The sequence below is a fragment of the Hyperolius riggenbachi genome, chromosome 3 (genome assembly GCF_040937935.1).
Source record: "Hyperolius riggenbachi isolate aHypRig1 chromosome 3, aHypRig1.pri, whole genome shotgun sequence".
Classification (NCBI taxonomy): Eukaryota; Metazoa; Chordata; class Amphibia; order Anura; family Hyperoliidae; genus Hyperolius; species Hyperolius riggenbachi.
The window spans coordinates 26,512,939-26,585,027 of record NC_090648.1 but is presented as its reverse complement, the minus strand read 5'-3'; the positions used below and the strand labels follow the sequence as shown (position 1 = coordinate 26,585,027).

Here is a 72,089-nt window from a genome sequence, read left to right as displayed (position 1 = left end):
ATCTGGATTTGACGCAAAGCAGCGTTTTAAGGGCAGAAATCACATTGAATGCTAAATGACAGGCCTAAAGTGCTTTAAAACATCTTGCATGTGTATACATCAATCAGGTAGTGTAATTAAGGTACTGCTTCACACTGACACACCAAACTCACCGTGTAACGCACCGCAAACAGCTGTTTGTGTAGTGACGGCAGTGGCGGGTTTACTGAACAGGAATACAGTGGCGGGTTCACTGAACAGGTATGCAGTGGTGGGTTCACTAAACAGGTATACAGTGGCGGGTCCACTGAACAGAACAGGTATACAGTGGCGGGTTCACAGAACAGGTATACAGTGGCGGGTCCACTGAACAGAACAGGTATACAGTGGCGGGTTGACAGAACAGGTATGCAGTGGCAGGTTCACTGAACACAACAGGTATGCAGTGGCGTGTTCACTAAACAGGTATACAGTGGCGGGTCCACTGAACAGAACAGGTATACAGTGGCGGGTTCACAGAACAGGTATACAGTGGCAGGATCACTGAACAGGTATACAGTGGCGGGTCCACTGAACAGAACAGGTATACAGTGGCGGGTTCACAGAACAGGTATACAGTGGCGGGTCCACTGAACTGAACAGGTATACAGTGGCGGGTTCACAGAACAGGTATACAGTGGCGGGTCCACTGAACAGAACAGGTATACAGTGGCGGGTTCACAGAACAGGTATGCAGTGGCAGGTTCACTGAACACAACAGGTATGCAGTGGCGTGTTCACTAAACAGGTATACAGTGGCGGGTCCACTGAACAGAACAGGTATACAGTGGCGGGTTCACAGAACAGGTATACAGTGGCAGGATCACTGAACAGGTATGCAGTGGCAGGATCACTGAACAGGTATACAGTGGCGGGTCCACTGAACAAAACAGGTATACAGTGGCGGGTTCACAGAACAGGTATACAGTGGCGGCTCCACTGAACAGAACAGGTATACAGTGGCGGGTTCACAGAACAGGTATACAGTGGCAGGATCACTGAACAGGTATGCAGTGGCAGGATCACTGAACAGGTATGCACTGGCAGGATCACTGAACAGGTATGCAGTGGCAGGATCACTGAACAGGTATGCACTGGCAGGATAACTGAACAGGTATGCAGTGGCAGGATCACTGAACAGGTATGCACTGGCAGGATCACTGAACAGGTATGCAGTGGCAGGATCACAGTACAGGTATGCAGTGGGCTGAGGGCTCACTGAACAGAACAGGTATGCAGCCAGGAAAAGCTAAGCCTAACTAATCTTTCCCTAGAGACAGACAGCAGCTCGCCCTACTCTCTCTAATGCAGGCACACGAGTGGCCGTAATGGCCGCCGCTGCCTGCCTTATATAAGGGGGGGTGGGGCTCCAGGGGCTAGTGTAGCCTAATTGGCTACACTGGGCCTGCTGACTGTGATGTAGAGGGTCAAAGTTGACCCTCAGGTGCATTATGGGGCGAACCGAACTTCCGCAAAACGTTCGCGTGCGGCACCCGCACGCGAACCACCTAAGTTCGCGCGAACCACGTTCGCCGGCGAACCGTTCGGCCCAACTCTACTATGTATGTCAAACGGTAATGGAAATCTAATATATAATTGGAAAAATAATGTTTTTTTCCATCCTGGCAGCAATTCATAAATGATAACGGAGAAATTCAACTATTATAAAAGGTGGTGTTTAAGTGTTTTTTGTTGTTGTTGTTGTCTTTTTTTATTATTTAATTACCGTTTTGTTTTAATCTGCAGTCAGCTAATGATTTAAAAAGAACAATTAAAAAACAAAAAATCAGAAAGCTCAAATTGTTTGAAATACTACTAAAGCAACTTGGTGCAGGAGAAAAAGCTGCACAGAACTAAACTCTTTCTTGCTGATATCTACCAAATCATCAACTGGCAGTAAACGTTAACACCTCTATATTCTAGTTACCATTAGAAACACTGTGAGATGTTTTTGTTATTAAGCACATATGTATGCAAGCAGAAATAAGGTTTACTAAAAGTAATAAGTAGTAATAAAAATAAAAGTAGTAAGAACTAATATTTTTTTGTATTTTTTTTTTTCAGTAAAAGTAAGAATTACCTTTAAGCTCAGTCAATTTCACATAAGCAGTCATTGCTTTTGCCATCATCTACTAGTGGCTGGCTGGCTATATATTTATATATAGCGTTTGCCAACTCCTTGTGGGTTTTTTTTAATTTGCTCACAACCCCATTGTGTATTTGTTTCCTAGTTATAATAAAATAAAACAATAAACATAAAAATGATTTTCATTATTTTTAAGTGGTGGTAATGCCAGGAGAGTATCCATCTTTTGCTTAGAAACCAATCTATTGTACGGTGTATCATTTTTACATTTTAAATCAAGTTAAAATAATCGTGCAAAGTGTTGTATATATATATATATATATATATATATATATATATATATATATATATATATATATATATATATATACTGTATTTTTGGGATTATAAGACTCACTTTTTCCCCAAAAAGTGGGGGAAAAGTCACAGCATCTTATAGTCCAAATGCAGGGAGTTCCCGACTTGTGAATGCCTGCCAATATGAACCTCCAACCCGCCACAATGTCGGGGACTCCCTGTACTGTGCCCAAGCAGAGAAGGACGCAGGGGGACAAACAGAGGACACAGGGGGACACAAAGGGGCATAGAGGAGGACACAAAGGGGACACAAAGGGGCATAGAGGAGGACACAAAGGGGACACAAAGGGGCATAGAGGAGGACACAAAGGGGACACAAAGGGGTATAGAAGAGGACACAAAGAGGACAGAGGCAGACACGTGGAGGGGACAGGAGGACACAAGTTAGAAACAAGGGAGAGGACACAGGGAGACACAAGAGGTATAAGGGGGCATTAGTTACAATGGGGGCACAAGCCACAAGATGCCCCTTCACCATGGATGCACCAGGTTTAGTATATATTTTTCCCCCATTTATTGTCCTCTAAACCTTGGTGCGTCTTATGGTCAGGAACATCGTATAGTCCGAAAATTATTTACATATATAACATTCAAACATGGCATTGTCAAGTAGCCAATGATAGAATAAAAAACAATACAATAAAGAGCAGAGAAAGACAATCAGGCATAATTAACTGAGGCAAGCGGTTCATGTCTACATCCGCTATAGTGTTATACTAACATAAAGGGTAGAGGGATAAACTCCTCTATCCTATATCCATAGTAAAATGAGATATTATTGTAATGAAAACTAAAAAAATAACAATGGAAAGATATTTATCAATCGTTAAGCGCTGGTTGGAGAGGTAAGCTGGGTACATGGGATCATCCTTCATCTCGCAACCAAAGAGTTCCTCATAGCCTGTCTCAGATCAAGTCAAGGTGTACTAGTAAAATTCAGGATAGAAGGGCATAGATTGGAATCTGATTATAGCAGCAATATGGGTAACTCTTTGTGGGTTACCCAGATTGTGAGTTACCCGGGTGGGAGGGGTTACATTATTAAGAGAATAGAGGAGTTAAGGGTGACTTAAGCCCCATCTACACGGAGGGACATTGTAGCGATCCGGTGGCTCGATTAGCCGCCGGATCGCCTCTTCCGCGTGCCCGCCGCGTCCCCGCTCGCCGCGCGTGCGCCGCATTCGATTCCCCGCTCGTCCCCGCCGGCGCCGCTTATCTCTCGCATGATTCCCTGCCATTGTCCCCTCGCGGGGATCGAGCAGGGAATCGGCGGTACGGAGATCCGTCCTGTCGGATCTTATCAATCGAGCCGCATCAGCGGCTCGATTGATAAGCAGCATCGCGGCCGCATCTACTCGTGTAGATGCGGCTTTACTCTTGACAATGTAGATATGCAAATGAATGGGGTAAAGGGGGTGGGGTATAGGAGGTAGGTGATGGGGTAGAGGAAAGGGCGGGGTATAATAAAACAGTTAACCTCGCTGGCGTTATAATTATTTTCAGATTAGGGCATCATTTTTTTACAAGTTTTTAGACCCTAATAACAAGGGAAAAAAATATACCCCAAAAATCTGCAGCGACTCCTGCATAGAAGTCATTTAGACACGGGGTTTGCAGCTGATTTCTATCCCGAGCCTGACCATTAACCTCCCTGGCGTTCTATTAAGATCGCCAGGGCGGCTGCGGGAGGGTTTTTTTTAAATAAAAAAAAACTATTCCATGCAGCCAACTGAAAGTTGGCTGCATGAAAGCCCACTAGAGGGTGCTCCCGATCCATAATTCTGATTGCCTCCGGCGGTCAGAATTAACAAGGAAGGCCGCAATGAGCGGCCTTCCTTGTTTTGCTTACCATAGCGACGAGCGGAGTGACGTCATGGACGTCAGCCGACGTCCTGACGTCAGCCGCCTCCGATCCAGCCCTTAGCGCTGGCCGGAACTGTTTGTTCCGGCTACACTGGGCTCGGGCGGCTGGGGGGACCCTCTTTCGCCGCTGCTCGCGGCGGATCGCCGCAGAGCGGCGGCGATCAGGTAGCACACGCGGCTGGCAAAGTGCCGGCTACGTGTGCTGCTTTTTATTTCATTAAAATCGGCCCAGCAGGGCCTGAGCGGCACCCTCTGGCGGTAATGGACGAGCTGAGCTCATCCATACCGCTAAGGTGGTTAATGCTAAGGAGGCTAACAATAACAATAGAGAAAAAAATAGATTGCAGTCTTGTACAAGGAAGGAATGCTTGTTCTTGCACAGGAAGTAACTAATGATCTGTGCTGGGTTGAAATCTGATATAAATAGTGCTGATTTATGTAAGTAGGAAGAGCTTAGTATGAGGGAAGAGTATACTCCATGGACAAGCTTTATTGAGGAAGGAGGTAAGAGATCCAGCTCTTATGGCGATGGCTTCTTCAACCAGTAAGTAGAAGTAGGGAGATCTTCAAATTCCTACAATGGCTAATATAGTAACTATTAAGATGTTATAAAAGAATGTATTAGTATTGGGGAGGGAGAGTGTCACTGCAAAGGTGGAGGACAGCTACGTGGGGAAGGAGTTACCCCAAAAGGCAATTTTCTACACCAAACCAATATGATTGCACAAGGTGGCATGACCACAAAATATGTCAAAAAGTGCCTGGTTAGCCACGTGTTCTCCAGCAGGCATGGGAGGTTGCTGTTTGGGATCTAGAAAGAATTACTGCAATATGCCTTTGCCAAATCATTTTAGAGACATTTTCTAGGCTGTGGAAAGTGCTTCTAACCTCTCTTGCGGCTATATATCAGTTAGCGAGAGTAAAGGTAAAATAAATGATGTCCCAGTTGCTGAGTTGTCATTTGCTAAGACCAGATTTGAATAAGTGAAACAGAGAATACATGAAGGGTGTTCCTTTCATTTATTTCAGATTAGGCCCAGGAAGGTATGTAGGGGGTGAGGGTGGGGGGGATAGGGTTTATTTCAGACATATTTAGGAAATGGCATATCTGTATTTGTAGAAGTCATGGGTGGGAAAGTTACTGTATATTCCGGCGTATAAGACGACCCAGCGTATAAGACGACCCCCAAACTTTTCCAGTTAAAATAAAGAGTTTGCCATATACTCGCCGTATAAGACTACCCCTCTTCACAACCTGCCTCCTCTGTCCTCCTGGCCCACCCCTGTATACACCCTTTGTATATTACTGGATGCTGCAGTCATCCAGGGGAGGGAAAAAAAGTTCAGGCTGTGTTATTTTATAACTGGGTGTCAGGTGTGGGGTGTCAGTATTTGTGCCAGGCAGAGCTTACCGGGTGCAGCAGCCTTGGCGGAAAGGTCCGCTCGTGTCCTGGGTCCTTCTATGTCCTCCACTGTCCCCCTGCATCATTCCTGTCCATGTCCGTGTCCCGTGTTTGAAGATTAAAAGCTGCAATACAGTAACTAGCATCTTGCGAGCAGCCGCTCGCGTGGGTAACGGCAGCTTCCTGTTTCCGGGTCACCTGACTGGTGACGTGCACTCCACAGTTCAGTGTCTTCCTACACACATGTCACCAGTCAGGTGACCCGGAACCAGGAAGCTGCCATTACCCACGCGAGCGGCTGCTCGCAAGATGCTAGTTACTGTATTGCAGCTTTGAATCTTCAAACACAGGACACGGACAGGAATGATGCAGGGGGACAGTGGAGGACATAGAAGGACCCAGGACACGAGCGGACCTTTCCGCCAAGGCTGCTGCACCCGGTAAGCTCTGCCTGGCACAAATACTGACACCCGGCATATAAGACGACCCCCCACTTTGCAGAAGATTTTCAGGGTTGAAAAAGTCGTCTTATACGCCGGAATATACGGTATATTGTTCTTTGAGTAGAGAGAAGGATTTTAGGGATAGGAAGCTAAACAGTGAAAAAAAGTGAATCGAAGTAATTGAGGCCTGCTGCCACCCAGTTCTCAAGGGACAGGTTGTCAGAGAGGTCAGTAAGGGGCCATCATTTTTGATTAGGGGGTGCAGTAGTTTCTATGTGTCTAAGGTATTTGTTAGCAGAGCTCCTAAGATATCCTTGTAATCTTTATGCCTTCTTCATTCAGTTTATTGATTCAAACTTTAGAAGGATTGTTTTTTTACAGATGGCAGATGGCATCAATAATAGAGGCATTGGGCTTAATGCACAAAAGGGTGCTAACACAGGACGCCTAAAAGCTTTGGACGTGCAAAATATGGTGCTAAGTAGTTTGCACGTCCAAAGCTGTTACTGATTGCACGTTAAGTTGGTGCACCCGAAACATCACACCGGTGTGCGTGAAACATCGCACCGTTGCACGCGAAACATCACACCATTTAAGTGTAACATAGCTGTTCAGGCTATTTTACGCACAAACGGTGCAACGTTTTGCACGCAATGGTGCAACGTTTGCACGCAACTTTTGAACGTGCAAGTGCTGGTGCGCATATTAGCGTGTGAAGCGGCCATTTTCGCATCCTAAGTGCCTTTTCACTGGCGTGCTAACACTTAGCATGCTTTAGTGAATCGAGGCCATTGTAGTAAGTTTTTAGGTTACAGGAATCCCATACCCAGTTCTTTGCGGTGCAACATTTGTACTATGGCTAGCTATACACATTTTTTATTTAGCCAGACAAATATTACTGACAATACTTCGGAGTTTTGTAAAAAAAAAAAAGGGACTTAGAGACTGTTATAGAAAGATTTCTGTAGAGATAGATGATTTGAGGTAAGATGATGAGTTTGAAGGTTGATATTCTTCCCATCTATGAAAATTCTAGTTTGGCAAGGTTTTGGAGTTTTCCTGGTAGTGACGACAGTCAAGGTACATAATTTCCAGAAATCAGACAGTGGTGAGAAGAGGTTAGGTTAATGCCAATATATTTTATTGATTTAATTGACCAAGCAAACGGGCACTTACTTTGAAGATGAGACTTTAGTAGGGGGGATGGATTGAGAGAACAGTGGTTTTTGTTTCATTTAACTTATAATAAGAGATTCTAGAAAAGTGCTTTAATTTGCCTATTACATTGTTCAGGGATTGTTTGGGTTTTGTAAGTGATAATGTAATATAACCGGCAAAGAGGCCAATATTATATATGACACTTCCCACAGTAATGCCTAATATTTCAGCCTGACTTTTTGGCCTAGGGGTTCTAGAAGTATGACAACATTAATGGGGGATAAGGGGCAACCCTTGCACGTGTCATTCGTTATTTGAAAGGGAAGTGATAAGGTGCTGGAGGAAGAAACTCTCATGGATGGTTTGGAATATAAGGAGTAGCTTGCAGTAGGAATCATGGAAAAGCCAAATTTCTCTAATGTGAGTCTAAAATAGTCCCAGTTGACCCTGTTATACACCTTTTCCGCATCCAAGGAGATGAAGAGAGAAGGCGTCCAACGGGCCTCTATATAATGCATTAAATTTAAAACGTGTCTAGTACTAGTATTGCTAGTGTGCCCTCCCGGTACAAAACCCACTTGATCCGGGGCTATTAGGTATGGAAGGATAGGTGCAATTCTGTTGGCTAGTACTTTTGTGAAAAGCTTTAGGTCAGTATTGAGTAGGGAGAGATCGGCCTGTAGCTGCCGGGATCAGTGGGATCTTTCCCTGGTTTATGGATTGTTGTTATTGTAGCTACAAATGCTTCATTAGGGAACTGACTTTAACAACCTAGAGACCACTCCACGCCAGTACGTCCTAACGCCAATTGACCTGCAGTCCTGGGGTGGGGTTTTGCAGGAGACCCTGTGCGCCGCCTCGCACGTATCTCCACTTGAATGACGGAGCTCCACTCAGCCATCATTCTCCCAGCAGCGATCGAGACTGTTAGACAGTGAAACTGCCATCTGTTTACATTGTACAGCTCTGTGATCTACAGCAGCGTTGTACTGGTGACAGCCGTGTTGAGGCAAGAGTGCGATCGGCTTTCATAGGCTGATGTCTATGAGAGCCGATCTCGTTGATTGGTTGGCAGGGGGAGGGAGGGAGAGTGGGTAGTAAAAATGTATTAAAAAATGTATATTCATAAAAATATAACAAAGAAATATTTGTAAAAAAAACAATGCACCACCAATCAGAGCCCACCAACAGTGAGCTCTGTTGGTGGGCAGAGAAGGGGGGGAATCACTTGTGTGCTGAGTTGTATGGCCCTGCAGCAAGGCCTTAAAGCTGCAGTGGCCTAATTAGGGAAAAATAGCCTGATCACTAGGGAGGGGGTTGTAAGCCCACGGTCCTCAAGCGGTTAAATTGCTGCTTCATTAAAGGGATACTGTAGGGGGGTCGGGGGAAATGAGCTGAACTTACCCGGGGCTTCTAATGGTCCCCCGCAGGCATCCTGTGTTGGTGCATCCACTCACCGATGCTCCGGCCCCACCTCCAGTTCACTTCTGGAATTTCTGACTTTAAAGTCCGAAAACCACTGCACCTGCGTTGCCGTGTCCTTGCTCCCGCTGATGTCACCAGGAGTGTACTGTGCAGACACAGACCATACTGGGCCTGAGCAATACACTCCTGGTGACATCAGCGGGATTGAGGACACGGCAACGCAGGCGCAGTGGTTTTCTGACTTTAAAGTCAGAAATTCCAGAAGTGAACCGGAGGCGGGGCCGGAGCATCGGTGAGTGGCTGCGCCAACACAGGATGTCTGCGGGGGACCATTAGAAGCCCCGGGTAAGTTCAACTCATTTTCCCCCGACCCCCCTACAGTATCCCTTTAAAGTAATATGTCAGAGGATTGCTTAATGTAGAAAGGAATGTAAGTAGTAATTATTAGTAAACCTATACACTCCTGGGGTCTTTTCTTTAGGGTTCCTCTTCCTGTATAGGTCCGTTTAAAAGGACATTTTTTTTTCCATAGTCAAGCATGGTAGGGCTACACTATCAAGGTAGTTGGTAATCTTACTGGAAGATGGTTGCTGTGTAGCCACATCTTGTTTGAGATTATAGAGAGATTCGTAATATGCAGCCAGTGCAGCTGCTATGTCCTGTGGTGATTGAATACTTTTTCCAGTATGGAGATGTTTAAGTTGAAAGATTCTCTGCTTAACTCTTCTCCCTTTAATTCTAAGAGTCACTGTTATTATCATGGTAAGCAGAGACTTTTAGCCTGGTTCGCCAAGTGTCATAGGCCTCAATTCACTAAGCTTATCTCCTGTCTTTAATAACGTTTCTATAGTTATCACTATGGTGATGAGGCATGTAGTATTCAGGTAACATTTTACCTCAGGCACAATGATTCTGTCTTTAAGTTAGGGTGAGATTGCTAAAGTTAACTCTTCAATCCGTAAAATAACTCCACAGTTGTTAAAGTGAATGGGAACCGCATTTAAAAAAAATGAAGCAAATACTTACCTAAGGAGAGGGAGGGCTCTGGGTCATATATAGCCTTCTGTCTCCTCTCTCGGTGCTCTCTATCCTGTGCTGCCTCCCCCCGTTTCAATCCCCCACCAAAAGGGTATTTGGAAGTCTTCAGGAGCCGTGTCCTCCCGAAGACGTGCGGCTCCATACTGCACAGGCGTGAGCGTGCAAGAGAGCGTGCTTGCGCAGGCACATTATAGCGCCACCCTTCTTCAGGAGCACTCGGGCTCCCTGAAGACTTCTGAAGGCTCCTTCGGCCGGGTAAAGCAGTATTTGACTAATTTAGTCAAATTCTGCTACTGGGCGAGCCAGCGCTGGAACGAGGGGACCAGGAGAGGAGCGGGAAAGTTCTATACGACCCAGAGCCTTCCCTCTCCTTGGATAAGTATCTGTCTCATGTTTTTAAATGCGGTTCCCATTCACTTTAAAGACAGGCTGCATGTGAAAATAACTACAGAATAACTACAGTGGACTGAAGAGATAAGATAACTCTCTCACTGTGAAAACTTATCTCTACACCTTAATAAGGCAAGATCACTGTGTGATGGCAAGTTTTCTCTTGCCTTATTATCTCCAGCATAATCTTAGTGAATTGAGGCCATAGTCTTGAAAAAGTAGGTTATTTAAATCATGTCTGAGAGACTCTACAGCAGCTAGCCGAATGGGATCAGCCAGTAAAAGGGTACCATTCTCAAGAATGTGGATCTTAGACACAAGGGTCCATATACAATTAACTTTTTCTTAGGAGATATTTTTTAATCTTGTATTTCAAATAATTTTCTTCACTTTGTAATTGAAAAAGTACCAACAAGTAGGTGAATAAGTATTTTCAAAATTATTTTGAGTATTTTCTTGCTTGTCGGTTGATTAAAAGGATTTTATTTACAAGTTATGACAATATCACCTAGGTGAAAAAATTCAAATGCATATGGACCAAGGGCGTCTATCTTAAAGGACGTCCGAGGTGAAAATAAACTGATGAGAAAAACATTTGTATCTGTCCTTTTTCTAATAAAAATGGCTTTTCTAGATCTCCCACAGTTTTATGTTATATTAAAATGTACTTTTTTAATTTTTTACTGTATAATTGTCTCTGTTTAATGACACCTTCATTGAAGTATTCCAGAGCTCCAATCTATGAATTATTGACCCTTTTTATCTCTTTCCTTGTCTCAGAAGCCATTTACTGACAAGAAAGCATTTTATGGCTGTAATTATGCATCAGTTAGGGTTATGCTATAGTCTGACCCAGTCCCGACCTGGACAGAAACTATCACTTGCATACCTGATGTTTAACTCTTCCAGGCAGAGAAAGAACAAAGGGAACACAGCCTAGTTATTTATGTGCTTGACACTGTACATACACATGTCTATCTCATCCTGTCACATGTCACCTCGGTTGTCCTTTAACGCCTTTCTTCCATCTTGGCAATAGAGCCATATTTTATGAGCATGCCATGGATGCTTTATGGGAATTCTGAGGGCAAAGAATTCTTGCAGGCCGCTTTAATTTGGTTATGGAGAATGGGAGTATTAAGGAGTTATTTACTCCTCAAAAGGAGTTAACTGGGCTTTGGGGATTGGTTCTAATGTAAAGAAAACTGGTGTATGGTCTGACCAAACTCTAATTCCAATTTATGCTAAAATGATTTTAGGTAATAGACCTTTATCAGTCATGTCAATTCTTGAGGAAGATAAGTGAACCAGGGAGTAGAATGAGAAGTCTCGCTCTCCTCGATGCAAACATCAACAGGCATCATAAAGTTTGTGCTTGAGTAAACACTGATTAAGATGGGGGGGGGAGGAGGGGCTGCACAGTGCTGAACAGTGCACAGCAGGATCTACCACATAATTGAAATCCCTGGATACTATTATGTTACATTGGGATATGCATTGAACTCTTTCAAGCTCTTTGTTAATAAAATTAATTTGATGGCAGTTGGGTACATATACATTGGTATAGATTTCATTGTTGACAGGGCCGGTGCTACCATAAAGGCAAAGGGGGCCCTAAACTCTGCTGAGGCCCCCGCAGCTCCATTCTGCCTGCTCCCCCTGCTTCCCAGGGCCCTGCAGCTATAATGGCAGCCATAATTAACTATAAATCCCGGTGGGTGAGCGGACAGGCAGCGGCTGTACACTGAGACACGCTGTCTACCTCTCACTCTATGACCCGGCGAATGTGTACAAATGACGCGCCGGGTCATGGAGTGGGAGGGAGACTGTGTCTCAGAGTGCAGCCGCTGCCCGTCCGCTCACCCGCTGGGACTAATAGGTATTTATGGCCCCGGGGAGCAGAGGGGTAATAGCGCGCCGTGGGGGGGAAGAAGCTTTTCGCTCTGAGGCCCCCGATGCTATAGTTTGCCTCAGGGCCCCTTAAACCGGGCCCTGATTGTTGCTCTTCCTCGTAATCATCAATGATCTGCCAGTGGTGCTGCTATGCACTGTGATGAGCTCAAAACATTTTTGCTGATTTAGTGCACAATTTGGTGCCGGATAATTATAGTTCTTTGCAGAGTTTTTTTTTTTTTTGCAGCAGCAGCAGCACAGTTCAGGTGCACAGCAGCACATGATTTAGCAATTGATAATTATCATATTTTTGTAGGGGTTAGGCGCCAGGAATGGTGTTTGTGCAGGTGGGCGGTTTGTGCATATCTCCCACACCTGTGTAACTATCTGCAGCTCATTCATTCCTTGCCTAAGATGTAATCCACCTTTATCTTGTATTGTTAACTGCTGTGTTGTTTATTTTGTATTGCTATACCTTACATTGTGTTGTACAGTGCCATGGAGGATGCAAATGCCATATAATAATAATAATAATAATAATAATAATAATAATAATAATAATAATCTTGACATGTATGCTTCCCTACATGTAATATATAGATAGTTTATTTTTTTCATTTTAAATTAAAGTCAGAAATGACAGGTTTAATCTACAATATACTTTTTACTGATTGTATCTTAAAAGTAGACCAAAAATACAATTCAAAGCTCAAGGGAGAAAATGAACCACCATAAATTCTGTTATTGTAATTGTTAGCACATAAAAGGAGACAATTATTCTAATTAAACTGATTTTTTTTCTAAAGACTTTGTTATTACTTGAAGCAGATCTCTTGGGACTGCTCTTAAATGTAAACATTGAGTTCTGTAATAAGCAGTTCATAATCCGTGGAGGATAATGTGTTTACGTTACAAATGACAATAAAGCTAATAATTAGCAGGCCGGGATTGTCACACACCTGTGCACCGCTGCTGTTATTAATACACTAATGAATTGTTGATTATGTTATTGAAATGTAAATAAACATGAAGATTGGAAAGTAATTAGCAAAGGATGTTTAATTGCTGTACATTTGTTCATAATCGTCTAAGACAATGCTAGATATTATTGTAAAATGCAGTATATTTGCATGGTGTTATAGCTCCATTTATATGGTATTATTTAATAAATATGGTATTATTTACTAAATTGTTTATACTATTATACATGTACACTGACATGTTTACCTATTTGCAAAATGAAGGTTCTTTAAGATACTGGAGTTTGGCTTCTTAAACAGAAGGTATTTGTGAATATTCTGGTTAAAGTGAGCGCTGAGGTGTCCCACAATGCATCTGCTTGCTGCACTGCTGAATATGCAAATCATCCTTTGTTGTCCCTGTAAACTAGCCACACACCCCGAACCACTGAAATGCATTTATGTGTCAGCTTGTTAATTGTACAGAACCACAATAATCCAACAGGCATACAGCCTATTTCGGATTTGTTGGTCCTCATCAGTGCATGGCATGGATTAATGTGGCTCTTTGGGGCAGGACTTGAAACACCCAGAGTTGCAGATTGCCCATTAAGCTCATGGTGAACCAATCTGAAACAGTCTGTATGCATGTTGGATTAGGTTGGCTCTGTAATACTAACAAGATGACACATCATTGCATTCCAGCGGATCTGGAGCTGTGTTTAGCTATCAGGGTCAGCAAATGGATGATTTGCATATTCAGCAGTTATGCATTGTGGGACAGCTCAGAGCTCACAACAACCTGAATAATCTCAAATAGCTTCTGTTTTAAGAAGGCACTCTTCTGTTTTGCAAAGCATTTTAGTAAGAGGGCTTTTTGGTCCTTTGTAGCCCTTTACACACTCCTAGGAGTTCTGGTTCACTATGAGCTTGCTGGGAAATCTGTAACTCTTAAAGAGAACCCGAGGCAGGGTTCTTACAATGCAATCCCCATACAGAGGCTGGGTCTGCCTATAGAGCCCAGCCTCTGTTGCTATTTAGCTTCCCCCAAAGCCCCCCCCCCTGCGCGCTGTGAGACCCCATTAATCACAGCCGCGCTATGCGGCTGTGTTTACCTCGCTAATATCAGTCTCCGCTCTCCCCCACCTCCTGAATCGCTCCAGTCCCCGCCCACGTCCCTTCCCTCCAATCAGCGACACGCTGCGTGTCGACAGAGCGGCTGTGTTTTATGGGGTCTCACAGCACGCAAGGGGGGCTTTAGAGGAAGCTGAATAGCAACAGAGGCTGGGCACTATAGGCAGACCCAGCCTTTGTATGGGGATTGAGTTGTAAGAACCCCACCTCGGATTCTCTTTAAATACCGAATGATTCAGCTATGATTTACAGCTGCCATGCTTGGCTTTGGGATTGAGTTATGACATGCACATAGCAAGCATTTAATATAAATGTGCAGCAGCACTGTGAACTCATTATATAAAACAAACCTCATAGCAGCTCCAAAGTAAGTTAGTTTAAAAAAAAAGTGTGCCCTCAAAAGGCCTGCCCCACCTGCAGGTGTGCCTCCAAATCACAGGGGCAAAATAAGCTTCACTTCCATTTCTATTGTGTCCTCTCCCAATCTTTTAAATACTGTATATGTGTGCCGTCTCTGACTCTATTAATAGACTTGCCTAGCAAGCTCATGGTGAACCAAATCTATTTATAGACTTGAATAAACAACTACAAAAACATCATTTCAATAAAGTCAAAACAAAAAAAGTAAAAAGGGTGTTAAGTAAATGGATGAAACCCTCAATGCATTTCCAGGTGTAACAACATAAATAAAAGGATGTCTTCCAGCAGCCAACAGTCACTGTAATTGCGCCTCCATATCGGATGAAGCAAAATTCTTCTTCACCTCCATTCACCCAGTGCTGTGAACCATAGCGGTGGCCACCATCAACAAAGACTACAAGAAAAATGCTCAATATTGGTCTAAATCTCACCACTACTTAAATGTTGAGCAGAATAATAATAATAATAAAAAAATAAAATAATTTGCATTGCAGTTGCTTGTAGCCTGGACACATTTGTTTCAGAACAACATGTAAAAGGATCACTTGGATGAACTTCTCGCTTTTTAACCAAACAAGTTTTTCCCTTGTGGTGTCCTTAGGTGTTTATAGGGGTGCTTGAGTTTTGCATAGTGTGGGGTCCTTCATGGGATGCATGCTGTGGTTAGAGATGTCGCAAATATAGAATTTTTCCATTCTCAAACAGCGAACGTAAACTTCTGTAAATGTTAGTGAACATGCAAACTGCCATAGACTTCCATGGCTGTTTCTTGCCATGGGTCTAACATCTGGACTGTGGCATGCCGGAGGGAGATCCATGCCAAAAATCCCACCAAAAATTACAGAGTTGACTCAAAGTCTGGTTTCCCTAAAGGGCAGAAATCACATTATGCACATCTCTGTGTGCAGTGGGCTGTGCAGTGTCAAACACACACAAAAAAACACAGGAGACCAATGTGCTAGCCCTCAAAAAGGGCTGTTTGGGGTGCTTTCACAGCAAGTAAGGAACAATAACACAGGCCTAGCTAATGCTTTCCCTGCCTATCTGCAGCAAGTCTGACCCTGCTCTCACTAACTGTCAGCATCCAGCAAAGAATTAATCTAATATGGCCACCACAACTGCTTTTTGATAGGGAGTGGGTGGTCCTGGAGGAGTTCTTTTCTATGGGGAGTTCTTCTCCATGGGGAGGATCATACATGACGTCATGCGCAGACCCAATCCTCCAAATAGAGAGACTGGAACTGTGTAGGGGAGGCTGCGTGATCGCTTGAGCCAGGCTGGGTAATGTATATAGTGGCTCTATTAGGGGGATCAGGGGGTGATCGGGGGTTGCAGGCGACATAAAAAAGCTAGCCTACTGCTATCTAACTTGTAATACAGCCAGTAAACCTATTAGATTTACTCTGGGGACACCTGTAACGATTGTGGGATATCTCCGTGTTCAGCGCACAAAGATGTGCGCTGACACTACGGAGGTCCTCCACAAGCGTGTCAAGATACTAGAACCCAGCTTTTGGTGTAAGCACCAGTAGAGGGAAATTCCCGTCGGCAGATGGCGCTGGGGAGCGCAGAGGAACCAATCCTCTGCACCTCCACAAATGCCAGACAGGAATTGTACGAAGCGCAGAACGCAATCGCAAGAGAAGCGATTGCGAATGAGAACGAGCAAAGGGACAGGCTGTATGCGTGTGCGCCAATCCAGTCGCCACCCCGCGACCGCGCATACACAACAGCAGATATGAAATAGGAACGCGATCGCGAGAGGTGCGATCGCCAGACGTGACACAAGGCAGATCAGAACAGAATACGAGGTTAGCAAAGGCACAGCAAATAATACAATGAGAATATACGGAAAATAATAAATGCTAGCTAACCGCGAACACCGCACTCATTCGCAACAGTGCACGCGGTTATGCGCGGTCTCCACGTGATAAGCAGAATAGAGACAAGCACGCCTAACTAACCATCAACAGACAAACACGAAACAAAGAACGTGAACGCTTGCTTAACGGTTACCTCATCGAGCCTACAGCAAGCGCCCGTATCAGACAAGACAGACAAACGAGAAACAGGAACTAGGCAGAAAGGATCCACCGCTCTTCCGCCAGAGCAAGTGTGATCCAAGCAGGAACACAGATCAGAAAGATCCACAGCCGCTAACGCTAGCGGCTAGTGCGATCTAAACAAGACAGATCAGATGAGGTAGCCGGTAGCAACCGCTGCTCCAGCTTACACTCCAGGAACTCAGATCAGAAGGATCCACAGCCGCTACCGCTAGAGGCTAGTGAGATCCAAACAAGACAGAGCGATTCGCTATCAACCGCCGCTGGTGACAGCGCAATCGCGACAGACAAGACAAGACAGAATAGGCAGTACAAATTATACACAAACTGACTGCACTAACTAGGAATGCAAGGAACACTCCCCAAGAATTAACTATACTAAGATAGCAGTGGCTGACACTCCAGGTGAGTCCAGCAGGAACAAACCTCTATGAGCAGCGAAGCATTGTGGGACACACATACTACTTATAGTACACGCCTCCAATGAATGTGGCCAGGCAATTTGCATGACAACGTATGCAAATTCCTCAGCAAGCACAAGCTGCAAAACTGACAGAAGGTCTACTTTCCAGAGTCCTGCAGCATGCAGACCTGAATAATGATCAAAAGGCTGCCTGCCTGCGCAGGCAGCTGAGCGGATCGTTACAACACCTAAGCCCAGCAAAACCTCTGAAGCGACATGTCCGACACAGTGTTGGGCATACCGCTCAGGAGGTTAAGTTTCCTATGGCTGGTGTACAAATGATGTTTTTCCCTTATTCAAGAAGAAAATAAATCAGAACCAAGAAACTATAGACCTTGTTGCAATACCTGTCTTTGGCGAGCTGCACTTCAGCAAATATCCTCTTGAGAGCGCATCCCCAGTAATATACAGGAAGTGGCTGGGGTGCACGTACATGGGCTAATATGTGGTTATGCATGCGTGATTGCCACTATGCGTCTGTGTGTACGCGTAGATGCGCATGCGCAAAATTTAGGCACTAATTTTGTATTTAAGCAGGCTGCTGACTAGCGTGCAATGCTGTCACTTCTATACAGCTTAGTGCTAGTTCCACTAGAGCCTTTAGCGACCATTATCGCGCACACCCAGCCACTTCCTGTATATTACTTGGGATACGCTCCCGCGCATGAGAGGATCTTTGCTGATGCGCAGCACGCCGAGGGCAGGTATCGTAACAGACCTGTAAGCTCAACATCAATTGCTTGTAAATTACTTGAAGGTATCCTAAGGCATGCTATACAAAATTAAATAGCACAGAATATTTTTATTTTAGTTCAACAGCAGGGATTTACAGAAGCTGAGGATACAGAGACAAGGAGAAAATGTGTGTATGTGGATAGAGAACTGGTTAAAGAGACACTGAAGCGAAAAAAATCTATGATATTATGATTTGTATGTGTAGTACAGCTAAGAAATAAAACATTAAGATCAGATACATCAGTCTAATTGTTTCCAGTACAGGAAGAGTTAAGAAACTCCAGTTGTTATCTCTATACAAAAAAGCCATTATCTCTATGACTTTCAAAGTCCTGGAGAGGGCAGTTTTCTGACTTTTATTATCTCAGCTGTTAGTTAACTATTTACTTTTCCTCTGGCAGAGGAGAGGTCATTACTTCACATGCTGCTCTGAAAGACTCATTTTGAATGCTGAGTGTTGTGTAATCTGCACATATTAGAGAATGATGCAATGTTAGAAAAAACACTATATACCTGAAAATAAAAATGTGAGAATATTTTCTTTGCTGCTAATCTTCTAGTAATTATTCATAGTACACAACCAATTCATTATATCATATATTTTTTTTTTTCGCTTCAGTGTCTCTTTAAGGACCATAATGCAAAGAGTGGACTACGAAAACAACTATGAAAACAAGCATTCTGAAAAAATTCCATACATTTTAATCTATCCCAATATACATACTGTTGTAAATAGGCTCATTGTTTTGTTAGAAGCACCAGGATTGAGTGTAGCCTAAAGCCTCTGCAAAAAATACTGCAAAGATGTTTTTGTTTTTGTCTTGTAAAGACAGCAATTGTATTATTGACCACATACCGACAGGGTGAAACTATAGGGGACTGGTTCCTGGATTCACAGTGGCACTCTGCAGGAGTCCCCAGATAAATACCATAACTCTAATACAAATAGTCCATCTTTTATATTAGGTGTTGTTGTGGCCACTATTGTAATGTGTGGAAGGGTCATAATAGTCACAATGGTTGCAAATTGATTACCAAGGGAATACAGGAAATGTGGTTTGAATGTTGAGGGGAGGGGGATTCAAAGTTTTCCTGTGATATGTAGCTTTCCCTTCCTTATAGTTCACAGTGTGCTATCACCACATAGTGCAATTCACTATAAGGTGCCCCTAAAAGTACCCTCATTGACAGCCTGCACATGAAACAGTGACATTTGCATCAATCATGAGGCCGGCACAGCCCACTATAGACTTGCAATTTACAAGAAGTGGGAGTTCAAGACCTTATTTTCCCGATAGAAAGCCAGTCGTTATAAAGGCTTTGCATCTGTATGGATAGGTATACTGTTTAAAGTGAAACTGTCACGAAAATCTTAAAATCTTAAAATGAGCCATAAATTACTTCTCTCCTATGTTGCTGTCACTTACAGTAGGTAGTAGAAATCTGACATTACCAACAGGTTTTGGGCTAGTCCATCTCTCCATAGGGGATTCCCAGCATGGCCTTTATTCTTTATAAAGACATTTCCTGAAAAATCTTTATACAAAGATGCTGGCCAACCCCCCTGCTCACTGCTTTGTCAGTTGGATGGAGCAACTGCCATTCACTAAGTGCTTTTAAAAATAAAGAAAACCCTGAGAACCCCCCTATGAGAAGATGGGCTAGTCCAAAATCTGTCGGTAATGTCAGATTTCTACTTCTTACTGTAAGTGACAGGAACATAGGAGAAAAGTAATGTATGGCTCATATTACTCTGGGAGAAATGTACTTCTTATTTGTCTGTGTTTTCAATTTTAAGATTGTGGACGACAGTTCCTCTTTAAGGCAGGGGCGTAACAGTAGGGGTTGCACAGGTTGCAACCGCATCAGGGCCCTTCGGCCAGAGGGGCACTGAAGGGCCCTCCCTCAACTTCAGCATTAGCTCCTGTGCTCATAATAATCACTTCTATAGATACTTTGAATAGTGGTAATAATTCACAAATTGCTCCCCATTCCCTTCTTGCACCAGTGTGTTGGGGGGGGGGGGCAATGTAAAACTTGCATCAGGGCCCACAGTTCCTTAGCTACACCACTGGTTTCAGGCAACACCTAGAAATACATTTTCAAACTAGAACATGCAGTACCAAAAGTAATAATTTAAGTTTAAGCTAAATAACATGTCTGCTTTCAGAGTTTATCAACTTCAATTTCAGGTTTAATTGTGCTTTGGTTTAATTAAATTCTTCAAATTCAGATTAGGTGATCATCGTGCAAAGCAAACAAGAGGCAATACATCCAAACTGTGTTAATTAGGCACATATACAAATATATTAGTAGATGTTTTCCTTTGGGAAAACTCAAGGCTTTCAGAAAATAAATCCTCGAGGGCTTTTACCTTCTATAAATTCATCTCTGAGCCCCAGAAGACACAATTTTAAATCACAGTGTCAGAAGATAATAAGGGCATGACTTTGAAGAAAAAAACAACACAAACTACTTGAACCACACTGTAAGTAGAAATCCTTCAGATTGCCATTTCTGCCTATAATGTTTGCAGTCAGGAGAACTATCTTAGACATGAGGACATGAGGTTGGCTAAGTTGGCTTAGTGATAAGCAAGAACCCCTCAAAAATGTCTTCAAACTTTGGATGGTTTGGCAAAATTTCATCAAAACTGTTTTGCAAATTGCATTGAAGGAAATAGCTCTCACTTGAGCAGTAAATAGCAAAATTCCATGGTCTTGATTCAATAAGACAAATAGCATGCCTTATCAAAGTTAGCATGCCTTATCAAAGTTAGCACACCTTATCAAAGTTAACACACCTTATCAGAGTAGCAAAGTGAGCGCTACGAACCTGCAAGGGCTCAGGGCAGGACGAGTGGAGCTCTCGTCATTTCCAATTAGCAGGCATAAGTTCATTATGCTACTCTGATAAGGTGTGTTCACTTTGATAAGGCATGCTATTTGTCTTAGTGAATCAAGCCCCATATGTGTTATAATCACCAAATTTGCAAGGTATGTTAAACAGAAACTCTGACCAAGAAATGAACTTTATCCCAATCAGTAGCTGATACCCCATTTTACATGAGAAATCTATTCCTTTTCACAAACAGACCATCAGGGGGCGCTGTATGACTGATATTGTGGTGAAACCCCTCCCACAAGAAACAAGAAAAGTACGTACTCTTGGCAGTTTCCTGCCTGTGAACCTTGCTGCATTGTGGGAAATAGCTGTTTCCAACTGCCAAAAAAGAAAGCAGCAGCTACATCACCTGCCAGCAGTAAAAATGTCAATGTAAATGTCAGAATGTAAATCAAGAATTTAAAAGATTTTAAAAATGGGCAAACACTGACTAAATAATTTATACATAATTATTGTAAAAATTAAAGAACTTTTTTTTATTATATTATTTTCACTGTAGTTCCTCTTTAAGGAGAATAGTGGGAACGAGAAGAAATCAAATCAAAAAGACCATGACGTTTTTGAGAAAATGTATTTTAAAATTACAAATGTACCTCTTATTTGCATTAAAATAAATATATTTATAAAAATGGCTTGGTGTCCCCAAAACCTTTTTAACCCCATGTTACCCATGCAGGCTGGTATAGCTGAAATTGGGAGCCTGGGTCACATGGGACTCTGCACCCTTAGCTATACCAGCCCTTATGGTTTATTACATAGTCGTCTCTTGCAAAGAGTGGCATCAAAGCAATGAGTAGAGCTCTTTATTTTTCATAATTAACCATATAATTAATGATCCCGCACCAATACCCTTGAAAATGTCCTTTGTCAATATCCTTTCAAATGTTGGTTGAAGATTTCTAACAAAACCTCATGCATCTACTAGAGATGCTCATTGGAATTCCGTGAAAATGAAATTTCTGATCAAAAATCTGCATTTTTTTGATTGGAATTTGGAAATCAGAAATTGGATTTCTGTGGAAATACCACATTAGAGCAACTCAGTCATTTTAGCCCTACCACAGAACTTGGAAGCTTTGGACCAATCAGAGAGTGCAGAGTCAACTCAAAAGTATTCGGCCAATCCGAGAGTGCAAAAAATTGGCCCAAAAAAAGACTCCTCAGAAATCAGAATCGAAAAACAAAAATCAGAAATCTGTGATATTGGTAATTAGCATTGGCGAAAATCAGAATTTCCGTGGAATCGGAAATCTGCATTTCTGACCATCCCTAGCATCCACTATAAAAGTAGTACAGAGGCGCCAACAGGGTAAAAACAATATTTCTTTAAAATGGTTAAAATGAAGTAGGTAGCGGTGGACTTACCCCTCCAAAACAGACACAAAAATTGCTGTTTTAAGCAAAAATCAGTTTATTTACATACTCCGAATAAGGTGCAACGTGTTTCGCGGGTATATCCCACTTCCTCAGGCAATAAATAGGAGCATATCACCAATGCGGTCTGGTACATAGCCTGGCGCCTCTGTCAGTATGCCACTATGTACAGCCCTCTACGCCAATCAGTATTCACTATAATAAGTATAGTAAGCCTGAGCAAAGCATCTTTAAACGTAGCGCTGGGGGTACCCATTGGTCTTTTCACAGTTTCATGAAACTCATTTGCAAGGTTGTCATGGAATGATTGGAAGTTTGATGAAAGCTGCTGACCATGTTGTTTCCCTCCTCTTAAACTCCAGCGTACCCTCCAAGCTCTCTGGTTTGCTAATGGTTTTGCAGTGTCAATAAATGTTTTTGTTTTGTTTTATGATCTGCACCCACACCTTTTTTGTATGCCTGTAATCCATTTATAAATTTGGTATTAAGACAGAAAATAATGTTTTTAAAACTAGAAAATGAATACAACACTTTAAAAGTAGTTCTTATTGTGAATCGAAACTGGGAAAACAAAAAACAAAAAACCACCCGGACACCGGGAGCCCGATCTGGTGTGATATCGTCTTGGTTGGTTTTAAGAGAAGTAAATCTTACTCCAAAGAGGCAACCACTCATGTGCACAGATGGGAAAATACTGTCCCCACTCGGCCTTTTCTTGGATGGTCTTGGTCGCAGCTCCAAATGAAAAGATATTCAGCTTGCTAAATATGCAAGGACGAATGCCCTACAATGTAGGGTATAGTGGGTGAATATGGATGGTAGGAGGTGCCCAATTCGAAAAAAATAGAATTATAATTATTTAAAACAATTTTTCTTAAAAGAAATAGATAATTTTTTGTAAAATGTTTAAATATAATTTCATTTATTAGTTGCGAACAGCACAGTGACAACGCGTTTCTCGGCGTAAGCCGCTTCCTCAGGTCAAGTGTGTTCCGGCTAAGCCGTTAGAAGTATCCAGATGCGCCTGTCTCTTTTTGTGCTTCAGTTTATATTTTGTAGTGGAATTTAAAGCCCAATCCCGTCCGTTTTGCTTGCAAAATTTGGTTTCATGTGCACACAAACCCACATATGCTAATGCATTTCTAGTAGAAGCAGGAAGGTAGAAGAAATGGGATGCAAGTCAATTAATTGCAGTAGATTGTGTTCCTGGTGTTAACAAGTATGTTTATCATTTGTGCAGCAAGTAGCGTTGTCATGGTTTTAAGAAATGTTTTACTGATTGCAAAATTAAACTGAAAGATAGTTATTTTCCCCTTGTAACATAATTGCTCAAAGGTTTGTATGACACTGATATGTTTTTATAGAAAGAAATAAACTAAAGATTGAATTTCTTACACATAGATGAAAGAGCTTAATATTTAAACTCTGTGTTGTGATATTTTTCAGAGAATGTGCAAAGCCAACCAAACGGAAGTCACAGACTTTCTCCTTCTTGGTTTTCAAGGTCTATATGAAATGAAAACTCTGTTCTTCATTGTGTTTCTTTTAGTCTATATTGTCATAGTAAATGGGAACCTCCTCATAATTGTCTTGGTGGCCTCACTGGACCATCTCCAGAGTCCGATGTTCTTTTTTCTTCAACACTTGGCCACTGCTGATCTCCTACTGACTACTACTGTTGTGCCACTCATGCTAAATATCATTTTAATAGATGAGAAAATAATTCCTGTTGAAGGCTGCCTTGTTCAAATGTATTTCATTTTTGTTTTTGGATTTGTGCAGTGTTTTTTCATTGCTGTAATGTCCTGTGATCGATGTCTTGCGATTTGTAACCCAATGCATTACACTTCAATCATGACACCTCGTATTTGTCTTTTGATGATTGGTGGATCTTGGTTTTTGGTCCTTGTTATTTCAAGTGAGTTTATTTTGGTGTGTCAGTTACAGTTTTGTGGACTGGACATCATTGACCATTTCTTCTGTGATTTTGGACCGACAGTAGGGTTGACATCTTCTGATACTACATTTTTGCTTCACGTGGACTTTGCCGTTTTAGTTTTAATGGTCTTCTTTCCTTTTGCTTTTACTGTCATAACTTACATCGCTATTATGATCACCATCATGAACATCTCAACCAATAATAGAAGGAGTAAAGCTTTCTCCACGTGTAGCTCTCACCTGGCCACCGTATGTGCTTATTATGGTACATTGATGATCGTCTCTTTAAATTCAGTAAAGGAAACTTCTGCCACCATTAACAAATTCAGTTCAATTTTGTACATTGTGGTAACTCCACTCCTAAACCCCATCATCTACAGCCTGAGCAACCAGCAGATCAAGAGAACACTGCAAAAGATTTTTCAACATTTTACGGTCTTTGGAGTAAAATAAATGAGTACAAGAAGAATCATTGTGAAATAGATATTGAAATGTAATAGTAAAATAGCATGTGTTTAATTATCCTAAGGGCTTGTTTCCACTAAGGGTGATTCCCAGAAATCTACGTGAATCCAGAAGCAGAATAACACCAAACTGAAATGAATAGGCTGCTTTTGCTTCACATTCACAGAAAAAAAAAATAGAACTTGCTGCATTTTTTTCACACAATGGGCTCTATTCACAATCACACATTCGGTAAGAGATTCTTGACCGCTATATTACCATCAGTGATAATTTCCGCATTTTTTCCACATTCGCTAAGAATGTTCCGCATGTTTCCCGCATGCGGGAACAATGCGTAAAAAAATTTGGGAAACATGCGTAATTACATAGTAAACATGCGAAAACCATGCGGGGAAAAAAGTGGGATAAAAAAACTTGTCCCAAAAAAAAAATAAAAATAAAGTTCAGCAAACACAGCACTCAAGGCTCCAGACTCCATTTAAGTCAATGGGGAGTGAAATATATCACCATGTACTAGTAGGTGATAAAAAATCGGTAGTTAAGTCAGAAAAAAGGCGCCCCTTTTTTTTTTGTGAATTTTGATTTTTTTCGGGAACTACCGACTTCTGCGGACTTTTACCGCATTTTTTATGCATGCAGGTAATTAATGCATACAATTTTACGCATGCGGTAAATGTTCATGCCTGTGATTTTGTGAATGTCAAGATGGTCTCATTTCAGTCGGTAATTTACCGCAAGTGCATTTCTGCATGCGGAAAATGATTGTGAACAGAGCTCAATGCATCCAAATCCCCATAGGCGTTCATGGCATGGCTAGAAGGATTTGCATGCGTTCACGCATCAGCACAAGTGCCAGCATCCATTTTTTTCTTGGAGACGGCTGCTGAGACAAGAGATAGGCATTAAAATGTTTTTTTTAGGTGTTTTAATGATTACAAAGGTCAGACAATAAGATACTCTCAAGAAAGGCTGGACATTATTTGTGTAATGTAACAGGACGTAGAGTTAAGATATCCCTACTGGGATTTTTAAGACTCCTGTGACATTACCAATAATCATGATAACTGAGGTTACAAATGTAAATACAATTGTCTATCTTCCTCTCACCACTGTGGAATGCTTCAAAAATTAAATTGTTACTGTTTATCCTTCTAAATGATGACCCAGGCATTAATGCATGCTAACCAGTGATGCCATTTCCTTTCTTATCAAGGAGATTTGCAGAGGCTTGTAGACAGTCATGGCTGTAAAGCCAGAAGTCCTGACCATCCTGTAGTGAATCTGCTTATTTCAGAATATTAGAGAAGAGGGGTGAGCATGCTACATTTATTTCCAGAGCACTATGAGGAATAGATGGATAAGGGTACGTATATTTGCAAATATAGACATTCTTTAAAGGGACCCTGCGTAGTGACTAAAATTAAAAGATTTAACTTATCTGGGGCTTCCTCCAGCCCACCGTAGGCCGTGAGGTCCCCCAGCATCCTCCTAGCTCCTCTCCGTGTCCCTCCGGCAGTGCCCATTACCGGCAACACTTGGGCCGAGTGTCGGGCCGGCTCTTCCTGGATCCTGACACTCTGTGTCATCACAGCGGCCGGTGTGACAGGTCTGCGCATGCACGGTTTTCTACTGCTAAACTGCGCATGCACAGATCTGTCACGCCGGCCGCCGTGATGACGAGTAGCGGCAAGCGTGATGACACAGAGCGTCAGGATCCAGGAAGAGCCAGCCCAACACCCGGCCCGGAGTGTTGCCGGTAATGGGAGCCGCCGGAGGGACACGGAGAGGAGCCAGGAGGACAAGGGGGGACCTCGCGGCCCACAGTGGGCTGGAGGAAGCCCCAGGTAAGTGAAATATTTTAATTTTAGTCGCTGCTCAGGGTGGTTGAACAAAGCCAGTTGCCTGGCTGTTCTGCTGAGCCTCTGTCTCTAATGCATGTAGCCATAGACTCTAAACAAGCATGCATTAGATCAGATGTTTCTGTCAAAAATGGTAACAAAATGACAAGATTATCTGCATACTAGTTTCAGGCATGTACAGTAACTCATCAGCAGGACTGCTGGGCAACTGGTATTGTTTTTATGTAAATAAATATGACAAACTGCATATTAAATACATGCATTTAAATAATAAGTATGGAATCCTACTAATATAATAAATGGGAAAGTTTGGAAGTTTGGATGTTTGGATGTTTGTTACTCGATCACGCAAAAACGGCTGAACGGATTTGAATGAAATTTGGCACACACATAGTACACTACCTGGAATAAAGTATAGGATACTTTTTATTCCCATAACCAAAAAGAGACAAATACAAATTTCACTGGAAAATGTAAACTGCAGCCACGCTTACACTGTTACACTGGAGATGTGTTTAGCTTCTAAGGGTAGAATGGTTAATTTGCATATATTCAGCAGTGATGCACTGGGAGACATCTCAAACTCACTCCAACCTGAATTATTGCAAATTCTTTCTGTTTTAAGAAAGCAAACTTTTGTTTTTCTTAACATCTTAGTAAGGGGGCTTTTAGGACCATTGTAGTCCCTTACACACTCCAATAGGTTCTGGGTCACCATGAGCTTGCTGGTTAGTCTGTACCTCTCGGTGTTACAAGCCCTACTGCATAGAGCCAAATTAATCTATGCCATGCATTGATGAGGATCAAACAATCCAAAACAGTCTGTATGCATGTTGGATTATTATGGCTCTGCACAAATTAACAAGATGACACATCATTGCATTCCAGCAGTTCTGGAGGTGTGTTTAGCTTCTAAGGTTAACAATGGTTAATTTGCATATATTCAGCAGTGATGCACTGGGAGACATTTCAAGCTCACTCCAACCTGAATTATTGCAAATTCTTTCTGTTTTAAGAAAGCAAACTTTTGTTTTTCTTACACTGTTAATGGTAGGGTTCTTAAGCTTTGCACAGTTGGTTACTGGGTGACTGGGGTTAATATTCAGAAAAGTGGGTGGAGCCTACAAAAAACAATCAAAAATTACCTATTGATTTTTCAGGGGAATATTTCATTGCTGCCATTCTTGCACTGTTAATGGCACAAGCCTCAAACCTGGCACGGTTGATCATTGCGTGACTGGGGTTTAAATTTATATAAGGGGGTGGAGCCCCAAGCAGCCAATCTGATTTGTTTCATTTTAATGCAGGTTATTGATGCCAAAGACCGCAAAGCTCACAAACTTGGTAATTGAGTAATTGTGTGTTAGGGTTAGGAAAAGTGGGCGCAGCCAACACCAGCCAAATACATAATCGGGCAATGCTGGGTCATCAGTAGGCGGAGAAAAATACAAATTTCAATGAGAAAATGTAAACTGCAGCAATTCTTACACTATTAATGGTAGGGTTCTCAAACTTTGCACAGTTGGTCACTGGGTGACTGAGATTAATATTCAGAAAAGTGGGTGGAGCCTACAAAAGCCAAACAAAATCCTCCTATTAATCTTTAAGGGGAATATTTAATTGATGCTATTCTTGCACTGTTAATCACCTGTACCTGGTACAGTTGGCCATTGGGTGATTGGGGTTCAAATTCAGAAAAGGGGTGGAGCCACAGCCAATCAGATTTATTTTATTTCAATGCAAATTATTGATGCCAAAGACTGCAAAGCTCACAAACTTGGTCATTAAGTAATTTTGTGTTAGGGTTAGAAAAAGTGGGCGGAGCAGCACCAGCCAAATACATACCTGGGCAATGCCGAGTCTTCAGTGGGCGTAGACAAACACAAATTTCACTGGGAAAATGTAAACTGCAGCCATTCTTACACTATTAATTGTAGGGTTCTAAAACTTTGCACAGTTGGTCACTGGGTGACTGGGATTAATATTCAGAAAAGTGGGTGGAGCCTACAAAAACCAATCACAATTCACCTATTGATTTTCAAGGCAAATATTTAATTGCTGCCATTTTTGCACTGTTAATGGCACAAGCCTCGAACCTGGTACAGTTGATCATTGGGTGACTGGGGTTAAATATTTAGAAAAGGGGTGGGGCCACAAACAGTGAATCAGATGTGTTTCATTTCAAAGAAAATTATTCATGCTAAAGACCACAAATCTCACAAACTTGGTCATTGACTATTGGCAATTGTGTGTTAGGGTTAGAAAATGTGGCCACAGCCAACAGCATCCAAATACATACCCGGGAAACATTAGGACATCAGTGGGTGGAGAAAAATACAAATTTAACTACCAGAATGTAAACTGCAGCTATTCTTACACTGTCTGTCAATGGCAGGGTTCTTAAACTATGCACAGTTGGTCACTGGGTGACAGGGATTAATATTCAGAAAAGTGGGTGGAGCCTACAAAAGCTAATCAAAATTCACCTATTGATTTTCTAAGGAGTGGAGCCACAGCCAATTAGATTTTTTTTCATTTCAATACCACTTATTGATGCCAAAGACCGCAAAGCTCACAAACTAGGTCATCATTGAGTATATGTGTGTTAGGTTTAGACTAACCAGCAAGCTCATGGTGACCCAGAACTCATTGGAGTGTGTAAGGGACTACAATGGTCCCAGCGGTTCTGGAGGTGTGTTTAGCTTCTAAGGGTAGAATGGTTAATTTGCATATATTCAGCAGTGATGCCCTGGGAGACATCTCAAGCTCACTCTAACCTGAATCATCGCAAATTCTTTCTGTTTTAAGAAAGCAAACTTTTGTTTTCCTTAACATCTTAGTAAGGGGCTTTTAGAACCATTGTAGTCCCTTACACACTCCAATGAGTTCTGGGTCACCATGAGCTTACTGGTTAGTCTGTACCTCTCGGTGTTACAAGCCCTACTGCATAGAGCCAAATTAATCCATGAATGCACTGATGAGGATCAAACAATCCAAAATAGTCTGTATTCATGTTGGATTGTTATGGCTCTGTACAAACTAACAAGCTGACACATCATTGCATTCCAGTGGTTCTGGAGGTGTGTTTAGCTTCTAAGGGTACAATGAGTTAATTTGCATATATTCAGCAGTGATGCACTGGGAGACATCTCAAGCTCACTCTAACCTGAATTATCGCAAATTCTTTCTGTTTTAAGAAAGCAAACTTTTGTGTTAGGATTAGAAAAAGTGGACAGAGCTAACACTAGCCAATTACATACCCGGGCAACGCCGGGCGACCAGCTAGTAATACATATTGCAATAAACAATGTGGAAAACATTAACTCACTTCAGGTGCCCAAGAAATGTCCAGATTGTTCACTTGATGGGTTTATACTACTGTTTACTGAGAAGGTCGTGTTCATTGGAGAAATCCTTGATATTTGGAAAAACTAAGGGCAGAAGAACGAGGCTAAGATGGATAGACAGCCTATGCACACAGCTAAAAGAAGCAGTGTTTGACAGACACATGTGGCGTGCAAAAAATATTTGTTTTTGAAGTGTCGGAGTCGACTAAATGAATGAAATGGAGGACCAGGCCAGAGGCGTATCTAGAGGGGTGCAGGCATGGCTCATGCCATAGGCGCCACAGCAACATGGGCGCCACGTCTCCTCCTGTGCTGCGCTGCCATGCCTGCCCCTGTGTCTCCCCATAACTCAGATCAGATTAATTCTGTAATATGGGTAACATGGCTACTTAATTTATGTATGTAGAGCTCACTTGGCTTAGTGTTAGAAAAGAGGACAATATCTCGAGCCAAAACACAGCAACCATAACACACGTACGCAGGAATGGAGGCTGTTTTTAGAGGGGAAGAGGGCTCTGACTGGGGGGTGGGAGGGGGGGCAATTTTAGTGTTCGCCATAGGCTCTATATTACCCAGATACGCCCCTGCACCAGGCTTAGGGGTGCGTACACACCTTCAACTTTGACTGGTGCTTTCTAAGCAAGTGAGCAATAAGAACATAGGCCTAGCTAATGTATCCTTTCCTATCTGCAGCAAGTTTGACTCTGCTCTCACTAACAGCAGCCAGCAGAAAATGAATCCAATATGGCCACCACAACTACTTTTAATAGGGGGGTTGGGGGTCTAGGAAGGGTTGCTAGCTGATTGGCTTCCATGTGTCTGCTGACTGTAAGGGGTCAAAGTTTAGCCCCATGATGATGTATAGGGGGCGGGTAGATACACAACAAATTTTCGCAGTTCGTCGAGAACGCAAATTCGCTGGGTACTGTCCGCCATCAAACAGTTTGGGCCATCTCTATTGCTGAATGCATTTTTCCCTACCTTTATTGGCTTTTTTGCGTTATGTCAGTTGTAACCATGTCATTAAAGGGCTGAGCTCAACTTTGATTCTGGCAGTACCTCAGTATAAAAGGCAGGTTGTGGTGTACGTTACAAGTTATATATTACTGTAATCCAAGCACTTTCTACCTTTTGTATGTTTGATACTTTAACCACTTGAGGACCAGTATTAAACCCCCCTAAAGACCAGGCCATTTTTCAGTAAATAGGCCTCTGCAGCTTTAAGGCCTTGCTGCAGGGCCGCACAACTCAGCACACAAGTGACCCCCCCCCCCTCCTTTCTGTCCACCAACAGAGCTTTCTGTTGGTGCGGTCTGATCCCTGTCCGGATGTGTATTTATTTATTTTTATAAATATTTGTTGTATTATTTTCTAAAAACATTTCCTTATTTAATTTTTTTGTTCAAACACCCTCCCCCTCCCCTGCCAGCAAATAACGGCAATGGCTGTCATAGGCTTCAGCCTATGAGAGTCGACCGCTCTCTTGTCCCCCAGCGGGACAGCCGTGTCACACGGCTGTCCCCAGCACAGCGCTGCCTTAGATTGCAGTGGTGTACTGTGTTAAAAGACATTGATTGTGACGTCTAACAGTCTCCCAGTGGCACGCACGATCTCCTGCAAATCACGCCCCGGGACTTTACGCCCGATCGGCATTAGGTGGTCTTAAAGAGAAAACATTTTTAACACAAAAAAAAAAAAACAAAAAAAAAAGAATATGGTCCCGGGCTCACTGTTGCAACAATACTTTTTGTTTATTTTAGTAAATATTGCAATTACATGAGCATAATCAAAGTACAAGACAGAGCACTACATTTTGTGGTGTTACTCCTTTCTCACCGTACCGCTACCTCTGAAGCAACCTTCCATATATATGGGAACTCCATAGCTGCGTGCATGCATTGCGTAAAACTGCATTAACCACTTGAGGACCTCAGTGTTAAACCCTCCTAAAGACAAGGCTATTTTTTACTTAATTGGCCACTGCAGCTTTAAGGCCAAGCTGAAGGTCTGTACAACACAGCACACAAGTGATCCCCCCCCCCTTTTCCCCCCATCAGCAGAGCTCTCTGTTGGTGGGGTCTGATCACTCCACAGTTGTTTATTTTGTTTTATAAATATATATTTTATTTATGTTTTAATACATTTGCCTTTTTTAATTTTTCTTAAAACTTGACCAACAGCCCATGTTGCTTTTTTTTTTCATTCTCCGTGCTGCAGCCAAATATAGGGGGGTCCAATTATTTTATTACTTTGCCCTATGTCCAATACTACAGGGTGCATCCTTCAGATTCAGTGCTGTTTTGGCCACACTTGTTATGGGTGAAGGGACCATAAGGGTGAGACTTGTACAACCTCTAACAAGGGATGACAAGGTGAGGGGTGCAAACATGGCGAGGGGTGGGGATCAAAGCTTTGCTAGGAGGCTTTATGATTTGTAGATCCTATAGAATGAACCCCAGTAACTACGAGCATGAAACGGGCAAGATTTGTGTCGGTCATCATTCTAACACAGCCTGCTGTAGACTTGTTATTTACAGGAAGTGGGATTTGAAGACCTCACTTTTTGAAGAGGAAGCCAGCTAGTGTATCATAAAAGTAAAGGGTGTCTTGGCACCTTAAAAAAGAAGAGCAGAGACAACGGGAGCCCAAATAGCGCAATATGTAATGAGCAGATGAAAAATAATAAGTATGATACAGGACTACTCACAAAGGTGGGTTGCATGAGGAGCAACCAACCACTTAAGTACTTTAGGACCAAGTCACGCCGATGGGCATGACCACGGTGGCAGCCCCAGGACCGCCTAACGCAAAGCAGTGTAAAGTCCTCCGCTCTGCCTTCAGTCTCCCAGCGGTGATCGCCACTCAGATACTGTTAGACGGCCGTGTAATTACCCTGTACAGTGCTGCAGTCTAAGGCAGTGCTGTACTGGGGACAGCTGTGTGATATGGCTGTCCCCTCTGTTGCTATGGGAGTGATCCACTGTCATAGGGCTGAAGCCTATGACAGCCGATCACGCTGATTTACTGGCCCAGGGAGGGAAAAAATAGGGAAAAATATTAACAAAATAAAGAAATAAATATTTATAAAAAAAAACACACCTGGGGTGCGATCCGACCCCACCAACAGAGAGCTCTGTTGGTGGGGAGAAAACGTGGGGAGGAATCACTTGTGTGCTGAGTTGTGCGGCCCTGCAGCGAGCCCTTAAAGCTGCAGTGGCCATTTTTGTGAAAAATGGCCTGGTCTTTAGGGGGAGGGGCAAAACCTGTGGTCCTGAAGTAATTAAAGCAGGTGGAGATGTTTATAGGTCTCCACTCGGGGTGTCCACTAGACTGGATTCGGTCACTCTCTTGAGAAAAATACACTTGCTCACCTCCCCAGTGCATCCAGGAGTATATCAAACTAAGTTAAAAATACTAAAATCAATAAAAGGGGAGGTGGCTTACCGCAATAACAAGTCACATATGTCAATAAAATGTATTAGCACGGGCAACACATTTCATGGGTCTAAGCCCCCTTCCTCAGGACAATACAGTACCAAAGGAGTTAATAGCCGGAGTTCTGGTGCCTCAGAGGCAAGGGAGGCAATGGTGGCTGGAGAAAGTCCCAGGTAAGTATCAGTAATCCCCCCCTCGTCTCAGGTTACCTTTTAAATTCTACACTAAACAATGTGTGCTTTCATTCTGCATCTTAAATTATCAGTTCAATTTTAGGATAACTGCTTTAATTCCACACTCCCAGTTCTAATTAGTACAATGTGTTTCAGCTGGAAATAATGCACAGGCCGTCCCCTACTTAGAAATAGGTTAGTTCCAGGAGATTGTAAGTTAAATTTGTATGTAAGTTAAAGAGACACCGAAGCGAAAAAAATAAATAAAAATATGATATCATGAATTGGTTGTGTAGTACAGACAATTACTAGAAGATTAGTAGCAAAGAAAATATTCTCATATTTTTATTATCAGTTATACAGCTTTCTTTATAACATTGCATCATTCTCTAATATTTGCAGTTTACACACTATTTTTTTCAGCTTCTAGGATGCGGTTGACAGGTGAGTAGTTAGCAGGCATGGTCGGAATAGCCCATTTCCGTTTCCGGCACAATCCCGCATTCCGTCATATACAAATTCCGTTACCGTTCCATTCCGACGGTATACCGAGGCAGTTCCGCGGAATTCCAACTTATACGGAATTCCGTCGGAATTTTTTTTAAAATCTCTCTCTCTCTCTCTCTCTCTCTCTCTCTCTCTCTCTCTCTCTCTCTCTCTCTCTCTCTCTCTCTCTCTCTCTCACCAATTGGACCACCAATATTTAAAGATGTAGCTGACTGCATTTATAAGCAATACATTTTCTGTGTGGGGGGCCGGTAAGAAAGCCTTAGGGGGCCACATTCGGCCCGCGGGCCTTAGTTTGAGGACCACTGCTCTAGACCATCAACCACACTCAGGGCCAGGCTTTAGCATGTAGTGTGGTCAGAGGTGGGACAAGGTCCTTCAGCACCCAAGGCTGAGACAGCAAAGTGCGCCCCCCCATCCCTCCCACCCCAGCTGTCACACACTGATTGCTATTACACTAAGAGGTGCCCCAGGGCCCCCACCCCCAACACCCCCACCCCCCCCACCCCCAACACCTTAATCTCTACTTATCTGGCTTGCAGTCGCTGCCATGTATCACCTTTTCTTATTTCTTTCTGCTTCAAACACAATTGGGAATGACAGCTGAATGAATTGTGCACCCCCTCCTACACTGCGCCCTGAGGCTGCAGCCTCTCCAGCCTCAGCCTTACTAGTGGGTAAGACAGATACCTACTACCATGCAGTGTGGTTCATGGTCTAGAGGGTAAGACAGATACCTACTACACACTAGGTCCTGGGTTCAAATCCCAGCTATGGTATATAAGCATGCTTTTCAAAAAGTACAAATCCTTAATCATGCTATTTTTTCTATCGAATTGATCATAATGGAAGTATGGTTTATGCTACCGCCAGCTTTAGCATGTAGTGTGGGTCATGGTCTAGAGGTTAAGACAGATACCTACTACACACTAGGTCCTGGGTTCAAATCCCAGCTATGGTATATAAGCATGCTTTTCAAAAAGTACAAATCCTTAATCATGCTACTTTTTCTATCGAATTGATCATAATGGAAGTATGGTTTATGCTACCACCAGCTTTAGCATGTAGTGTGGGTCATGGTTTAGAGGTTAAGACAGATACCTACTACACACTAGGTCCTGGGTTCAAATCCCAGCTATGGTATATAAGCATGCTTTTCAAAAAGTACAAATCCTTAATCATGCTACTTTTTCTATCGAATTGATCATAATGAAAGTATGGTTTATGCTACCGCCAGCTTTAGCATGTAGTGTGGGTCATGGTCTAGAGGTTAAGACAGATACATACTACACACTAGGTCCTGGGTTCAAATCCCAGCTATGGTATATAAGCATGCTTTTCAAAAAGTACAAATCCTTAATCATGCTACTTTTTCTATCGATTTGATCATAATGGAAGTATAGTTTATGCTACCGCCAGCTTTAGCATGTAGTGTGGGTCATGGTCTAGAGGTTAAGACAGATACCTACTACACACTAGGTCCTGGGTTCAAAGCCCAGCTATGGTATATAAGCATGCTTTTCAAAAAGTACAAATCCTTAATCATGCTACTTTTTCTATCGAATTGATCATAATGGAAGTATGGTTTATGCTACCGCCAGCTTTAGCATGTAGTGTGGGTCATGGTCTAGAGGTTAAGACAGATACCTACTACACACTAGGTCCTGGGTTCAAATCCCAGCTATGGTATATAAGCATGCTTTTCAAAAAGTACAAATCCTTAATCATGCTATTTTTTCTATCGAATTGATCATAATGGAAGTATGGTTTATGCTACCGCCAGCTTTAGCATGTAGTGTGGGTCATGGTCTAGAGGTTAAGACAGATACCTACTACACACTAGGTCCTGGGTTCAAATCCCAGCTATGGTATATAAGCTGTTTTGAAAATCTGCAATTCCCTACTTGGATGGATGGAGGAGGAGAGAGATTGAGAGAGAGAGAGATTTTTTGTGCTATTCCGAAAAATTCCGTTGGAATTATAAAATTTCCGCGGAATTCCGTTTGAGAGGTATAGGAATTCCGATTTGACTACCGGAATCGGAATTAACCTAATTCCGGCCGGAATCACGGAATTTATAATTCCGCGGAATTTTCCGAGCATCCCTAGTGGTTAGGGAGGGGACCGTGTGGGAGATGTGCCTACACGGAGCGTCCCTGTAAACGACGCAATTCACGATTGTGTCCAACCGAAGCCTCCCACCTGAATGCTAATCTATGTAATTCCTGCTAGGTATGGTACAGCAGGCAAAGGGTGTATGACAGTGCACCTGATTGGCTGACTGGCGTCTGCTGGCCAGATAGAGGCAGGACATTGCTCTAGCTGGAAGTTAGCAATTGTGTTTGTTGCAGTTGGCATTCAGTTTAGAGGTGGTGGGGTGAGTTCCCTGGAGGTGAGAGGTCCAGGGCTTGCCCGCACTTCCCTCTAGGTGTCGCATGGTGGTTTGGGGGCCCCAGTGAGTGAGAGAGACCTGGGGCCCCTGGGCTGTCATGTGGACCAGTGTTTGTCAGTTTACACACTACTCAGCATTCTAAATGTTTTTTACTGAACAGGCAGTGAACTTTTGACCTGCCCTGAACTATTCTCTGCAAAAGAAAAAAACAATACAGTTAAGATAACAGCCTTCAGAACACAGAGCTCTCTGCGACTTTGAAAGTCGTGGAGCTCAATGGCAATTTGCATAGATAACAACTGGAGTTTCTTAACTCTTTCTGTACTGGAAACAAATATTAGACTTATGTCTCTGCTCGTAATGCTTTATTTCTTAGCTGTACTACACATACAAATCTTTATATCATAATTTTTTGTGTGCTTCAGTGTCTCTTTAAGTCCTGTGGTAAACATAGTAAAACTTGGGTAGAAAATGTATTTTAATACAACTTTGGAATATGTTTTTGGGTTGTTTCCAATGTGCTTTTGAAGAGTTTTAAATAACATACCAGTTTATACAATGCTGTAACTGTAGGGAAAATAACATAATAAATACAATTGCTTATTGCTTACAGTATTCATTTATAGATTATACACTCAGTGTTTGCCCATTGTAAAAGCTTCCCTCTCCCTGATTTACATTGTGAAATGTATCACTGCTGGTGACAACTTAAGTTCTGCCAGGTGATCTGTACAAAATGTTTGTTACTGAGAGTTCTATGCACAGAGAGAGATAGCGCTATCTTGGTAGTTGGAAAAAAAGCTGTCATTTCCCACAATGCAACAAGGTTCACAGACAGCAAACTGTCAGGGCCATGGTCATGACATCACACTGTGGGAGGGGTTTCACCACAATATTAGCCACACAGTGCCGCCCCCCCCCCCCCCCCCCCCTGATGATCTATTTGAATAAAGGTACCTTTTTCTTGTGGGAAAAGGGGTATCAGCTACTGATTGGGATGAAGTGTAATCCTTGGTTACAGTTCCTCTTTCACAAAAAAAAATATTTAATAAAAATAGAATTGTATATTTTGTACATAACGACAACTTTTTAGTATCTTTGAAACGTTGTAACTCTAGACATTTGTAAGCAGGGGACTGTTCATAATGTAAAGCGCAAACACCAGGCTTCACTTCAAAACTGTTTCTTTAAGTGTTAATTAGGTACATCTAAAAATACAATGATATACATTAGTAGGTGTTTTCCTTTGGGAAGACTCAAAACTTTCAGAAAATGAATCCTCGTGGATTTGCACCTTCTATAAATGCATCTCTAAGCACTTTCAAGTCACAGTGTCAGAAGATGTTGTGAATGGTATGACTTTGAAGGACGGACAGCACAAGCTACATGAGATCTGTCTAGAACCAATCCGTAAGTACAACTCCTAGAGTTCGCCATTTCTGTCTATCATCAACTGGGAGGAATAGCTTTCACATAAGAGCATGTATATATAACGTGTGTGTGAGAGTGTATGTGTGTAACTTTGTCTGTATTTGTTTCTTCATCGGTGAATAGTGCTTCAATGCCAAGCACCTTCTTTTGAGAACAGTGAATTTCTTGGTCTCGGGCCTGTGACTCCTGGAACTGGCTTATAATAACATGTCTATATGCCAACAGTGCCCTCTGGTGATTGTTGTTAGGAATAGCTGATGTACAGCGAGAAAATGTAATTATGAAGTGCTACTAAGCTGCAAGCCATAAAGAATGAAAACCATGTCCTTAGTTATACAAAAATCAACTGAAAGCAAACCTAAAGCGTAACAAACTCCGTATGATATAATTAATTGTATGTGTAGTAGGGATAATGAATAAAACATTTGTAGCAAAGAAAAGAGTCTCCTATTTCTATTTTCAGTTATATAGCTTTATTTATAACATTGCATCATTTCGTCATATTTGCCGTTTAGAAACCACACTCTGTATTTTAAGGTAAAACAAAGCAGAAATAATAAAGTTTCCTGCAATAAAACCTTATCTCAAGCTGTCTCTCACTGTTTCTTGGCTGTTTAAGCTCTTCAGAAAACAGGACTGTATTTGATCCAGTGACTCAAAGAGCTCAGAGAAGCTCTTCTGCATTGATAACAACTGGAGTTTTTTTTTAACTCTTCCTGTTCTGGAAAACAATATGAGACTCGTTTCTTTGCTACTAATGTTCTACTTCTTATCCATGCTACACATACAATTGATTATATAATAAGTGTATTTTTGCATAAGTGTTGCTTTATAGCATAACTCATGTATGCATCCATCACTGTCTATGATTTATAATACACAAGCCAAGACAGATCACTTTAGATCAAGGAAGTTATCACTTAGTGACAACTGTATCGATTAAAAACTGTGGGGCTACTAAAATGTAAATATGAATTTAATGATACAAAGTTTGGGAATGTGGAATAATGTGAAGGAAAAAACCGAGAGCCCAATATAGTGTAGTAAGTCTTGGCAAATGGAACAAGACAGAACAACAATAAGAAATATACTCACAAGTCTGGGTTACCACTAAGGCAACCACTGATGGTGCAGGTGGGGAGAATTATAACCTGACCCCACTCAGGTCTAAGAAGTCGCTCTCTGTAGACTGGAAAAACAGGGATGCACCCCTCCACCAAGGGTGGACTAGATCAACAAGTGATGAGGAGTAACAGAGGCGCCAGATTAGTGTAAAAAGTTTAAAAGCCGCTTAAAAGGAGGGGGGTTGGTGGCTACCGCCCTCAGGTAAAGAGTGACCAGCCAATGAGTCATATATAAATAAATAATGAAATTTATTTTGAAATCTCCAGGCAAGCAACGCGTTTCACGGGTCAAAAGCCCGCTTCATCAGGCAATCAATTTGGAGATACACTGAAGAGACAAAAGGGAAAAACAACAAAATACACAAAAAGGAAGAATTCATCAACATGCAAAAAACAAAGATAATTTTTTTTTCACAAATAAACAACATAGAATATAGCAATAGGCGCCAGACTATATCCAATTCAGACCAATTTGTGATCAAAAATAAGCTTAAGCAAAATGAGTGTAACAATGAGCTGCCTTTCAAGAAAACCTATCGCATATATTAAACTGTGCAAGGCGAGATGTCACAAAAAGGTGGTCAATTATAAATGCCTGCAAACACTAAGGAAGAGCACTTTGTACAAAACCTGCATATAAAGTACAATAACCATAAATCGTCAGATTGCGTGAAAATTGAGTCAACATACAAAGTGCATTTGTCTTAGGACTAATTGTATATAGAATCTCTATAGGTAGAATGGTACTCACCACGACTGTGTCAGATCAAGGAAAAGCGCCTACTGTGATGGGACGCTGCCTCCCCTTGGGGTTTTAACTGAAAAGGGTGTGGACGTGGACGAGTGTCTAATCCGGAAGTGGACAGCGCGTAGCTGTATCCGGTAGTGTAGATTGACAAGGGGGGAAGGTGACGTCATTGACCACCTTTTTGTGACATCTCGCCTTGCACAGTTTAATATATGCGATAGGTTTTCTTGAAAGGCAGCTCATTGTTACACTCATTTTGCTCAAGCTGATTTTTGATCACAAATTGGTCTGAATTGGATATAGTCTGGCGCCTATTGCTATATTCTATGTCGTTTATTTGTGAAAAAAAAAAAATATTTTTGTTTTTTGCATGTTGATGAATTCTTCCTTTTTGTGTATTTTGTCGTTTTTCCCTTTTGTCTCTTCAGTGTATCTCCAAATTGATTGCCTGATGAAGCGGGCTTTTGTCCCGTGAAACGCGTTGCTTGCCTGTAGATTTCAAAATAAATTTTATTATTTATATATGACTCATTGGCTGGTCACTCTTTACCTGAGGGCGGTAGCCACCAACCCCCCTCCTTTTAAGCGGCTTTTAAACTTTTTACACTAATCTGGCGCCTCTGTTACTCCTCATCACAAAGTTTGGGAATGGACCAATGGGCCATACTGCTGCACCACGTAAGGACATAAGAAAAAAGCTGTGCCTGGACCTTTGACTTTCACTGTAGTTGAGGAAAGCTAGCAGCTGCTGCTAGCTTCTAACTCAGGCCTGGGCAGACTTGGCCCTCCAGCTGTTAAGGAACTACAAGTCCCACAATGCATTTGCCTTTATGAGGCATGACTGTGGCTGTCAGACTCCTGCAGTGCATTGTGGGATTTGTGGTTCCTTAACAACTGGAGAGCCAAGTTTGCCCAGGCCTGTTCTAACTACTACTAGTTAGCTGCTTTCCTCTTCTATCAACCTTTATCATTTCACATGTATTTTGCCTAGGGGAAGTCTCTCTACCATTTTTAACAAGCACTTGAATTAAGACAGTTTTAGGGCTGGTGCACACCAAGAGCGCTTTTGAGTGCTTTTAACCTCTTAAGGACCACAGACGTAAATCCCCCTAGTGACCAGGCTATTTATTACAAAATGGTGTTCTGCAGCTTTAATGGCTTGCTGCAGAGCGCCACAGTGACTCCCACGAGTGACTCCCCCCCTTTTCAGCCCACCAGCAGAGCTTTCTGTTGGTGGGCTCTGGTCGCTGCTGCCCCCCTGTGTATTTTGTATTGTTAATTTATTTAATTTTTTTTAATAAAAGTGTTCCTTTTTGTCTTTATTTTCACTCCCCCCGGCAGCCAATCACAGCGATCGGCTCTCATAGACATCAGCCTATGAGAGCCGATCGCCCTCTGAGCCTCCCAGGGGCACAGCTGAGCATCACGGCTGTCTCCAGTACAGCGCTGCCGTAGATCGCAGCGCTGTACAATGCAAATAGATGGCGGTTTCGCCGTGTAACAGTCTCCTAGCGGCTACCGCCGCTGGGAGGCCGTCGTTCAAGCGGGGATGTGCATCGGCACGCGTGATCCCCTGCATAGCCCCGCCCCGGGACTTGACGCCAATCGGCGTTAGGCGTCCTGGGGCTGCCACCTTGCAACCACCAATTGTTGTTAGGCGGTTGCAAGTAGGTTAAAAACACTAGCATTTTGAAAAGCGCTTGGCTGATGTATTTGAATGGGATGGGTCACAACAGAGCGATGTAATTTTCTCCCAAACACAAACGTGGGTCCTGCAGCATTCCTGTATTCTTCTGAGGTGATTCAGCCTCAATATTTAGTATAAGAAAGGGGAAAATCGCTCTGAAAAGCGCTAGATCAGAGCGATTTTCCAAGCATTTTTGTTACAGAAGCTGTTCAGTTCCAGCTCTACTGTAACAAAAAATAAAAAAAAATGCTACACCAAAACGCTCCAAAAATCGCTAGGCATGATTAGAATATTGCTAGGCACATGCCTAGAATCTCTCTGAAAAATCACTTCAAAGAGCGCTGAGCGTTTGCGATTACACTAGCGCTTTTTGGTGTGCACTACCCCTAACATTGCATTCTTTAAGTGTTTCATATAGGACACATTTTAAAGGTAACCTTAAAGGACTTACGAGGCGAAACGCCGAAAAAAAGTTAATCACTTGCCTCATCTGTTAAGGCACGGAGGACACCGTCCGCGCCCTCCGTGCCGATTAGTGTTGGGCGAACAGTGTTCGCCACTGTTCGGGTTCTGCAGAACATCACCCTGTTCGGGTGATGTTCGAGTTCGGCCGAACACCTGACGGTGCTCGGCCAAACCGCTAAGAGCACATGGCCGAACGTTCCCCGAACGTTCGGCTAGCGCTGTGATTGGCCGAACGGGTCACGTGGTTCGGGCCCGAACGCGCTCTGATTGGCCGAACGGTCACGTGGTTCGGGTAAATAAATACCCGAACCACGTCATATCTCCGCCATTTGTCTGTGGGTTTAGCTTTGGGTAGGCAGGCAGGGTAGTTCGCTCTCCAGCCACGCTAGCCAGGGTCCCCCCCAGTCATTGTGTGTCGCTGCTGGGAACAGTAGTACACCGCTCGCTCAGCCACACTATATATAGCATTGTTTACTGCCACTGTGTACCTCGCTCAGCCACGCTATATATATAGCATTGTGTTTTCTGACACTCTGTGTACACGGCTTAGCCTGACTAATATAGCATTGTGTGTACTGCCACTGTGCACCTCGCTCAGCCACGCTATATATAGCATTGTGTGTACTGCCACTGTGCACCTCGCTCAGCCACGCTATATATAGCATTGTGTGTACTGCCACTGTGCACCTCGCTCAGCCACGCTATATATAGCATTGTGTGTACTGCCACTGTGCACCTCGCTCAGCCACGCTATATATATAGCATTGTGTTTTCTGACACTCTGTGTACACGGCTTAGCCTGGCTATATAGCATTGTGTGTACTGCCACTGTGCACCTCGCTCAGCCACGCTATATATAGCATTGTGTTTTCTGACACTCTGTGTACACGGCTTAGCCTGACTAATATAGCATTGTGTGTACTGCCACTGTGCACCTCGCTCAGCCACGCTATATATAGCATTGTGTTTTCTGACACTCTGTGTACACGGCTTAGCCTGACTAATATAGCATTGTGTGTACTGCCACTGTGCACCTCGCTCAGCCACGCTATATATAGCATTGTGTTTTCTGACACTCTGTGTACACGGCTTAGCCTGGCTATATAGCATTGTGTGTACTGCCACTGTGCACCTCGCTCAGCCACGCTATATATATAGCATTGTGTTTTCTGACACTCTGTGTACATGGCTTAGCCTGACTAATATAGCATTGTGTGTACTGCCACTGTGCACCTCGCTCAGCCACGCTATATATAGCATTGTGTGTACTGCCACTCTGTGTACACGGCTCAGCCAGACTATATAGCATTGTGTGTACTGCCACTCTGTGTACACCGCTCAGCCAGACTATATAGCATTGCGTACTCTGCCAGTCAGTGTGTATATTGCTGGGATCAGTAATACTCCACTCACCGCCAACCACTATATGAGCTCACCATGAGTTCCTCAGAGACCTCCGCTGTGAGCAGCACTCCCAACAACAGCAACAGCCAACGCCCCACGCAAGCTATAACATCCACTACAGCAGCCAGTGGTCAGCAGCAGCCCTCTCCGGAGGAGAATGTTGTGTCCATCGGTCCGTCGCCAGAACGATTAATGAGGGCTGCCATTGAGGAGATGATGGGGCCTGATGTGGAGGAGGAGGTCGGGCTCAGGCCAGCATCCCAAGTTAATGTTGAGGACGATGAGGGGTCTGTGTCTGGGGATGTTGGGGTGGCAGAGGTGGTGGGTGGGTCAGACTCAGGAGAAGAGTTGTATGATGAGGATAATGATCGGGACCATCTGTATGTGCCTCAGAGTCCGACCCCGGAAAACATGTTGTATCGTGTGTTTAGGTACTAAAATCTGCGTTCCCACTTCCCAGTACTGCCTGCAGTGCCCGGGTCCACGGATCCATATAATTTTTTGAGCAGCACTATCAAACTGTGGTACTATGAGTGAGTTGCCATGGTCCTTCTGTGCTGCCTGTCACACTCACCGTCTGTCTGCAGATGGATTGTTCAACACAGCTACGCCATCTGACATGTAGTCCTGGACCTTGACCATCTTCTCTAGGCGATTGGTGTTGGAGGACATGGAACTGCCCGATTGCTGTTCTGTGGGCTGCTGCATGGGTGTCAGAAAATGTTCCCACTCCAAGGACACTGCCAATACCATTCCCTTTTAGGCACTAGCAGCAGCTTGTGTTCTTTGCTGCCCTCCTGGTCCTCCTGGGTTTGCTGAAGTCAGTCTGTCGGCGTACAACTGGCTAGAGAAGGAGGAGGATGTCAATCTCCTCTCTAAAGTCTCCATCCTCAAGGGCCTGCTGGAATTGTCCCATTTTTGACCTGTCTGACACTTTCTTCAATCAGTTTTTTAACATTGTGTTTGTATAAACTGGGTATAAACCCAGTAATTGGTGTTGTCCAGATTCCAGAATAATGAATAATAATGAATAGTGAATAATGCGCGGGCCGCTTTCAATGCAGTCTAGCATGAATTGAGCCATGTGTGCCAGAGAGTCCTGCCAGACTCCTCTATCTTCATGTTCTTGTAAGAGTTGTGATTGTTGTGATGCACCATATTCGTCACCAGCATCACTTTCTTCCTCTTCTGCTGTCCTTTCCCGCTAAATTGTGGAAGTCCAACGTGCACCGCTTTGTCCCTCGGCAGTGGGGGCATCCAATTCCTGCTCCAACTCCAGCTGTTCCTCGTCCTGTTCTTTGTCATAGCTGGGACCAGCGTTTCCTGAGGCAGGTTGCCTGATGTTGGTATCATCATCGTTTTCATCTTCAGAATCCCCCACTTGCATCATGCCAGCGGTTTCCATCTTCAACATTGATTTCTTCAGTAAACACAGCAGTGGTATTGTAATGCTGACTGTAGAGTTGTCACTGCTCAGTCACGCAACGTGGATTGCTCAAAATTTTGGAGGACTTGGCAGAGATCCAACATGGTGGCCCAATCAGATCCACAGAAGCTTGGTAGCTACTAGCTGCTGGAATGCACCTCGGCACTGCGCAAAAGCGTGCTAGCATGTGCAGCGTAGAATTCCAGCGCGTAGGCAGGGACATCACCCAGCGAGCGATGGTGCGCTGGATTGAAGCGCTCCTGCATCTCTTGGTGAGTCCTTCAGAAGCGGTACTGGACTTTTAACAATGTTTTTTTTTTTTTCCTTCAACAGAAGATCTGCCACGTTGGAGTGAGGAGGACGCCGCCGACCCCGACACCAAGCTGAACCCCGGCGAACTCCAAGCAGAGGATCTTCAGGAACCCTCAAGGCTTTGAGCAAGCTGAGGAGGATCAGCAGTCCCGATGAGACCTCTCCTCATATGCGACTGAGTGCAGTGGAGCTCCCCAGAACAACCTCTCAGTTGTCACTTTGTCACTGGTCACTTTGTCACTTGTCACTTTGTCATTTTGTCACTTGTCACTTTGTCACTTGTCACTTTGTCACTTGTCACTTTGTCATTTTGTCACTTGTCACTGTCATTTTGTCACTTGTCACTTGTCACTTCTCACTTTGTCACTTGTCACTTTGTCATTTTGTCACTTGTCACTTTGTCATTTTGTCACTTTGTCATTTTGTCACTTTGTCACTTTGTCACTAGTCACTTTGTCACTTGGTCACTTGTCCAGATGATCTCGGTACACCTCCTGAGATTCAAATTCCTGCACACATTGCTCTGGGATTTGGGTGTGATGAATGATGCATCTAACTGGCCACCGGAGGCAATTAAGGCCTTCAAAACATTGAAAGCAGCTTTCTGTTCCGCCCCCATTTTGCGTCATGTTGAGTTGTTGACGTCATGTTCATCCTCGGCCTCGCCTTGCATTTCAGTGCGAGGTGCATTTTCCACAGAAAAAGGTTGTGAATCCGGGCACAACATTTGTGGCTGTTCCATTGACCTTTCACAGGTAGAAGATTGTGGGGGTGGGAATAGCTCCTCCGAATAGCCCATTGTGTCCTGAAAACTACTCATTGCATTGCTTTGCGCACACATTTTTTTGTCCTCATGCAAGGCCTGAGTTGCACCTGAAAGCGTGGCCTTCTCCTCCTGCGCCTCCTCCTGTTCCATCACGTCTGCTGCTGCTGGGTTAGCGTTGACGCCCGGTCCCTGTTTATTGAACCTCTTATCTTTATTACATTTATGACTGCATGGCGGTAAAAAGCATGCTATCCGCACGCTTCTTGTCCTCATGCAAGGCCTGGGTTGTTGTGTCTCAAAAAGCATGGCCTTCTCCTCCTGCGCCTGCTCCTGTTCCATCACGTGTGCTGCTGCTGCTGGGTTACCGTTACCGGTCCCTTTTCCTGGAACCTCTTCTCTGTATTACATTTATGACTGCATGGCGACAAAAAGCATGTTACCTGTGCAAAGAAACATGACATTTTCCACATTTAAAAGACAGTTTTTCCTTTGAAACTTTACAATCAATTTTCTCAAAAACTATAAGCTCTTTTTCAAATATTTTTTTTCCTCTTGTACCCACTCCCAAGGTGCACATACCCTGCTAATTTGGGGTATGTAGCATGTAAGGAAGCTTTACAAAGCATGAAAGTTCGGGTCCCCATTGACTTCCATTATGTTCGAAGTTCGGGTCGAACACCCGAACATCGCGGCCATGTTCGGCCTGTTCGGCCCGAACCCGAACATCTATATGTTCGCCCAACACTAGTGCCGATCCGCCGGGTCCCCCCGCTTATTAGCCCCCCGGGCCGGCTGCCGACCCCACGGCCCGGGTCGGGCTCTCTCGCCTCTCCCAAGACACTGCAGCCAAATAGATCAGCAGAGCTGCCAGGCAACTGGTATTGCTTAAGAGGAAATAAATATGGCAGCCTCAATATTTTTCTCACTTCAATTATCCTTTAAATGTAGCCACAGTCTGGTAGCAAACACAAGGACAGGATGCATATTCCCTTTTCTGAACACTTATTTTAAACCTGCACTTACACTTTCCCTTTCTTCTTTTGAACTTTATGCTGTCCTTGTCATAACCTCCAGATTGCAGTAATCTATTATCCTCTTGGACCTGCCTCCATCTTTGTAGACAAACATTGCAGTTTTGTGTTTGCAAATGCATGAATAAACACTACTGTGAACGCATGTGATGAGCCCCATTGACTTAATGAAAGGCAGACTTCTGAAACCTTTATGGCGTGGCATCTCTGCAGCACAATTTCTTTAAGATGTACAAAGTAAATCTGTCCCCCCTTGTATCCTATCTACCTCCTTCTCATCCTCTCGGGTCACGCACATGTGCGCTTGTACCACTTCACTTCAGGCCTTGGGCCTGTGGGATCTGGGGGCGGTGACTAGTGGGGTGCGTGTTTTGTGGGCACAGCACAATGTCTTTCTTCCTTGCCCTGGGTGTCCCAGACCTTGTGGCCTGGGGAGTGGGCTCCTCCCTTGGCGCATGCGGCTACTGACGAGTTGCCGGCACTTGGAGTTTGGACATCAGCGTGTTGCGTTCACGCATCCCATATTGGCATCGCGGAGACTTCAGCATGTCATGTATGGGCATCGTGTGTTGGCGTTGTGTGTCACCCAGCATCAATGACGCCTGGTGTGTGGGACAGCCCCTGACTTTTCCGAGGATTCCTGGGGTTGGGGGGGGGGGTGGTCATGTATGCCGGAGGATATGCTACTCTCTCCTTCTCAGAAGGCAGCTCTCCCTTCTCCCTTTGGCTTGTTTCTCTTTTCTCTTTCCTCTTTCCTTATTTATTCCTATGTAATATTTAATTTTGATTGGCAAATTCTGATTGGCAAACATGATGAGACGTAATGTCCAACACCAAGAGCGTGGCAATGAAGCCTATCAATATGGTTGGGCCTTCATAAAATGTGGCTATACTCTGAGCTAATCAGGTGAGAGGAAAAAAAAGCTGTACAAAGTGTACCAAAACCCAGGTGGTGGCATGACAGAGGTGGATCAAGGGTGAAATATTCCACCAAAATTATATATTTTGCAAAGAGGCTTTTTTATGCCTAAATTTCAAAAATCCCATATAGCTTCTAGATTTTTCAAATAAAGGTCTTTAGTATGTCCACTGTGTTTACCTGCGTAAAAAAAATGTTATTTGCAGCCACTTTTATAGAGACCAGAAATGTGTGTCATTACAAATATATCTATTACATTTTGAAAGTGTTTGAGACCTTACTTGCAATTATATTGAAAATATTTGCTGATTGCAAAATAAAATTGAAAGATAGATATTTTTTGAAACATGTTATCATCCAAACGTTTAAATGCCACTGGCCCATTTTTAATGGAAATAAATATCCTGAGATTTGTGTTGTGATGTTTTTCAGAGAATGTGCAAAGAAAATCAAACTGATGTCACAGACTTTCTCCTTCTTGGTTTTCAAGGTTTATATGAGATGAAAATATTGTTCTTCATTGTGTTTCTTTTAGTCTATATTGTCATACTAAATGGGAACCTCCTTATAATTGTGTTGGTGGCCTCATTAGACCATCTCCAGATTCCGATGTTCATCTTTCTTCAACACTTGGCCACCGCAGACCTCCTACTGACTACTACTGTTGTGCCACTCATGCTAAATATCATTTTAGTGGATGAGAAAAGAATTCCTGTGGGAGGCTGCTTTGCACAAATGTATTTTATTTTCATTTTTGGATTTGTGCAGTGTTTTTTCATTGCTCTAATGTCCTGTGATCGATGTCTGGCTATTTGTAACCCAATGCATTACGCTTCAATCATGACGCCTCAGGTTTGTCTTTGGATGATTGGTGGGTCTTGGTTTTTGGTCCTTGCCATTTCAAGTGAAATTATTTTGGTGTGTCGTTTACAGTTTTGCGGACTGAACATCATTGACCATTTCTTCTGTGATTTCGGACCTACAGTAGAGTTGGCAACCTCTGAGACTACATTTTTGCTCCAAGTTGACTTTGCCATTTCGGTTTTAATGGTCTTCTTTCCTTTTGCTTTTACCGTCATAACATACATCACCATTATGATCATCATCATGAACATCTCCACCAATAATGGAAGGAGTAAAGCTTTCTCCACTTGTAGCTCTCATCTGGCCACGGTTTGTGCTTATTATGGCACATTGATGACTGTCTCTTTAAATTCAGTAAAGGAAACATCCTCCACGAATAACAAACTCAGTTCAATCTTGTACATTGTGGTAACTCCACTTCTGAACCCCATCATCTACAGCCTGAGCAACCAGCAGATTAAGAGAACGCTACAAAAAGTTGTTCATCATTTTAGGGTCTTTGGAGAAAAAGAAATAAGGACAAGAAGAAACAGTTTTTAATATAAATAATGAAATGTGAAAGTAGAACTATATGTTTTTGTATTGTCCTCACATATTAAAATGGGTTGCCAGGAGATTGTAGAGATGTTGCGAACGGTTCGCCTGCAATCGGTTCCAGGCGAACTTTGGGGGTTTGCGTTCGCCTGGACCAGGTGAACTTTTGCGAAAGTTCGATTCGCCCCATAATGCACTATGAGGGTCAACTTTGACCCTCTGCATCACAGTCAGCAGGCACATTGTAGCCATTCAGGCTACACTAAGCCCTGGAGCCCCACCCCCCTTATATAAGGCAGACTCGCTGGCCATGACACTCACTCGTGTGCCTGTTGCAAATAGACAGACTAGGGAGAGCTGCTGCAGATTTTTTCTCCTAGGGAAAGATTAGTTAGGCTCTTGGCTTGCTCCTGGCTGATTGTTATTGCTAAAATAGCACCCCTCAACAGCTCTTTTGAGAGCTAATGTTTTCCTGATGTGTTTTTTTTTGTGTGTGTTGCTCACTGACACTGACATTATACAGCCCTATCTGTTGCAGCTGGACCTTGGTAATTGTTATTACTGTGCCAGCCAGGCCCTGCCGACCTATCTATACTGGGACACCTACCTATGCCTACCTAACTACTGGGCACCTACTTACCTATACAGGGACACCTACCTACCTACCTATACTAGGGGACCTACCTATGCCTACCTACCTATACTGGGACTCCTACCTATGCCTACCTACCTATACTGGGTCTCCTACCTATGCCTGGCTAACTACTGAGGCACCTACCTACCTGTACTGGGACTCCTACCTATGCTTACCTACCTATACTGGGTCTCCTACCTATGCCTAGCTAACTACTGAGGCACCTACCTACTTATACTGGGACTCCTACCTATGCTTACCTACCTATACTGGGTCTTCTACCTACGCCTAGCTAACTACTGAGGCACCTACCTATGCCTACCTACCTATACTGGAACTCCTACCTATGCCTACCTACCTACCTATACTGGGACTCCTACCTATGCCAACTTACATACAAGAAGAATAAGGTTGTAGCTTCATTGTGGACAGACCAAATTTGATCACCTTGACAGTCACTGTTGTTCTATCATTGAGCTACCACAGCCCGGTGACCATATGGGCTGGAAAACTGCCACAGCCTGCACTCTGGCCATGTTGCGCACCAGTCCAGCACGGCCGTCACTATGCACACAGCTGTTTGAGGTGCGTTACACGGTGAGTTTGGTGTGTCAGTGTGAAGCAGTACTCTAATTACACTCCCTGATTGATGTATACACATGCAAGATGTTTGAAAGCACTTTAGGCCTGCAATTTAGCATTCAATGTGATTTCTGCCCTTAAAACGCTGCTTTGCGTCAAATCCAGATATTTCCCCAGGACTTTTGGTGTCTATCCCACTCCGCCATGCCCCCCTCCAGGTGTTAGACCCCTTGAAACATGTTTTCTATCACTTTTGTGGCCAGCATAATTTTTTCTATTTTTCAAAGTTCATCTCCCCATTGAAGTCTATTGCGGTTCGCGAACTTTTACGCAAACCGGACCTTCCTCCGTTCGCGAACCGAAAATCGGAGGTTCGCGACATCTCTAGGAGATTGTTTAGTTAAATAGTTACATAGCTATTTGGGTTGAAAAATACATTCATCCATCAAGTTCAAGTAGAAAATGAGGTACAATACTAGCCTGTGCCTTCACAAATCCCTATTGATCCAGAGGAAAGTGAAAAACCCTTATAAGGCATGGTCCAATTAGCCCCGAAAGGGGAAAAAATGCTTCTAGATTCCAGATTGCAATCAGATAAAATCCCTGGATCAACACCACCAGGAATTACCTAGTAATAATAGCCATAGATGTCTTTCAATGCAAGGAAAACATCTAAGCTTTCCTTAACCACTTCAGTACCAGCACCCTCTACCCCCTTAAGGACCAGAGGCTGCTGGTACAGTAAATCGCTGCTTCCCAACGAATCACCGCTAAAATCCGCCGCTCCCGCCGGTCACGTCGCTCTGTCCCCGCCGCAGGCTGCTCTCTCTGCCGTCGCCATGACGGCAGAACGCTGTGCGCCAGTCAGGAGCCGCTTGCATTGGCTCCTGACCCTGTCGCTCCATGTAAGCCAGTGGGATTTGCTTACAGTAATGACAGGGCCAGGAGCCAATGAAAACGGCTCCTGCCCGGCTCACAGTGCGCTGCCATCATAGAGGCGGCAGGGCAGCACACTGCGGCGGGGACAGAGTGGCGCGAGCGGCGGAGGCAGGCGGGGACACGCGGTGAATTGGATGTAGAGTTTACATCCAGTCAGAACCGCAGCGACACCCGCCCGCTGTAGATTTAAACTGTGTCGGTCCGCAGGTAGTTAAACACAGATTTAGAATTTGCCATAACTAATTCCTTACTGTAAAGAACCCTTTTCTTAATAAATGGCTAAAACTTTTTTTCTCCATGTGCAGATCATGTTCCCTAGTCCTTTGTGAAGGCCTAGGGACAAAAAGTTCATCCGCCAAGCTTTTATACTGCCCACTGATGTATTTATACATGTTAATTAGATCTCTTCTAAGGCGCTTTTTTTCCAGACTAAATTTACCCAGTTTATCTAACCTTTAATGTAAGTGAGAATCTAATCAATTTTGTTGCTTGTCTCTGCTCCTGCTCGAAAACTGCAATATCTGCAATAGTGCAAAAAATGCAATAGTTTAATGCGGTGCATAGAAGTAAATTTCATATTCCAAATGTGGCCTTACTAGAGAGTTAAACAGGGTAAACAGGGACAATATTATGCTAGCATCCCAGGTTTTTATTTTCCATTTAATTCATCCAAACATTTTATCTGCTTTAGCTGCAACTGCTTGGCATTTAATATGATTATTTAACTTGCTGTCAATGAGTACTCCTAACTAAGTCCTTCTCCAAGTTTGATGCCCTGTCGGTATCCCATTTATTTTGTATGGTGCTAGACCATTGGTACGACCAAAATGCATGCCTTTACATTTTTCAATGTGGAATTTCATCTGTCATTTCTGTGCCCATATAGCCATACTATTCAGATCCTTTTTCAATATATCACTATCCTCCTATTTGTTGATACTTCTGCACAATTTTGTATCATCTGCAAAAATAGCAACAATATTTTTTACTTCATCTACTAGGTCATTAATACATAAATAGAAGAGGTATATCATATAACAACATAATCTCAGGAAAGGTGGTCAACTATTTTTGTAACATAACAGTAAGTAAAGCTAAGATACCAATACTTGGGTCTTTCAACACTATCATCCATTTGATCCCCAATACCACCCCATTAAATGTTAAGTTAAGTTGCCACTATTCATGCTTCCAAATGTGGTAGGGTTGCCTAATCCCCATGATATATTTTACATGTAACTGGTAAACCCTCCCCCCCCCCCAATCATTGAGGTTTGCAGAGGATTGTAGACATTAATTAGACTTTGTAACAAAAATGTCATCCTTTTTTCTACTATCCTACAAGTTCCTAAACCTATTCTAATGTGCTCTGGCTTACTGCAGCACTTTCTACTATCACCGCCTCTGTAATAAATCAACTTATCTTTCCCCTGTCGGATTTGTCACCCTGTGTCTGGAAGGTTGCCAGCTCTTCAGTGTTGTTGATCTGTTATGTACGCCCCCCCCCCCTCCACGCCCCCTTTATGCGTGTTATTTACATTAGGCAGCCTCTCTGCTCACTTGTCAGTGAGAGAAGATAGCTGCCTTTTACAAACTGGGTAAATGTTAGGCTGTGAAAGGAGCTAGCTGGGCTGTCACATACTGAGGAATTACAGACATCGGGCAGAGCTGTCTGCAGTAAGAAACAATCAGCCTATCACGCTTCAGTGGATGAGAGCTGCAGGAGGTAAACACACAAATGATCTCTTGAGATTCAAAAGGAAGGCTGTATACAGCCTGCTTGTGTATGGATGTATTTTCTATGTGTGGACATACTGTACATCAACCTACTTCTGGTTTTGGTGGCCATTTTGTTTGTTTATAAACAAACTTTTTAAAACTGTTTTTGACTACTTTTAAAGCGCCGGGGAGCGGCAAAATTGTGACAGAGGGGAATAAGAGATGTCCCCTAATGCACTGGCATGTTTACCTTTGTGTGATTTTAACAATACAGATTCTCTTTAATGACAGTAAAACCAGAAATCCCATCTATCCTGACTTCATAATGCCCATTTCAGGATACTTGTGACGTAGAATGAGGAGCACTTTGAGGGATACACAGATAATTGTACTCATGTTTGCAAATATAGTTATCCTTTAAGTTTTAGAAACACGCCAGAAACACGCAAATACTAGGGATGCTCATTTGGATTCCGTGTAATTGAAACTCCCTCATTTCCATTCGTAAATCGTAAATCGGAAAACGGAAATTGGAATTCCGTAGAAATCTGATTTACCGCAACTTGGTGATTTTAGCCCAATCACATAACTCAAAAGCATTGGACCAATCAGATAATTCAGGATTTTTCAGCAAAAATCAGATCATCACAGTAGTAGTAGTAGACTTTTCACAACCAGTTTTTCTAATTTCCGTTTTTCTGATTTAAATTTTTTCCGATTTCTGTTTTTTTTTGTTCCTTCTTTTTTTTTGCATTTGTGATGCAAAAAAATGACTAATAAAATACTCCTAAAAAAATTCAGAAATCGTAAAATTGAAAAATCGCAAAATGGAAAAAAATTGAAAATTAGGAAATCAGAATTTCCATGGAATCTATAGTGTGTTTAAAGTACCTTTGTTAAATGGTACATTATTCGTTATGCTTCAGTAAGAGTCCACCAGCAAGCAATTTTGGACCTAAACTAAATAAAAAGCTTTAGCATTTTTGATTTTAGTTTGTGTTCTACCCCTTTGTTTTATGCAAAAATGTTTGGGATCATTACTAAATACCAACTGAAGCATTCACAATCTTGTGTGTAAATAATATGAATAAAATAGAGCAGATTATTCTTCCACCATCCTGATCCCCCTCCTTTTTTATAAGTAACAGTGAATATCAAAATTGTTTAGTCCTCGCCACACATCCCACTTCCAATTCTGCCACTAAAACCACTGTAGCAATCTACTAGATTTGAAAGATTAGCCCGGGTGTACACCAGATACTTAACCACCACCTTATTTTCAGTGTAACAACAGCAGATCTGATACCCCTGTACAAAGGGGCGTAGCTAGACTTTATAGGGCCCCCCTGCAAAAATGATAGCATGAGGCCCCCTTTGTCCCCAAACCCCAAGGGATTGGGAGTCAGTGAATGGCAGCAGGGAGTGTTCTGCTGTGAAACAGCCTCTGGAAGCAGGAAAAAATTACACACGCTGCTGCACATGGTTTTCGTAAGTGATTTGGGAGGTTTCTTTGCTAATTAGCTGCTCTTAGGACTTGCTCACATTGTGTTGCGCTCGCGCTATCGCCCGCGCTGAGCGATTTTTTTTTTCCTAATCGATCTGCTCTGCGTGTTATAAGCACTTTTGTAAGCCTTTTAGCAGAACAATTATTTACTTTGCCCCGGAAATAAATAAATTCAATGGCCTCGATTCACAAAGCGGCGCTAAGTGTTAGCGTGGCAGTGAAACGTCCATTAGCACATGTAAAGTAGCATTGCGCACACTAATAGTCGCACAAAGTTACATCATGCCAAAAACGCAAAGCGAGGTGTGCTGATAACGTTGCACGGTGCGACATTGAAGCGGCACCGTATGCACAGTTTTTGTTGCACCACATGTGAGGTTTTGCACGCACTGGCGCAACGTTATCGTCGCACCATGCAATGCTTTCGCCGCACCACAGTACCGCGTGCAGTGTGACGTTTTCGACGCACACAATCATTTGCTCTGCAGTTTGCACATCTGAACCATTAAGATGTCCAAACTGCCAACATGTGATTTGTACAAATCGCCTGTACTTAAAAATTCCAAAAAACGTGTGAAGTGTGAACGAGCCCTTACAGTTGGGGAAAGGGATGTGGAGGGGCCCCAAAAGCCTCTGGGCCCCTCTGCGATGGTGGGGTTCGCAGGGGTGATTGCTACGCCCATGCCTTTACAAAATTCAAACAACAATTGCCGTGTTCAAAGCCTGGAGTTTTGGAAGAGGCAAATCTGGATACACAAGGGTGTAGTAGTTACCACTTTGCCTTAAAGTGCTGGGTCCCTGGTTTGAATCCCAGCCATGGCACAATCTGCATGGAGTTTTTTTGTTCTCGCCAATGTCTGTGTGGGTTTCCTCTGGGCACTCGAGTTTCCTCGTACATTGCAAAAACATTCAGATAAGTGTAAGGCTTGGTGGTGTATTCTCCACAGTCAGCATGCAACGTATGAGCTGACGTGGAGGAGGTACACACACTAGCACAAGGAAACAGGCTATCCCTAGTATAGTGGAGGGGAGGACTGACTCCAAAAGGAGATTGTGGCGCACAGAGCCGGTGCAGATCCGACAGCCACAAACAATGCTTTCGCTATAACGTCTCAGTGCAAAGTAGCGCTGAGCGCATAAACCAGAACTGAGGAGATCAGGACAGGTAGACAGAATGAACGCTTGCTTAACTAGCCACTACTTAGTGACAGCAAGCGTCCACAATAAAACAGACTGGAATGAGGCAGCCAATGCGTTGCGGCGATGGCGTGCCTCACAAAGACAGGACAGGATAGTCAGGAAATAGCAGGATCAAGATAGATGAACATAACACAGACAAATATACAATAAGTATGTTTTCCTAGCGTATTACAATTACAGCTATCAATGAAACTATTTGTAACGTCTGACTAACATATGTATATATCGGCAATGAACCGATATATGACATAAGCAGGAACGCTGACTAGGACTGGAGCAGTACAGGGAACAGGACTCAGAAGGATTCGCTATCTCTTCGCAGAGATGAACGCAATCCACAGACGGTAACAGAACAGGATTCAGAAGGATTCGTTATCTCTTCGCAGAGATGAACGCAATCCACAAACGGTAACAGAACAGGATTCAGAAGGATTCGTTATCTCTTCGCAGAGATGAACGCAATCCACAAACAGAACCAGGAGCAGGATACCTAACTCAGCACAGGTGATCACGGTACGCGCAAACTACCAAAACGTGCTGGAAAGCTGACTAACTGAACACAGGATATAAACAGTTCGTGTACGTATACATCAGCGACACTGATGTATCAACGTAACACAAATACAAGGAAAATAATAAACGTGCTGGTATGCATATATATTGGCAATGAACCAATATATGATGCAAAGACCAGCAAAGTATCTTTAGAACAAGAAACACGATCGGGGGCTGAAGCGACAGCAAGACAGGCTTAAACTGAAGCTATGAAAACCCAAGGAAACCCTGCAGGAAGCAGATCTTTATACTGAGGTCATCCAATGGGAGCAGACATGCAGATTCCCACACAGGTGAATGATAATCAGTCACAAGCTGACAGCAGGGAAAGGCAGACAAAGCTATGCAGTTTGCATGGAAAGATATCAGAACTGCCTGAGCTGCAGCACTACTACTTCCAGCAATACCTGCTGCAGCAGCGATCATGACAATAAGTTAATTAGCCTTACCCTAAATTGGACATGGACTACAATGTACATATAACTATGGTAGTGATTAGATTGTAAACTCATCTGAGGGACAGTTAGTGACAAGACTACATATATCTGTACAGCGCTGCAGTGGATGTAGGCTCTATATTAATACAAAATATTAATAAAGTATTAATTAGTGGTATTCAGATACCATTGACATTTTTCAGCTATAAAAGAAAGCTAGCATACACACATATGCAATTCTTTTCCAAATTCTTATCACTTTTCCAATTGGATACCAATTCAAAGGACACACACACAGAAAAGTATTTCAATTGGCATAGCCCATAAAACAAACAATATTTTCCATTCTGTCCGATCTGCTTTCAGTTGAGAAAGAGATCAATCCTGAGACAGAATCAGTTGTTGCCAATCAGTAGTTTGTAAGATCCCCCCCCCCCCCCCCCCCCCCAGTTCTTATACTCTTCTTGATCGGAAACCAAATCTGAAGTAAAAATTATAACAGTTTTTATCTCTAGATTATTCAATTTTTAGATTATTAGATTTTTGCCCAGCTAGTTGGAGGGTTCAAAACTTTCAACCAATTTTATGGTTTTTACATCAATTCTCCTTTTTAGCAGGCATGACTAGTTCTGAGACAGTTTACTTTGCCGTACAATAAAAAAAATGTTTCTCTAGTAGAGCCCGTACTGGGGATCAAGGAGCCTGGGGAGGGCTCACATGATAGGGTGGGCCTTGGTGAACAGAGGGGGCAGGGTTAGGAGCCAGAGGGTTGGAGCAGGGGCAGGAGCCAATAGATTTGAAAAGGGGGTAGGGATTTAAGAAGAAAGGGATATATAAGGGAGCGGAGTTCCCTTTCCCGGGCAGGATCCTTAGGGAACAAGCTCCCTCCCTCCCTCCCTTGTTGGTGTAAGTTGTTTGCTGTTTGGTTTGGTTGTTGTGTCTTTTCTTGTCATTGCAGCCGGAGGGGAAGGGTATCCGGAGGAGGTCAGAGAATATTGGATGGAGGTATCCACCTCGGTGTGAATATATCCTTGAAGGTCTTCGGCTTTAATGAGCACCTACTGTTTGGCAGGCAGCTGTCCCTGAGTCGGTGTTTGTGGCTGGGGGCCGTTACGCAGCTGTCTGCTTGTATACAAGTGGACTTCTGGATTCTCCCCCCCCCCCCCCCCTTTAAATTGTTTGGAATATTGTTAAAGGCTTTAATAAAGGAAAAGGCTGCTCTGGCCTTTTTACACCACTTTAATTGTGTGTCCAGCGTTTCTTTATAGATAAGATGTTAATGGTTAATTGGAAAGGGGGAACATGGACCAATTCAGGTTGGTTGTCTGGGAACAAATAGGCCTTGCCCTCATCAAGATTTCCAGTGTTGAACGGCTTGTCACATTGTCTTTTCTGGATTATCTGTAAGGTTAGGTGTATCCAGCTCCGGGATAAAATTGATAAACATGCTATCTTCGGCACAAAACTCTCTGATATAGTTCTTATCACACTGACATGCAAAAGCTCTTCCCCTCTGAGATTGCATTGGGTATTTGATAAATTGACTCAGTGCTGACTGAGTCTTATGTAAATACCAGCATCTCCTGAAAAGTTAAAAGTTTTATTAGACGTTTATAGCAAATCTATTGTTTTGAGACCATATGGGGTCTCTTTATTAAAGACGAGCTGTCAGCTATACTATGGCAGGAAAAACAAAAACGACACATATAAGTAGATGAATACTTGCTCTACTTACATAACAGATGTATTGCGCTGTCCACGTGGTGAGTCTGGGCTTGATTCACAAACCCGTGTTAACTGTTAGCACGGGCGTGCTAAACAGTTAGCATGTGAAGTGCCGCACAAGGACTTTTTCACGTGCAAAGTCCCGCAATCGCGGACATTAGCGTGTGATAACGCTGACTTTTGCACGTGATCAGCGGCCGAGCACGTGCAAAAGTCTGCGTTATCGCTTGCAAACTTTGCACGTGAAAAAGTCAGTGAGCGGCACTTTGCGTGCTTACTGTTTAGCATGCCCGTGCTAACAGTTAACACGGGTTTGTGAGTCAAGCCCTGTGTGTGCTGCATATACTCTTCCCCGCTAAGCTCTACAATGCTGCGGGATGAGTGCCGCTGCAGGGTTGAGAGGAAATGCAGGGAATGCCTATGGAAATGTTAGCAGGGCCGGGGGTGTGGAGGTGCCCACTGCCCACTTAAGCAGAGATGCCTATCGATGCCAGGAATGGTCGTAGTCAGCCAACTTCGCTACGTTGGAACTACGCATAGTTTTACGTAATTACGCTTCACCAAACTATAGCTTTGTAATCAAATATTCGCTTCATATGTATTTCGTAGACTATGCGTTAAAATATGCAATTGCGTAGTGTATGCAGATGCTTATGCCCGCATGCAGAAAATTTTACGTATTAATTCCTCTTTAAATGGTTATACTGGGACTTCTTCTATGCATACATAACCCCTTTCCAATGCGTAAATTTGTAAGCATACAATCGCACGCAGAAAATTAGACGTGAGTAATGCATTCGTAGTTCACCACGCATTACAAATGTTAACTATGCATAGTGGGCGTAAGCTATGCATCGCGGTACTTCGCTATGCGTAAATTTGTAAGCATAGTTTTTAAACTTCACCTAGGAACTACGATGTGTAGATGCGCACTGGCGTAGTTTCTCCTCATCCCTGATTGATGCAGCTGGAGTGCAGGGAGGGGGCAGGTGGTGGCAGACACGGAGGCGGCCAATTAGTTAGAGTGACACTGGCCGCAGCCAATCAGGCTGAACTAGCTGTGTCTGTGGAGACAGGGAGGAAAGTAAAGGTGAACTCCTCCCGCCCCAGCCTGCACTGCAACTTCTCTTTTGCGGCTGATTATTGTGTACTAGTAAGAGCTGGGGACATGAAGATTAAAGAGAATCTGTACTCTAAAAGCATACCATTCTATTCATTATGTTCTCCTGGGCCCCCTCTGTGCTGTTTCTGCCACTCCCTGCTGCAATCCTGGCTTGTAATTGCTAGTTTTAGGCAGTGTTTACAAACAAAAGACATGGCTGCTAACCAGAGTGTGATAGCTGAGAGGAGAGCTTGGGGAGGGTGTGTAAAGCTTCTGCCTATCACAAGCAGTGCTGCACATTCCACACATTGCAGCCTGAGCCTGACAGAGCCGACAGAGGAAAGAAGATAAGATTTATTACAGAGACAGTGCAACTAGAAAAGGCTGCAGTATGCCAGAGCACATTAGAACAGGTATAGGAACTTATAAGGTAGAAGAAATAAGGCTCAAACTTTTGTTATAGAGTCTCTTTAATATCTGCAATAAAAAAGTAAGACAGATTTTGAAGTTAGGCATTGCTTTTCTAGGCTTCCTTTTATCTGTTCTGCAGATAGAAATAGAGAATTGATTTTGGGTTTCATGCCTAACAGTTACTCTTTAAGGCAAAAAAGAGTCAAATCTGTCCAAAGAGCTGGGCAACACTCGTATGGGGGAACTTTCCTCCAGTGTGCGATGCTCTTCTCCTGCACTTGCTAAACAGCAATGTGGGGTTTACGAGTGGCTGCTGCTAATATTTCACATCACACATTATCTGCCTGCAGTAGTTTTGTTTAGATCTCCCTCTGAGTTGCTACTTCTTGGAAGGGGAATAGTATGTAACGCCGCCAGGGATTTGAGCGGCAGCAGGGTGAGTGATCATTCGGCTCAGCCTGCGCCCAGCTCAGGGGCAGCAGAATCATACATATGCTAAAATAGGACCTGAACCATACTTGCGAAGTGTACCCTACCCGAAGCTCGGGTCCAGAGGCAGCCTTTGGGGGTGGCAAGTGGGGCAATTGCCCCAGGCCCCACGCCTGAAGAGGCCCCGTGACACTGCCAGTCGCTCACAGGCTTTTGCCCTGAGTGTAACCGGCATGTGGCCGACCATCAGGGGGTTTTTAGAAGTGTAGGTGAGTGAGTGAGTGAGTTTGGGTGGCTCCCCCGGCTGGCATAAAGCATGTGGACACCCCCCACTATGCAGATGTTCAGCAAACCCTCAGATTTCTTCTGCCAGCCAGTCAGTAGTTAATATCACCAGCCCAGGACTGCATGCATGCATGATTTGAACTATGTGTAGACTGTATTAAAGTGAATAGACACCACTTGAACCGTGCATGTCAGGCGGCGTCTTCCCTGGAGCAGATTCCTGGCTGCCCCCTTTTCCCCCACCTCTGCTTCCTCATCTCCTCTGGTCACAGACTTTGCATCCATGATGGTCGCTACATTATCTGACGTAGCAGCAGTTCTTCAGTTTGCAGATCAGCATGACCCCTCAATGAACACAGGAGAGCGGTGTCCCTGCCTGCTACAGTTCATATACAGGAAGTTGATCTTCAGACTGCACTTGTATCAGAAGAGGAGTGTGGCCCTGGTGAGCAATGGCAAGGATGGCATGGGAAACCTCTATAAGATTCAGAGGCTACACACTTCTTTGGTTAGTTCCTGTTTCTTAACTTGATGACCTTAATTTTTTTATGGGAACAGTTGTGAAAAACATGAAGAAGAACTTTGCAATTACATCACATAGAAAAAAAGACAGAAAGGAAGGATTTTTCTTTTCAGTATTGTGTATTAAATGTACATTTTCCTTATTTATTTCCAACTACCATAACTGTGCTAACACCTTTTTCATGGCTTTCCTAATTTCATTGTTTCTTAAACTATAGATGATTGGATTCATCAATGGAGATACCACAATGTACAACAAAGTCCGATATTTGTCTGTGCTCGCTGAGCTTTGATCTGATGGGACCATGTAGATGATGATCAACGACCCATAAAATGTGCAAACTGCTGTCAGGTGGCAACTACACGTGGAGAAGGCTTTCCATCGTCCTGAAGATGATGAGATCTTCAGGGTGGCAGCTAAAATGAAAATATAGGTTAAAATGATAAATAGAAATGGTATTAATTCTGTCAAGACTGTTATAACCAGGTCATGAAGTAACAAAGCCGATGTGCCTGAAGTGGACAATCCCACAAGCGGAAAAAAATCACAGAAAAAATGGTCTATGTAACTATGGCCACAATAGTTCAATCGCCACATAACAATTATTTCACTGGTTTCTAAAAGGATAACAAAACCCCAAAATCCGGTGATAGAACAGAGGAAGACATGGGAGTTCATGAGTGATGAATACCGTAATGGATTACAAATAGCTACATAGCGATCATAGGACATGGCGGCAATAAGATAACACTGTATATAGGTCATGATGCAGCTGCAATACAACTGTGCTAGGCAACTGTTCAATGAGATACTTCTTTGGTCTTTGAGGATGATGTCCAAAGCCAACGGCACAACCGTTGTGGTCAGAAAGATGTCATATGCCGCCAAGTGTTTGAGGAAGAAAAACATGGGGATTTTCAGATGATCAGCAGTTGTCACCAAAATAATTATTAATGTGTTTGAAACTAGTATTGTCATATATGTTAAAAGTAACAACGCAAACAACATAATTCTGAATTTGTAGAGACCATGGAATCCAAGTAGCTTTATGTTTGTGACTTGAGTTTGATTGACCTCACACATCATTTTTTTCCTTTTACTTAGAATAATATTTAAAATGCTGATAGTGCATTTTTGTATTTTACAAACAGACAATAAAAACTAACAAAATAGGTATTGAAAACTTAGAAATTTTATTTTTCTGTCTTTTAAACCAAAGTACCATAAAACAGGCACATCCTAGATTATGGTCCCAAACACTAGGTGAAGGAGGATACATCAACATAATTTGTGATTTATTATTTAAGTTTGTAAAACATAAATATTTAACATGGTTTAACATGAAAACAATCTGTGTGTGTGTGTGTAAAGTGTAGTGAGTCTAAGATGAAGAATAACATAAGGTTTATACATATCTGTGGCTTCCTCTAGCCCCCTTTTTGCTGATTGGTCCCTCTCAGTCTTCCACCTCCGCCTGGATCCTTCACAATCTGGCCCGGTAATTTGGCCAGTTGGTGCAGCTGCAGTAGGGCTAAGGTTAGAGAAACCGAGAGCCCAATATAGTGTAGTATGTTCAGCATAAATATAGTAAAGATAATTAGTGAGAAGAGTATACTCACAAACGTGGGTTACCACAAAGGCAACCACTGTATAGGCAGGTGAGGAGATTAGACCTGTCCTCACTCAGGATTAAGAAGTCGCTGTCTGTAGATCAGAAAAGGGGTAGATCGCCCCTCCACCAGGGGTGGACACGGTACAGCAAACGGGGAACAGAGGCGCCAGTAAGGTAAAAGTGGATAAAACCTTTAAAATTTGCTTGGAGGAAGCGGTGGACTTGCCTCCATAAAGCAGACACGAAAGACTGTCTGTATAATAGTAATCACATTTATTATATGGGGTAATATATAATAAATGTGATTACTATTATACAGACAGTCTTTCGTGTCTGCTTTATGGAGGCAAGTCCACCGCTTCCTCCAAGCAAATTTTAAAGGTTTTATCCACTTTTACCCTGCTGGCGCCTCTGTTCCCCGTTTGCTGTAGGGCTGGGCTGGGAGCACTCTGTGCCTGTGCATTGCCGGGAGAGCGCAGGCACAGAACTCTCCCGGCAATGGGAGCATGAAGGGGTCGCGTGGCAGTGCCTCACATGCGTGTAAGCCGTGACTCCCAAAGTTACCGGGCCAGATTACAGAGGAACGAGGCAGCGGAGGAGGATAGCGAGGGTCGGATCAGCATGAAGGGGGCTGGAGGAGGCCCCAGGTATGTATAAAGCTTATGTTATCCTTCGTCTCAGGTACACTTTAAATCTATCTGAATTATAGGTGGTTCATCTGAAAAGTGACAGCCATATTAATTAAGGTTATGTTTTATTTATTTTATTCCTCTCCACAAAATCAACCTCCTTTATTTCAGCATTTGTCATATATTTGTATCTTTTTCCAAGGTTGTAAATACCTTTGCTGTAGGAGCTTCGCTCTCCTCACTTATGCTTCTGAAAGGAGTTTTGCAATCATGTGACAAACGAGGCGCCTGACAGGCACAAGTAATGTTACACAGAATGTATACCGTGCATGGCAAGATAAAAGCAAACGGCTGCTGCTTTCTGCATGACCTTTGTAGACATAATAATAATAGCAACAACAACCAGTGGTGCTCGTGACGGCTTAAATTACGATTCTGCTAAATATCACGTAGTTTTTTGAAATTGCGCATTACGGTTCACTAACCGTAATGTTTAAATTGCTGTTACGGAGAATTTTGTGTAATTTTTCGCAATTACGTATTGCGCAATTGCAATTACATTACGCGTAGCATACTACAAATGCTAGCCGTAATTACATATAATGGTGCAATTTATTGCGTATTAATACTCGCTATATAAAGTTATGAACTGCGCATGCCCTGTCGTTATTTAAATATTGAAGGGGAAAATAACATTCACAATCACAGACATTGTATCGTGCATGCTTCTCCATGGTTCAAATATTTCATGCGAAAAACCATGCGTCTAAATATTAGTGTCCGCCAGTGTACTGCACATGCCCAGCTATTTAAATATTTGACGCAAAAATTACCTCCGTAAGCGAAAAAACAGCATTTGTCAGCGTGTACCGCTGTGAAGCCTCTGATTGGCTAACTTGCCAGGTAGCAACAGGAAGTTTCACAATAGCTTGCGGACAAGCAGGTACGTGGCCCAACAGCACTGAAGTCACAGAGATGACCACAGCCTGTGCACCACTGTGAGTGAAGGTGAAGGACCTGCATAATGCCTCCACGCGTTAACCAGCACTGCCAGATGCCAGATGTCAGCAATCGGGATCTTCAGCAGTGTCAGCCATCACCACAGGTTTCATTCATGAAGATCACTGCTGGACCTTCACCTCCCTCTGTCCCCTACACCTCTTCAATGTCTCCCTAGGAATAACAAATGATTGCCAAGTGTGACTGGTGGTGCCGTACTATGGCAGCTTCGGCTCCTGGCTTTTGGACATTTCCCCCCCTTTCTGTACCATCCAACCCCCCTTCCCCTCATTTCACAACCTGTATGAGCCAAAATAAGTTACGGGTACAACTCCCCTCTCCCCCCAACCCCCCCCCCTCCCTCCCCGTACTTGAAAAGAAAATATTCTGATTCTGATTGAAGAATTGAAGAACAATTGTACTGAAAATAAGGTAATAAATCAAATTGCTTTTATTCATTACTTTATTGTTTTTTTTTTTGTTTTTTTTTACAAATGTTTTGTATACTGTACATTATTTAGTCAGTGTTTGCCACCAACTGTTAAATATTTCCACATCCAAATATACATCTACATTCTGAAATGTTAGTCCTGTCAGGTGCAGCTCTGCAGAATGTTTGTTTCTGAGAATTCCAGAGCTAGTGAAAATAATACCTAATCTCAGATTAATTGCAAGGGTGGAGCTACATACCAATGCATATCAATATATACTGTAGATATGGGATATGTTTCAGATGTTGAAACCAGGAAAATATGCGCAGTAAAGCGGACCTGACTTCTGTGTGATCCTGAGCCGAGAGCGGCGACTGTGCCAGCACTGGAGTCAGGAAGGTAAATATTTACATGCCCGCTGTTCAGAGGGTCCCGGCGGGACCACCGTGGGAGGGAGGAGGACGGGGGAAGCCTCAATAGGATCCAGAGGCTTCCCCCTCCTGAGGTAAGTACCCCCCGGGCACTTTTTTACATTACACAGGGCCGGATTTAGGCCAAGGCCACCTAGGCCATGGCGTAGGGCACCACAGGAGGAAGGGCACCAAAGCAGCAGGCTAAACTGGTGCAGCATGTGCAAGCTAGCAAATTATGCACTGCAGGGAGATCAAGTGAGTGCCTGACTGCAGTACACTGCTTGCTAGCTGCCTGTGCAGCAGCCACCTTGCTCTCTGTGCACGTTTGCATTGTGTCCGGCGGCTATGGACTTGGCCAGCATCGGAGATGGAAAGAAAGAGGAAGCTTCTACACTGGAGACGAGCTGATAGCTGCTGTGGTGTGGAGGTAAGCTGGCTTCCTATACTGAAAGGGGGGTGGGAAAAGGAGGGATTAAGGGGATCATCTGGCTACCTATATTGAGGGGGGTCATCAGAATACCTATACTAGAGGGAAGGGGAGAGGGGATATCCGGCTACCTATACTGGAGGGAAGGGGGGAGGGGTCATCTCACTACATATACTTAAGGGGGGGAGGCTGGTGACAGTGGCCTTGGGCAGTAAAGAGTACAAATCCGGCCCTGACGTTACATGTTTTCTTTAAGCAGTCACAGTGTGGTGTTTTTACTACAGGTGGTCCTGAACCAGTTAATCATTTTCTCCCCTTGGCAGGATTCTAAACCAAGCAGCACCTGATACCCACTGTCTGCAAATACCTACTGAGATCTTTTAAAGGCACACACTATGCTATGTTTAAATTTAGGAGGCGGGGACGTGAGACAGCCTGCACATGGCATCCCTATGAACTTGTTTTGAAATATGTGTAACTGATGTCTCTCTTAAAGCGGAATATAACCCTGCATTTCAACTTTGCTCTAAAACATTATTTACAGCATATTATATGCAACCAGCATTTTTTTTTACTAGACCAGCATTGGAAGGGCTGCCGCAGCCGAAGTTCAGATAGATACATTTAAGTAAACACAATGTAACAAGTGAGGAATGTGACTCACTATCTCTCTGTCTGGGAGCTCCTGCACAGTCAGAGTGTGTGTCACATTCCACACTTGTTACATTGTGTTTACGTAAATGTATCTATCTAAACTTCGGCTGCGGCAGCATTTCTCTCCAAGGAACTTTAAAGCTCTGTGTGTAACCCTTCCAATGCTGGTCTAGTAAAAAAAAATGCTGGTTGCATATAATATGCTGTAAATAATGTTTTAGAGCAAAGTTGAAATGCAGGGTTATATTCTGCTTTAAGAAGCTAAAGCGAGGTCTCCGATTAAGGAAACTGTAGCATGGATTCAATTGGTTTTCAGCATCTGTACCTGGAGTAGGTACAGATGCTGAAAACCAATTGAATCCATGCTACCGTTTCCTTAATCGGAGACCTCGCTTTAGCTTCTTAAGAGAGACATCAGTTACACATATTTCAAAACAAGACCCAATGATTTGGAAACATGCATACAAATTGTGACTTGGAAATACCAAAATAAATAATAATACATATCACTTACTGCCATTACAGTAAATACGAGAATTGGATCGTGCATCATTTTGTCTCATTATTTATTTATTTATTTTTGGATGATTCTTTTCATCGCTGAATCACTGGTAAGCAAACGAGGTGTTATTTTGGAAGTCCTTGATATTCTTCTCTTGTTGGGAGATTTTATAGAATTAGAAGTGGTTGGGAGAACTCTGGGGAGATTCAATAATTAGCACCCCTGAGAATATGAACTTGGTAGCTGGAATTTTTGTACATTAATTTATGTAGTTTTGTATTGCATAATATTTTAATTATTATTATCCATCTAAATGCAGTGGCTGATTAGTATAATGGTTAAGGGCTCTGACACAGCAGACCTGGGTTCAAATCTCGGCTCTTTCTGTTCAGTAAGCCAGCATCTATTCAGTGAGGAGACCATGGGCAAGACTCCCTAACACTGCTACCGTCTTCTGAGCGCACCCTAGTGGCTGCAGCCCTGGCACTTTGAGTCCACCAGGAGAAAAGCGCAATATAAATATTCTGTGTCTCATCTTGCCAAACGACCATTGTAGAAAAATATTTCTCATTTTTCCACCAGCAGGGAGTAAAATCCTTAATATAGTCTACAGATGGTGCTGCATTATCTGAGAACTCACGATACGTTGGCAGGGCTACTACTGAGGACAGAGATCTCTCACTTCCCTTACAATAATTTACATGCCCCCACCGGTAGCGCCGATGAAAGGTAAAGAGCTGTAACTTGGTTTCACTGTGGTGGGTGATAGTTACCAATGACATAAAGATAATATATTCCCAATCCAAGTAAAAAAGCCTGAAAATAAGACCTGCAATGGTATATTCGGAATATATGATACCCAACTAAATCTGTGCTCTGGATAATGAATATTAGCTGGCAATGCTGACTGAGATACATACATTGGGTGCCGACCACTATCGTGAGGTTTGGCACTGCTGTAGACTACAATAGACATTTGCGGTGGTGAGGTCTGACAGATCGCTCATCTTCTATCAGTCTTTATATTCCAATCTTATACGACACTCTTCACCTAAACAACAAGCTCCCATGTAAGGTGACCTAGTAGCACAACTATGGTTACTCTGCAGGACTTCAGCATGGAAGCTATAGAGAATGAGGCCAAGAAGACCAGAGTACTACCAAACCACACTAGGCAAACAGGCACCACTAGACAGTCCGGGTCGGCAACATTGGATCAAGGGATAAAGTAACCAATAATAAGATGTGAGAGGATCCAGGAAAAGTCCAGGTCATACACAGCAGATCAGATATATCACAGTACAAGGGAGCAGGCAAAGGCAAAGTCAATACGATGCAGGGTCAGTTCAAGCAGCAATCCACAGAGAGGTCAATATAATAGGGAAGGTCAAACACAGGAGATTCAATGATAATGAAATGTTGCACTATGATTTTGTATCAGAGTTGTGAATACGGAGCACAATTACGATTGTATGAAATTTGTGCTCATTACTGCTGCTTCTCCCTACAAATACTGCACATGTCAATCACCACTGGCACTTGTGCTAAAGTAAATCACGTGCTTGCACGTTTTGGACCCCATGCTGTGAGATACTCCAGTTTCTTATTGCCTGATGAAGCGGGTTGTTACCCGTGAAACGCGTTGCATTTTATATGGGAGTATGAGAATAAATTGTTATATCTTCAATCAACAGTATCGTGTCAGTCTTTGGGTGCAGCCGGGCCACCACCGCCACCCGAGAAGTTTTAATCTTTTAGAATTTTTTATTCTTCTGGCGCCTCTGTATTTCCATATGTCACAAGTTTGGGGTTTGCTATACTAAGATATAGCAAGCCCCATCAAAGAATCTTTAAATGTGTCACGAGGGTTACCTATTAGTACCCTTACAGACCAATGATAATTCTCCCCAGAGAGGCTTGTATTTAAAGGAAAAATAAGGCAAAAAAAGATCAAATCAGCTTTACTCACCTGGGGCTTTCTCCAGCCCCTTACAGCCGACTGTCCCGCGCTGATCGCTCCACTCTCCGCCGCCATCCCGGGCTCCCCGCACGCTGTTCAGGCCGACCTCGTCCTTACTACGGCTGCGTGAAGCGCAGCTGTCAATCATGGCCAAGTTGTCTGTGACGTACTGCACAGGCACAGAACTACTGAGCTTGCGCTGTACGCCGCGGACAATGTGGCCATGATTGACAGCGGCGCTTCACGCAGCCACAGTAAGGGCCTGAACAGTGTGCGGGGAGCCCGGGATGGTGGCGGAGAGTGGATTGATGAGAGTGGGACAGTCGGCTGCAAGGGACAGGAGAAAGCCCCAGGTGAGTAAAGCTGATTTTACCTTTTTTTTTGCCTGATGTTTCCTTTAAGTCTATATTTCAGAAGAGAGCATATGTTTTGAAATAATAATGCAGATTTGCAATAAATTGCAGATATGCTGCAAAATGTTAGCAGACACTTTAATTTACAATGAAAGTTTGTAAACAGTGGAGCGCAAGTTCTGAGAATATGGGCGGAGTCGAGCGGCACAATGATAACATAAGCACATAGCGAGGCTTGTGACCTTTGTACCCCCTGAGAAAGTCACGTGTACTAAACCAGTCACGGAAGTGTCAGGAAGCGAGCTGAGTAGCGGAGGATTCACCGTACCAGCACTAGTGATGTAGCGAACATTACATTTTCGAATGCAAATTTCCACAAAAGTTAATGAACGGGCAAACTCCCATAGACTTCAATGGTCAGGCAAATTTTAAAACGCATACGGACTGTTTCTGGCCACATAAGAAATGAAAAAGTTGTTTAACCACTTGAGGACCACAGGTTTATACACCCTAGTGACCAGGCAATTTTTTACAATATAGCATTTCGCCACCTTATTGCTCGGACTTACAACTAAGCACCCAAATGAATTTTACCTCCTTTTCTTGCCACTAATAGAGCATTTTTGGTGGCCTCTGATTGCTGTTGCATTTTTTTTATATAATATTTAAAAGGTTGTTTTTTTTTTTAATTTAAAAAATCCTATTTTTTCCTCTCTCTCCATCACCCCAAAATTGGCCCCGACTGCGATCCATACACTTCAGTACCAGAATCAACCTATGAGAGGGATTAGATTGTGAGCAACTCCTGGGGATAGTTAAGTGACAGGGCTGTCTCCTGTACAGTGCTGCACTAGATCGCAGCGCTATATAAATGTAAATTGCTGTTTTCTGTTTTTATAACAGCCAGCCAGCTCCGATTGTGGCTGGCAGGAGGATTACAGATCCCCATTTTGTGTCTCGGCAGGGAACGCACGTTCCCTGCTAAAACCCGCCTAAGTTGACACCAGTCAGCGTTAGGAAGTCCTGGTGGCGCCACCTTCCCACCGCTGATTGCCATGAGGCGGTTGGGAAGAGGATAAAGGGGGCTAACACATGGACTGTGGCATGCCAGAGGGGCCAGTATTTAAAGTATGTGTCATAATCAAAAGCCATGCCTCGGAGGGTGCCTGCTTCCTCTTTCTTCACGATTCTAAACTTTCTCATCAAAATTTACATTTTTTGTCTGATGTGAATGTTACACAATAATATAGTAGATGATATACCCACAGCAAATGTACCTACAGTTCATGCCTCAGGCCCACAGTAAGATATACGTATATGTACTAATTTATGGTCATCCTTACTGGCACGTGGTTTTTGCACCTTTGAACATCCATTGTGCAAGGCATTAGTACGAGAAACACAGTTGAGATAATTGCCATCCAGCCTAGCCCTAACCTTTAGGCCTCGTTCACATCATTTAGCGCAGATGGCTGTGCGATCGGAACGCAACGCGTCCAATCGCACGCCATCTGCGCTCCTATGCGCTGCACTGCAGATCCCATTCATTACAATGAATGGGATATGCGGTGCGATTCCCAAAAATGCGTGCAGTACGCGATAGCACAATCGCGCTGCCACACAGCGCATATGATGGGAACGGTAGAAGGGCTGTCTATGCCCTTCTACCGTTCTTGCGTGTCGCACACTATACGCGCTGCCAAAATGCGCAGGGCAGCGCGTATAGTCTGAACGAGGCCTTACTCTCCAATGCCTAACAATAACCTCTCCCCCCCAATGCCTAACACAAACCGCTTCCCTTCTCTGCTGAACACTAACCTCCTCCTCTCCTCTTTCTAACACTAACCACTTCCTCATCTCTTTTTATCACTAATCTCCTCTTCTACTACGTCTACCACAAGTGTCCCCAGGTGTGTCAGACCAGCTGTTAGCCAATCAGCTGTTAGGTGGCCAGGCTAATATGCAAGTACAAAAACTCTAATATTAACTTTTTATTACATTGAACATTTTTCTATTTGCATAATAAAATTGAAAGATAGATTTTTTTTATATGTTACTAAGCAAAGGTTTGTATGCCACCGCCCTATTTTTTTATGGAAATAAATATACCAGGATTGTATTTCTTGCTCACAGAACAAAGAACATGATGATATCTAAACTTTGCGTTGTGATTTTTTTCACAAAATGTGCAAAGACAATCAAACTGAAGTCACGGATTTTCTCCTTCTTGGTTTTCAAGGTCTATATGAGATGAAAATATTGTTCTTCATTGTGTTACTTTTAGTCTATATTGTCATAGTAAATGGGAACCTCCTCATAATTGTCTTGGTGGCCTCATTCGACCATCTCCATATTCCAAAGTTCATCTTTCTTTAACACTTGGCCACCGCAGACCTCCTACTGACCACTACTGTTGTGCCACTCATGCTAAATATCATTTTAGTGGATGAGAAAATAATTCCTGTGGAAGGGGGCTTTGCACAAATGTATTTTGGTGTATTGCATAGACAAACACAGGGGGGATTACAGCTGCCCAGAATCCTCCCTCAGACCAGGGCCGGTGCAGCGTCTGGGGACAGGCACAAGTTGAGACACCAGAATATCTACAGGCATCCTTCAGCTCACAGCACCATGCTGCTGCCTGCACTATGTGTCCCCCTGCCCCCCTTTCTTTCCCTGCTACAGTTGACTTTGGATAAAGCCTCAGCGTGTGTACAGAGCATGGAGCAGCTCTGGGGAACTTAGAATCAGGTATGAGCACAGCCCTGTACCCTGCTGTGTGAATGCTTCACGTTCCCCTTCATTAGCATTTTTGACTGTCCTCATTATTATCTGTATCCAACCTGCTCCTGATCGATCCCTTTGTTGATCAGGAGCATATTGGACATTTAGGATATAACTGTCAGACTCAGATCCTTTCAGTCGGACGGAAACTGCAGTATATGTACCTAGCATGATGTCCTACCATATTATTATACTGTATTGTGCGTGGCTGAGGGAGACCTTTCAGGAATCCCCCCTTGAAAATCCTGGGTTTGCCCCTGTTTTGTGCTAAGGAGTGTCTACAATATTCATATTTTCGGACACTGCTTTATTTGATCTGAGGAAGCG

The 72,089-nt window shown here is 43.2% G+C and overlaps 1 protein-coding gene across 1 annotated transcript; it reads left to right on the top strand.

Annotated features, from left to right (window-relative positions):
- The first annotated feature begins 33,234 nt into the window (after positions 1-33,234).
- LOC137561987 (olfactory receptor 10A7-like) lies at positions 33,235-48,959 on the top strand. Its single transcript, XM_068273331.1, has 4 exons — positions 33,235-33,343; positions 37,497-37,652; positions 48,091-48,269; positions 48,489-48,959. Exons 1-4 carry the CDS (start codon positions 33,235-33,237, stop codon positions 48,957-48,959), a joined length of 915 nt encoding a protein of 304 aa, XP_068129432.1.
- Positions 48,960-72,089: the final 23,130 nt, after the last annotated feature.

Excerpts from the sequence above, each read along its gene's own strand:
- LOC137561987 (XM_068273331.1), top strand. The coding sequence starts at position 33,235 with ATGGGTCTAAGCCCCCTTCCTCAGGACAATACAGTACCAAAGGAGTTA. Across the intron at positions 37,653-48,090 it reads GATCTGTCTAGAACCAATCC|TCTATATTGTCATACTAAAT; the intron begins GTAAGTACAACT and ends TGTTTCTTTTAG. Across the intron at positions 48,270-48,488 it reads TGGATGAGAAAAGAATTCCT|TTTTGCGGACTGAACATCAT; the intron begins GTGGGAGGCTGC and ends TGTCGTTTACAG.